Source organism: Felis catus, chromosome C1, assembly GCF_018350175.1.
Source record: "Felis catus isolate Fca126 chromosome C1, F.catus_Fca126_mat1.0, whole genome shotgun sequence".
NCBI classification, from domain to species: domain Eukaryota; kingdom Metazoa; phylum Chordata; class Mammalia; order Carnivora; family Felidae; genus Felis; species Felis catus.
The window spans coordinates 11,752,972-11,808,717 of record NC_058375.1 but is presented as its reverse complement, the minus strand read 5'-3'; the positions used below and the strand labels follow the sequence as shown (position 1 = coordinate 11,808,717).

At 57.3% G+C, this 55,746-nt stretch overlaps 2 protein-coding genes and 2 long non-coding RNA genes across 8 annotated transcripts; 3 read left to right on the top strand and 1 right to left on the bottom strand.

Annotated features, from left to right (window-relative positions):
• Window positions 1-1,970: 1,970 nt before the first annotated feature.
• LOC102899506 lies at window positions 1,971-5,921 on the top strand. 2 transcript variants are annotated; one of them, XR_440859.5, is made up of 4 exons: window positions 1,971-2,339; window positions 2,425-2,681; window positions 3,175-3,314; window positions 5,573-5,921. It is a non-coding gene; the product is annotated as an uncharacterized LOC102899506 (long non-coding RNA). The 2 variants fall into 2 exon arrangements; XR_890603.3 differs by having other exon boundaries at window positions 1,973-2,336.
• A 3,825-nt stretch (window positions 5,922-9,746) lies between these two features.
• On the top strand, window positions 9,747-23,610 carry ARHGEF19 (Rho guanine nucleotide exchange factor 19). Of its 4 annotated transcripts, none has more exons than XM_045035144.1 (16): window positions 9,751-10,047; window positions 13,773-14,216; window positions 14,631-14,912; window positions 15,074-15,182; window positions 15,259-15,335; window positions 15,636-15,898; window positions 16,683-16,843; window positions 16,956-17,108; window positions 17,409-17,538; window positions 17,676-17,750; window positions 17,918-18,007; window positions 18,186-18,346; window positions 20,357-20,515; window positions 20,828-20,907; window positions 22,543-22,647; window positions 23,007-23,610. In XM_045035144.1, the coding sequence occupies exons 2-16, from the start codon at window positions 13,802-13,804 to the stop codon at window positions 23,225-23,227; spliced, it is 2,481 nt and encodes an 826-aa protein (XP_044891079.1). In that variant the 5' UTR covers window positions 9,751-10,047; window positions 13,773-13,801; the 3' UTR covers window positions 23,228-23,610. The 4 variants fall into 4 exon arrangements, with proteins under 4 accessions (XP_023113947.1, XP_044891079.1, XP_023113945.1 ...); XM_023258177.2 differs by having other exon boundaries at window positions 9,756-10,047; window positions 23,070-23,610; XM_045035145.1 differs by lacking the exon at window positions 9,751-10,047 and adding an exon at window positions 11,687-12,711.
• Window positions 23,611-32,914: 9,304 nt separating this feature from the next.
• Window positions 32,915-35,203, top strand: LOC123379429. Its single transcript, XM_045034870.1, has 3 exons — window positions 32,915-32,920; window positions 32,967-33,159; window positions 34,374-35,203. Exons 1-3 carry the CDS (start codon window positions 32,915-32,917, stop codon window positions 34,862-34,864), a joined length of 690 nt encoding a protein of 229 aa, XP_044890805.1. The 3' UTR covers window positions 34,865-35,203.
• A 3,998-nt stretch (window positions 35,204-39,201) lies between these two features.
• LOC109502111 lies at window positions 39,202-46,620 on the bottom strand. Its single transcript, XR_002744995.2, has 4 exons — window positions 46,180-46,620; window positions 40,289-40,427; window positions 39,685-39,909; window positions 39,202-39,592 (listed from the first exon to the last, which is right to left on the bottom strand). It is a non-coding gene; the product is annotated as an uncharacterized LOC109502111 (long non-coding RNA).
• Between the last annotated feature and the right edge of the window lie 9,126 nt (window positions 46,621-55,746).

Here is a 55,746-nt window from a genome sequence, read left to right as displayed (position 1 = left end):
GGCTGCTGGGTGGGCCTCCGGGGCCCTGGCTGAGTCCAGATTCCGGTTGGGGCTTTCTGGTCTTGCCCTGGATCTCCTTACTCCCTAGCCAGCCTGGTGCCAGCTGTGATGCCCCTGTGCCAGGCACAGGCTTGGGGGTGGGGGGGGGGGGAAGTGCCCAGATGGAGGCAGGGGGCTCAGAGGCTAGGACAGGTTGGGGCCAGACCCCCAGAGGGCCAACCAGGAGATGGGAAGTGAAGCTGGGAAGTGGTGAAGGTTCTTCCCTCCCTGTGACCTCAGACCCAGAGGCTGGGGCAGTGGGGATGGAGGAAGCTGGTGTTCAACTCTATTCTAGAAAGTTGGGGTGGATTCTGGGAGCAAAGAGGACTGACTGAGGCTGGGGGTGGAGAGGGGGTCCAGAAGGAAGGTGAGGGAGAATTGGGGCCTTGGGCCATTCACTTCAATTCCCATGCATTCATTTATCTGTAAAATGAAGAGGACAGTAGCACGCATTTCTCTGGATTGTAGCTAAATGTGTGGGAAATGTTTAGTGCTGTGCCAGGCACCAAGTTAAGGGCACAATAAATGGTGGTTGTTCTCTTCGTCGTTGTTCTTATGGTAGTGGTGGCGGTTGGGCTGGAGAGGAGGGAGACCGGTCGACTGCGCCAGGGCGGTTGGATGCACACTGTGCCAGGGGTGGGCGGGCCGAGCGGCAGCCCCGACGGAGAATGGAGAAGCTCCTGGCACCAGTAACCGCTTCCGGTCCTCTCGCCCTCCCTCCCGTCCTGTTGTGCCCAGGACGGTGATGGCACCGTGGACGAGGAGGACCCCAACGACGACCGTCTCTGCGCGTCCTGCGTCAACATTTGTGCCTCCGACTCCGGGGGCAACCTTTCCCGCGGCGGGAAAACCGAAATCGGTGAGACACGTCCCCCGAGGCCCGAGCAGCCAACCCACAATCGCGCTCTTAAACCCCCTCTTCCCTCGGCCGAGCAATCCCGTGGCATCTCTCGTCCATTTCTTGCAATGGGCAGTTCCGCCTTGGAGCTAAACCCAATCCTTCTTGCGGCAGCACAAATTATTTCCTTTAATTCCGGCTTCGCTGGGACTGATAGGCCCAGGAGGCAAGTGAGGCAGACAGTTCCCAACTGCCCTCCCACCCCGCGGGCTGGAGGTCACAGCAGCTGCGATTCCCCAGTGGCCCTGACACTGTAAGTGCTAGCGGAACCTGCGCGCGGCGGGAACGGGCAGCGCGGGCTCTGTCCCCGAGGCTGAGCGCGGGCTCCACTAATACGCTCTTCGACCTGCGTAAGCGACTTCAGCATCTCATCTGTAAAATTGGCTTTACCGTGGTGTCAGCCACCCCCCCCCCCGACCCCCAACCCAGAGGGTCTGTGATGTTGAAGCGGGAGAAGTGTGTCCAGCGCCCAGCCCAGGGCCTGGAGATGCCCAATACACGAGAAACAGCAGCCACGACTCTAGGACGCCGGCCTGCTCAGCGTCATCCACGTTTATACACGGAGGTGCTAGTTCCCTCCTCGTTTGAATTTCAAACGAGAAAACGCGTCCGTCAAGGCGCTTTTGCAGGTCAAGGCGCTTTTGCAGGCCGGAAAGGACCCTGGCACAGAACGGGATCTGCCACCTCCCAGCCAGGGTCGCAAGGGAAGGGGCCCGGGGCTCTGGCCCGCCGTGCACTTCGCCAAGCTGAGCGCGCTCTGGGAGCTGCTCCTGTTCCACGCGGAGGAAATAGAGGAGTGGGGAGGGGTCGGCCGGGTCGCCGGGTTTTGCCAGGCGCGCGTCACCCTGCTCTCCTCCTCCCCCAGGCCCGACACACCCTGGATTCGGACCGCTCTGCGGGGCCGCCGCGGCGCCTGCGCCTGAGCAACTCTCTGCAGCAACACTTGGCCAAGCGGCCGCGGGACTTCTGCAGGAGCCCAGACCGCAGCTCCTCGCAAGCCGGGAGAGGCGGGGCGGGGCGGGGCGGGGCCTTCCGCAGAGGGGCGGGGCGCTTGGCTCCCTGGTTCCGCGCGGAGGCAACTCCTGCCTGACTCGCTTGAGGTCTAAAGACAGTCGGAGTCCTAGCGGCTCCCAGTGCCTGATTCCCACCCGTTCGGTCCCCCTCAGGTGCTCATCTGGCTGGAACACACCAGCCCAGGCTGAGCTTTGTGGGGAGATGGGCTCTCTGGCTTTAGCAACTGGCGCATCTCAACCCTGTGTCCCCAGCCTAGAGACTAGACTCTGCACTCCCATTGTGTTAGGTCTCGCACTGGGCAGAGGGCTTCTGACCCCTGCTCTGCTCACAGATTCCTAGACAGGGATTCCCACGACTCCTACATCTCCAACACAAAGAGGCAGAGGTGGTGAGACAACTGCCTGGGGGTGGGGGGTGGGGATGGGGCAGGGACCTTAAGGGGAGGGAGCTGACGCCAGGATTCTTTCTGGCAGGTGGCAGTCTATGCCAAGTAGAAACGCACAGAGATGGCCATTTCCTGTCTGCTGGCCAGAGGAGTTGACCCTGCAGCCTTCCCACTGCATGAACTGGAGATGACCCAAGCTCAGCTCTCTCCCACTGCCGGGGCATCAGGAGGGAACCCTGCAGCCCTCCCTCCTTTCGTCTGCCTGGGGCCCTTTGACCCGCCCAGGTTGCTGTGCTCCTGCTGGGCTTGCTGGAGATGCTGGCACAAGAGTACTCTGGGGAGAAGGTCATCTACTTTACCTGGCACTGGGGGGGGTGGGGGCTGGGAGCTGGGGTCAAGTACAAAGATGGCGGCTCGCAAACTTTGTCGTCTTGTCAGGCTTCTGCACGGCCTCGCTGCTGCCTGCCTGCTGCCCTTGTGGGCACCACGGTCTTTATTTCTGGCCTTATTGTCATGGGCACCAACACGCCAGCATGAGTGGCTGGAGCTAGGGGCAGGAGGACGGGCTGGGTGGGCCAGATCAGATGGTTGGTTGAGGATAGACTCTCCCAGGATGGGCACTTTTTGCCCATAGGGAACAGATCTGTGCCATGAGCGTACCTTCCTCATGTGCCCACTCTGCCATACCTGTGCCGTATGGAATAATTCCAAGATCTGCCCCATGGCAAGGTGAGACAGGGACAAGAGCAAGGGAATGGGTAGGTGTTTGGGACACCTGGGTCTGGCTGTGGGGAGGCAGTGCTGGCCCTGCAGTATGTCCCCTCGCCCTTTCTTGCAGTTGGGCTACTTCTCTGTCTGGGGACTGTGTTCTTCAGCATCTTTATGTCCTTGTGGGCCACGGCCTTCCTGGAGCACCGGAAGTGCAAGAGCATCACCCTTGTCCACCACTGGGACCGCAGTGACTTCCAGGAAGAGGAGGTGAGGCCCAGCTCAGCCCGCCAGGCCCAGAGCTCCATTTCCCAGAGTTCTCACAAACCACAAGGCATGCTGGGAAGAGACTAGACTTTGGAGTCCAAAATTCCAGGATCCAAATCTGGCTCCTTCCTACACCTCCCAGGTTACTTTTCCACCTGCCCCTGATATCAAGATGATGTAAGGTTTGGTGAGGTTAAAGACTGGGTGCATTTAGGGTCTCAAAGAGAAACTTTGGCACAGGGAAGAAGGGGGGCAGCATTCCACTCACCCAGCCAGCCAGCCACCCACCAGCCCATCCAAACACCTAATCATTGATCCTGTATCTGCTTCTCTCCACCTCCACTGCCACTCCCTCCCCTGCCCCCTGTCCCCAGTCCAAGCCACCATCCACCATTGTTTCACCTGAACCACTGTGGTAGCCCTCCAAAGGTCTCCCTGCTCCTGGACTTGCCCTACTTAATTTCTTTTCAGCTGCCAGGGTGATCTTTTGAAAACACAAATCATGTTGTGCATTGTCCTCCCCAGAGCCTTCCAGTAGGATGCATTCTCATATGGGATGCATTAGGTTAAACAGATGTGGGGGGAGTGAAAAAGCAGGAAAGAAACATTGAGGTAACAAAGTCAGCGTGAATGGTGCCCCCTAGAATAGTGTGGTATACAACTCATGTGACCTAAAGAATGGCCCTGCCTTTGCACACATGGTTCCTCCCTGCCACCACCACCACCACCACCACCACCACCACCACTGTGGGACACTGTCTTTCCACCTTCTTCTTACTTAGCATCATTCCTGCATAGGACTTCTTCGCAATTACGTATTTGTGCTTATTTGTTTGATGTCTGTCTCCCCAACTAGACTGTAAAGTCCATTAGGGCTCGGGCTTTGTCCAGGTTGTTATCACATTGTATCCAGTATCTACTGTAGAATAGTATGCAGTCAGTTATAAGTTACCGAACACACTAATCCATGATCTATTACACATTACATCCAGCATCCATCCCAACCGGCTTTCATCTGCTCACCCACCTAGCCATCCAACCATCTATGCACCCACCTGCCCTTCCACTCACCCACTTGTGCACCCACTTACAGACACGTGCCAATTGTTGGCCTGTCCGGTTTACCCACCCATTTGTCTTCCTACTGCCCACCCATCTGTCAGTCTATCCAGCCCTCTCCCACAAGTACATCCATTTATTGTTTACATTTGTTTTTACCTTCCCATCCATCCATCCATCCATCCATCCATCCATCCATCCATCCATCATCCATCCATCCACAGGCTCTTAGCCAGGCCCTTGAGGGGTGGGGAAGGCCCTGCAGAAACAAAAATAAATGGAACCTCATTCCTGTACTTCCGGAGCTCCCTGCACAGGCGGAAAAAGATGGGGGCTCCCCCCACCCCAGGGTTGTGACACCCAGCCTGTCGGGCTGCAGGAAGCACAGCTATCGCCTCTTTGGACAGGAATGTGTGTGTTTGCTTTGGGCCCAAAGAGTTTGCTTTGGGCCCAGGACCCAGTGATAGGCTAGAAGGAGTCCTTCAAGGACTGCACCCGCCTTCCCCACCTACTCCCCAGCTCTTCAGTCATCCTCGTCATGGTGAGGGAGCTTTGGGCCCTTGCTTTGGAAGGGCCGTACCCCCCAGAGTGGGCTGGGATCCTGGGGGCCTGCCCTCCAATTCTGACAACGCTCCTTGCTGGCGCCCCGCTCTGTGTGGTGATGAGTTTCCTGGTGTCACTCATCATTTTACTGCGCCATCATCAGCAATGGCGGATGCCTTTTCACACAGGCAACCCCATGTCCATGACCCGAGTGTGTGCCCCTTTGGGGTAGCAGAGGGTGGGGGCACTGTTCTAGACTCGGGGCACAATATGGGCGTCTTCAGATTCCTCCTACCCCTACCCACCTGGCTGGGCTTCAGGTGATGGCCATAGGTCCGCCACAATCAGCAGAACTGTGCTCAACCTGGTACTGATCCTCCTCTTGGGTCCGGTCTGTTACTTGCTGGCTGAGCAGCTCACCGGGTGGGGTGAGTGAGGGCAGGGGCTCACAGGGGTGCCCAGGAATCATTTGAGTCCGGGAGCCCTGAGGCAAGGCTCCATACACCTCAAAGCCTTCAGCTCCCATCTTGGTGTCCCCAGCCTACTCAGCCATCCTCAAATGAAGATGGCCAGGGGCGCATGGCTGGCATTAAGTGCAAGTGGGTTGGGGACAGAAGCATATGGACTGACCCTGCTAAGCTGTGCCTTCCTCCTTACAGCCAATAGAACTCTGACCATCTCTACCTTTTGCCCAGAGATGCACAGAACCCAGACCTTCCACGAAGACCTTCACTTTCAGAGTCTTCTTCTTTGAGTTTGTCGATTTTCTACTTTTCCTTCTACATGGCATTCTTCCAAGGCAGGGGAGGACCCCCTACCCGACCCGGGGCTGTTGCCTCCCAACAAAGTGGGCCGACAGAGTGGCATCATCCTTGAACCTCCAGATTTGTTTCTACCAAGGTCTTGCCGTTGACCTTGAAATTGGTCCTCGATTTCCCTGGGCTTCAATTTCCTCAACTGTAATGTGCTAACACATCACTGGGTCAATATGAAACTTCAACACCTGCATTCATCATTCACTCAGCCCTCAAGGTGGCCCAGGTCTGACACCCCACTTCTCAGCGCTGCCGTTTGGGTTCATTGCCATCTGTGTGGCGGGTTTCCTGCTGGCACCCCTCTTTGCTGTGCTCAACAACTGGGTGGAGATCCGACTTGGACACCCGCAAGTTCGCTGTGAGTGTCCACCGCCGGTGGCTAAGCGGGCACAGGACATTGGAATCTGCCTGCTTCCGCTTGAGGCTCCGGCCTACCTTCTGGTCATTATGAATGTGAGAATGGGGCGGAAGAGGGGAATACAGGGGCAGAGGGGGAAATGGAGATTAGAGACTGGGAAAGGTGGCTTAGGAATAGGGAAACGGGTGCTGAATTCCAGGGTCAGAGATAGAGAAATAGAGGCAGGGGGCTAGGATTCTGGGCGCTGGCTCATCTTGCCCACACAAGTGGGTTTGGGCCCAGCTGGAGGTGAGTTTGGAGATTGGGCCCTGGAATCCCTCTGGCCCTGCAGGCTTTCCTCCTCGTCGCCTTCACCTCGGACTTAACGCGTCTCCTGTAGGAGTACGAACACTACAGCCTGCTGCATGTACAGCTTTGTCCACTTCACACCTGCACTCACACCTCCAGCCTACCTTGCCCAGGAGGACCACTGCCCTGGGAGCCTTCAGCCTGGGATCTGGGCCTCTCTGGGAGGGGCGGGGCTCCGGGGCCGGCGGGGCCTGGCTGGGGGGCGGGGTGCTGAATCTGGAGGCGGAGCGGGGAGCCGGTGGGAGGGGTGGAACGGGGCCTAACTGGGAGGACCGGAAGCTGAATCTGCGCGGCGGACTGCCGGGCCGAGCGGAGGGGGTACGGGCTGAGGGGGCGGGGCCAGGCTCCAGGGAGGGTTGGGGCGGGAGAGCCTCGCGGAGCCCCGCGCGCTCCTCAGCTCAGGTACGCGGCCTTTCGCGCGACGCACAGGAAAGCTGCTGGCCGTGCGTCTGGGTTTCACCATCTCCTTCCAGGTATTTGTGTATCGGACAGACCTGGGTTCAGTAAACGGGGCTATGCTATAGAATAGAATCTAGAGGGTCGTAGTGAAGATTCGGTGTCACGCATTTGCACAGCGCCCAGCACATTGCAGCAGTCAATTAGCACGACTACTATTAGGCAACAGAGCTGGACGAAGGCGAGGAGGCCTGACCCCTCCAGCTTTGCTCAGGATCCTTTCTCCAGCCCTGCCTCTCCATCAGGTCCCTAGTGTTATACCTGTGTCTTTGGGCAAATGATAACTGCTTTATGCTTCAGTTTCTTCACCCGTAAAACGGGAACAGTAATTGTACTCCCCTCCTGGTGTTGCTGGGAGGATTGAATGAATTAATACCCGGGAACCCCTCAGAATGGTGCCCTGCACTTATACATTCAGCTAGCTAAGGGACTCATTCTCTCTTTGGCTCCCCCTCCCCCCAGCATGCGGTGTTCTCCGTGCACCTCCTCGCCTGGCTCGTGCCCGACGTGCCAGCCGCCCTGGTTGCCAAGGTAAAGCGCGAAGCGCTATCCGGCCGAGCAGGAGCCTGCGGACGACCGGGAGTCGCTGCTTTCGGTCCGCTCTGCTAACGGATCCTGGCTCCTCCCCCTCTGAGCCTGCCCTCCCCTCGACCCGCCCTCAGACCTTAGCTCCGCCCCCTCTTGCTCCGCCCTCTGGTTTGGCCTCTCCTGGAGAGAGAATTGGCCGGGAGTCCCTAAGGTTTCTGCCTGGCCCCGCCCCTCACCAAACCCCGCCCACGCCACGCCCCTTCTATTACATTCTCCCCACCTGCGTCCCCTCTGCTCTCGAAGGCCCGCCTATTCACCCTGACCAAGCCACCATGCTTTCTGTCCTGTGCAGCAGGGGCTCTGTCCCCAGAGCCCAGGACCAGGGGCGAGTGGGGAGGGGACTTCCAAAAACCTGGATTCCCCAGATGCTTCCTTCCATTTGGGGTCCTCTGCTTCCGGCTGGGGTCTTGGGCAGTACCTTGGCCAGCGGCCCCAAGTTTGGCCTGGGAGAGCTCTAGGGAGACCGTTAGTCCTGCATTGCCTTCCTCTCCCTGTCCCCGTCTCCTGCTCTGTGTGCAATGCGGGCAATAAACCTCTCTCTGCCCCCCAGCGTGCCACCTCCCCATAGACGCCTGGTTCCCGCACACACTGTGTAGTGTGTCTTCACTATGTCGGGATGTTCTGGAGGCCAAGGGAGTGGAGGGACCCTAATCACTCGGTATTGAATGGTCACGAGTTGGTGGGGGAGAGTTCGTTGGGATCTGGGCCCAGGACACCTGCCCATGGTGCTCACGGAGGCCTGCAGTGTATGACTAAGAGTAAAGGGTTTAGTAGGGAGAGCTGAGACACCTCCCCACGGATGTTTGCACACTTTTCGCCAGATCCTCCCCAAAGCCTGGTGATGCACTCCTTTGTTAAGCACTCCTTTGTTAAGGACTCAGGTTGGTGGTTGGGTCAGAGACCTGGGTTTGAATATTAGTTCTGACACCTATTGGCTGCACGACCTTGGGCAAGTTATTCATCCCTTGAACCTCAGTTTCATATCTGTAAAATAGAGACTTCATAGAGCCAACGAGAGATTTAACGCATTTACTGTGATACCTCCCCTGATTTAACCCGTACAAGCCTCCTGTCCTCATGTGATAGTGGGAGCAGTAACAGTATCGACCTCATAGGCTCGTGGCAGAGATTAAACGAAACTTTTCAAAAGTCTGCAGCTCGTGACTTGGCTTTCCCCGCAGATCTGTATTACTACGTGTCTTTGCTAACCGGAAGAAATCCAAAGAACGATTTTGCTTTTACGGAAAAAGGTGAAAAGGGAAAATAGCGTTTGGCACGCAGCGACCCCCTGAGCAGAGGGCCTGGCCCCACCAAGCTTTGCCCTGGTGCGACCCTCAGCATGTCATCATCAAGCCAGCCGAGCTTTGTGCTTTATCTCCATCTATTTTGTGCATCTGTTAGCAAGATAGGTCCTAAAGTATCAGAAAAACCCAAGAGAGGTTATTTTTGGGGGGGTATGGAAGTGCTAAAAACATTGTTCCAAATAAATGAATGACGATTGCTTCTTCGCTGCACGTCGTTTGGCTTAGGAAAGATTTCACAGGAGCGCTCTACTTTTGGATAGGGAGGGAAACCTGTGGATCAGTGTGTGAAGTGCTCGGAACAGTGCCTGGCACATAGTGGACAGTAAGTTATTAGCAACACGAGTATTGGTATTTGTGTGCGTATTCATATTACTACTATGTGCCTGGCAACTACCGAGTGCTTAAATGAACGGCAGAGAGTATTAGGAAGAAAACAGCCTTCCCTTTCCCGGGGTCGGGAAGATTGCTGGCCGTAGAGTAGGCCCTCCTTACTGGAGGCTGGTTCTACTTGGGCTGTTGGTTTATTGAGGGCTCATTTGGTGTGGACCAGAGTCTGGGAAGGCTTCCTGGTGGAGGAGGCCATTGGAAATGGCAAAGGTGGGTCATTCCAGGCAGCCGGGGTGGATGGGTCATTCATGAGAGCAGTGACGCTGGAAGGGCCGGCCAGGATGGTCCTGGATGCATCACGTCGCCAAACTTTCACGATTTCCATCTCCCCGCCCTAGAGATGAGCATTCCCATTTTATAGATGCGGTAGCCAGCTCAGAGAGGGTCGGCAGAGGGGGAAGTGCAGAGTTCTCAGGGTCCCTGAGGAGTCCAAGGCTCGGGAGGTTCTCTGTGAAGCCCCTCCACTCCCAGCGTGTCTCACGTTTGGGAAGCTCCAGAAAAGGGGGTGATATGTTTCCCAGGAGGAAGAGCAGTGCTTCCCCCATCTTTAGGACATCGGTCTGGGGTCCTTCGGAGCCTCTCCGGGGCATAGGACTCCTATTGTTCCAGCCCCCCTCTAGTACCCCAGACTGGCCAAACCGGTTCTGAGGAAGGGGGGCGGGGAGCAGGCACGTTGAGACAGCCGTCTGCCCGCCTGCGAGGTTCCCTCCGCCTTCGCCTCCCCCCTCCCCGCCCCACACAATACCCAGGAGCTTGCACTGCCCGGCTCGGGGGCCATGCCGACATCGCCCCCTGAGGACCCGGCTACAACCCCAGAGCCCCCAGGTGGTCTGGAGCCCTGGACCGTGTCGGAGGCTGGACGGAGCTCCCTGGCTGAGGTAGGGCCCCACCCTGCCGCCTGCAGCCCCACCCCTCCCGTCAGTCGTTCCAGAGTGAGTCCTTTGTGCTGCTTGCCTGGTCTCTGATCCTGGCTCCCACCCACTTATGGCCTCCTGGGGCTCCACAGCCCGTTTGGCCTAGATCCCCTTTCCAGCCACGACCTGCCACTTGGCTTTGTCCCTTGAGGGGTAGAGGGGCTGTGGCAGGGCCCTACTGCTCTGGGCATCGGGACAAGGGGCACCAGAGAGGGAGCAGGGAAAACCCGGGCACAGGAAGCCAGAGGTGCTCTCCCTGGACCATGGTAGTATCCAGAGACCCTCTCTGCCAGCCTTGCCAAGTGGGCCTATTGTCTGTGTGATTAGCAGTGCCCACTGGATGGGACCCTCCCTGGCCCCTGCCCATCCTTCTCCGCCTGCAGAGACACTCATGATGACACGGGTCTCCTAGAGGGGGCAGCCAGGAGGGCCCTTATGTGCTACTTTACAGATGGGGACACTCGAGGCCCAGAAACAGGCTGTGACTTGCCTAAGGCCACACAGCCAGTCGGGGTCAACACTGGGCTTGGACTCTGGCAGGACTTTCCCCTGTGGGTTCCAGAATGACTGTTGGCACTGGAGTATCCTGTGATCGTGTCTGGGGCAGGGAATGTCCCTGCTACTTGGGGCCAGTTCTCTTCCTGTGGCTTTTTCCTCCCCCCCCTTCCCACTCCCCCCCCCCCAGCAGAGATGAGCTACACGTAATATGAACAGAGCTCTACTCCTCCTTGGTCCCCCAGCACTGAGGTTGAGTGGGCCACATCTTTGGAAGGCCACAGCGCTGGTATCTCAGCCTGTGTATCCCCTGGTATCCCAGGGTCATTCCCATTGCCCTTTGGTCTGGACAGAGGTGGAGGCTGACTCACTCCTGACTTCCTCCCCCAGGGACCTACCTCCAGCCTGTCTCTCCAGAAAGCCTTCTACCTCCTTCCCTCAGCGTTCACCCAGCCTTCTCCTCTAAGTCTTTAATACTCGGGTGCTCCTGCCCCAAGGCTTCCATGTTTTTGCCCATTTATCCCTGTAACTCAGAAGGGTATAGTGGATGTGTGCTCCCTGCCTTCCAGGAGCTTCCAAAATCCAAGTGGAGAGGCTCACCCAGGATGCAAGGGAATAGAATACTGTGAGTCCTTACAGAAGCAAGTAGGACTTCTATGTTGAGGACTTCAGATTCCTGGAGAGAAAGAGACCTCTCTGGTGGGCAGTGGTCTCATGTCTCATTCCTCATGCTCCTACAAAGAAGAGTGGGTCTCATCCTCACTGCCTCACTTTCCCCATCTGTGTGATGGGGGCAGTCAAGCCACCTGCCTGACTAGAGAAAGACTAATCACAATACTCAGTAGAATGACTATCAACTACAAAGCTCTCACTATGTGCTAGCCGCATTGTACCTGCTATCACGAATTCTCATATTCGTGTTTTATTATTTTTTTTAACACTTATTCATTTTTGAGAGTGAGAGAGACAGAGCATGAGCAGGGGAGGGGCAGAGAGAGAAGGAGACACAGAATCGGAAGCAGGCTCCAGGCTCTGAGCTGTCAGCACAGAGCCTGACGCGGGGCTCAAACTCACAAACTGCAAGATCACGACCTGAGCTGAAGTCAGACGCTCAACCGACTGAGCCACCCAGGCGCCCCTCACATGCGTGTTTTAAAGGTGGCACCACTAGCCTATCTACCAGATGAGGAAACAGAGATGTGCTCAGATGGACAGAGGTTTAAAGTACAAGCTAAAGCTGTGCCTGTGGGGAGAGCCTGGACGCTTAAGAGTAACTGTCTCTCAGGAGCAGCCCCACCCCGCCCCAGACAGGGACTGAAGAGAGCAGGGGAGCAGTTGGGCGCCTGTGCAGAGTGGTCCCCCACTGGGTCCTCTTCCATCCCTCTCTCCCAAGGTCACTGACACTGTCACTGTTCCTCTCAGATCAAGATTTTCTCCCTCTCTATGTTTACCGGGTCCCTGGGTATTTCCGCTGGAACAGTTTGTCATTACTTCCTCCAGGAAGCCTTCCTGGAATGCTCAGGCCAAGTTGAGCGCCGACGGTTCCTCTGCCTGGGCCCCTGCCAACCCAGATTGTAACTGTTTTCAGTTTTAACTCCCTCACTGGACTGGCAACCCCGCGGGGCACGAAACATTTGTTCATCTGTCTCCCTGGGTTTCTCTGTGCTTCTCATCTGTCTCTGAGTATCTGGTCTGCGAAATTTTCGGTGTCTCTGTCTCTCTGTCTCCATCTCTGGGTCCCTGAATGTCTTGGCGTCTGTGGTTTTCTGGGTTTGAGTCTTTTGGGGTCTCCGTTCCGAGATGCTGCCTAAGGGGTCTCTGTATCTCTGGGTCCCTATCTCTGTCTCTGTCCTCTGGGTCTCCCTGCCCTGCCAGGCTGGGCACTGCTCCTCTGGCCTGAGGGGGCCCCTGGGGGGGGGTCCATGCTGCCCCGCCTGCCCACAGTGAGGCCAGGCTAGGGTAGGCCCCCGCCCAGCCCGCTGCCTGCTCCCTCCCTCCCTACCGCTTGCCTCACCACAGGGTTTGATGAATCAAACTCTTTGTCTGGGTGGGATCTCCCCCAGCCAGCTGGGCAGAGAGAGGGCTTCCCCTGCCAGAGCAGAGCAACATCAGCAGAGGCCCTCGGCTCGAGAGGTGAGGGGGCTGCAGGAGGGCAGCCAGAGGAGGGCCACGGGGGAAGGGCTGTGGGGGCCACGATCCCTCAATCAATAGGCCTGTCCCGAGGCTCCGGCAGACTCCTTGGCATGACTTCCTGCCCAGACAGGACCCGGTCAGCTGGCTTGATCCCGGGGGCTGGGAGCCGGGGCAGGGAAGGACCCCTTCTCTCGCCCCAAGCCGGGGAGCGGGGACATCTCCCTGCCCTTCTCCTGGGAGGGCCTAGCCTGATCTGGGTGGTGGCCCGCCTGCCAGTCCGTGACCCTCCCAGCCAGCTTGGCAGGGTGTGGGCACCACTCAGCGTTGAAGGCTGTAACTCTGGGCACGGGAGAGGAGGTTGGGTAACACCAAGGCAAGGACTTCTGGGCCCGTGTGTTTGTGTCTGGATCCTGGTGTGTGAGTGTGAATGGAACAGGAGTGAGAGCTCGAGTGGATACACAAGTATCTGATGGGTCGGCATGTGTGTCTGTGTGTGTGTATGTGAATGTATGTAGTTGGGTAAAAAGCGTGTGAATGTGAGAGCCTGCGAACGTGAAACGTCTGAGTGTATCTCTGAAAGTGTGTATGTCCGTGCGTGTCCTTGGAAGAAAGCGTGTGTGCAAGTCTATGGAACATACGTGTGTTTGTGTGACAGCGTAGGTACCTGTATGTCTGAGCCTGTGTCAGCGAGAGCTGGAAGTGTGCGAGGTGGTTAAAAGCGCAGCCTCAGAAGCTACGCTGCCTGGCTTTGAATCCTGGCTTCACCACATACCAAAGGACCTCTGTGCCTCGCTCTCCTCACCTATAAAATGGGGATGATAATAGCATCAGCTCAGGGTTGTTGTGCAAATGCAATGATATATCCAAAGCACTTGGCCCGCCATTCGGTAAGTGTCAAATGAGTAGGAGCTTCAGTGGGAGCTATCGCCATGCAGTTGGGCGTGTGAGTGTGCTGGTACGGATGTGGGTACACAAGGGTTTGTCCAGGCCTCCAAGACAAAGGTGGCCTGCTGGCCAGCCCTGCTGTTCCGTGTCCGCCTCTGACACCTTTTCCCCCACAGGTCCAGGTGGGTGGCAGAGCAAAGGAGGAATGGACTGTGGGCCACCTGCCACCCTCCAGTCCCACCTGGCCGGGCCACGTGGCGCTGCCCGCCGCCCAGTAGCTGTGTGCCAGCAGGAGAGTCTGTCCTTTGCAGAGTTGCCCACCCTGCAGCCCCCGAGCCCTGTGTGTCTGGATCTCTTCCCCGTCGGCCCAGAGGAGCTGCAGGCTCCTGGCAGCCGCTGGTCCCTGGGGACCCCTGCTCCTCTCCAAGGGCTGCTATGGCCACCATCCCCAGGAGTCTCAGACAGCGAGATCTCCACCAGTGGGGGAATGCGGCCCAGCAGGGCTGGCAGCTGGCCACACTGTCCCAGTGCCCAGCCCCCAGCTCTGGAGGGACCCTGGAGTCCCCAGCACCCACAGCCACAGCGCCGGGCCAGCCACGGCTCAGAGAAGAAGTCAGCCTGTGAGTCACTCTGGGTGGTGGCCCAGTGGGGCAGATAGGGGAGAGGCTGGGTGGTTCTTTCGGGACTCTTAAGCCCCTGAGTTCTCCAAACAGGCAGGACAAGTGGTAGGTTTTAGTGGTAAGGGAAGGAACTGGAGCTCAGGGAGGACAAGTGACTTGTCGGATGTTGCACAGCAAATGAGCGGCTGCCCTGGGCTCCTTGGCCCCTTGCCCACTGCAGTCAGGCACTGTGCTCTCTCTACCCCTCTTGCTGATCCCATTTTTTGGGGGGGGACCACATCCTGGCAAAAACATTGGCCTTTCCCTGAGGCGTGTCCTTCAGATGCTCAGGGCCACAGGGTAGCAGCAGGCAGGAGTAGAGAGAGCGCCCAGTGGATGGATGCCAGCCTGTGCTCTCACCCCACTTGCCTGCAGGGCGCAAGATGCGGGTGTACCAGCGTGAAGAGCTCCCTGGCAGCCCTGAGGCCCATGCCGTCTTCCTGGAGCCTGGCCAGGCAGCAGAGCAAGCCCTGAGCGCAGAGGAGCCTAGGCCCCTGGAGCTGTCTGGGCCCTCCCGGTTAGGCCTGGAGGGGCCTGAGCGGAGGCGCTTCTCGGCCTCTGAATTGATGACCCGGCTGCACTCTTCCCTGCGCCTGGGGCGGAACTCAGCAGCCAGGGTGCTGACCCCAGGGTCAGGCACTGGAGCAGCTCGGGAAGGTACCAGCTTCTCCCCTGGGCCCTAAGAGCAGGCCATGAGCCAGATGCAGCAGGGGCCCCGGCCCACACCTGAGACTGGGTGCTGGACAGCTGGAGGATGGCACCCCAGGTGCCCAGCGCCATTCTTGGAGCCACCCCCCCTCAGCTCTCGCTCTCTCCAGGGAAGGCGTCCGGAAGGGAGTCGCGCGGTGTAGAGACGAGGGCGGACGGTACGGCGATGCCAGCCCCTGTTGAGCTGAGCGGCGGCCATAGCGGCTGGCCCGAGCCCAGGTATCATCTCCTACTTCGAGCTCGGCCCGAGGAGGGGTGCAGGCGAAGAAGGGCCCTGACACCGTCCCTTTCTTAGGCTGGACGCGCAGGAAGAGCTGGCTCTGGGTTCCAGGAGCGCCAGCGAGCGGCGCCAGTCCCGGTTTCTCCTTAACAGTACGTGGGAGGAAGGGTTGGGGGAGTTGGGAGGTTGGGATCTTGCGAGAGAGGGAGGGAAATGAATGTCAGCAGCAAGCACGCGGCGGCTGGCACGCAGGGGGCGCGCCAGCCGCGTTGACGGAACGGATGAGGGAGGGAGGGAGGGAGGGAGGGAGTGCGTGCGCGGGGCCACCGTGTCCCGCGACCCGAACCTTCCGAAAGGCGCTCTTAGGGAGGCGGGCTCTCGGGGAGCCGGGCAGGAGCCGGGCCGGGCAGGCGGGCGCCCCACGGCCCTCCCCCGCCCCTCTCCCCGCCCAGCGGTCCTCTACCAGGAATACAGCGACGTGGCCAGCGCCCGCGAACTGCGGCGGCAGCAGCGCGAGGAGGAGGGCCCGGGGGACGAGGCGGAGGGCGCGGAGGAGGGGCCCGGGCCGCCGCGCGCCAACCTCTCCCCGAGCAGCTCCTTCCGGGCGCAGCGCTCGGCGCGAGGCTCCACCTTCTCGCTGTGGCAGGACATCCCCGACGTGCGCGGCAGCGGCGTCCTGGCCACGCTGAGCCTGCGCGACTGCAAGCTGCAGGAGGTGGGCGCCGGGGGTCGGCGGGGCGGGGTGGGCGGGGCTGCCCGCCGGGGAGGTGGCGCTGGGGCCCGCGGGGGGCGGGGCCGGGAGGACGAGGTCCCGGGACTCGGCGGGGCCCTGGGGTACCCGGCCAGTGGGACTGCGACCGGCGGGAGGTGGGCAGGGGCCTCAGCGGGGAAGGCGGGGCCACAAGGGGGCGGGGCCGGCGGGACCATCAATGAGAAAGGTGGGTGCCCGGGACCTGACTGGGTGGGCTGGCTGCCGGCGGGCTGGGAGCGGGGCGGGAGGCGAGGGCGGCAGCCGGACGAAGGGGTGGGGTGAGGGGCGGAGTCAGGCCGGGCGGGCTGAGGTGGGATCGAGAAAGCGAGGACAGGGGAGGGGCAGAGCCCTCGGGAGGGAAAACGCGTGGTGCGCGAGCGACTCTGCTGGCCTGGGACCGGGGGCGGGGCTAAACGCAGGGCTCCCCGCGGAGGGGCAGGGCCACTGGAGGACTAGGGCCCGGCCCAGTGGGTGGAGCCAGGGGCTCAGTCACGGTCTTCGGTTGGGTTTGAACAATTGCGCGCGGCTGGAGATGGGTCCCCTGAACCCGCCTGCCCCCAGGTATTCGGAGGTGGGGCTAGAAAAGGGGCGGGGACACGAGGGTGCGGCGTCTAACGCGGTGGTGGCCAGGGCCGGCGCAGCCGGGGGTGGGGGGTGAAGGGGCAAGGAGGGGGAGGAGGGCGGGAGGGAAGTGAGGTCAGGGATGGGCCGTTCCGGCTCTTTCAACCCCGCGTCCACCCACACTCAGGCCAAGTTCGAGCTGATCACGTCCGAGGCCTCATACATCCACAGCCTGTCGGTGGCCGTGGGCCACTTCTTGGGCTCCGCTGAACTGAGCGAATGTCTAGGGGTGCAGGACAAACAGTGGCTCTTCTCCAAACTGCCTGAGGTCAAGAGCACCAGCGAGAGGTGAGGGAGTGGTCCGGTCAGGGGTGTGGCGGGGGCGGGGGAGGGGGGGGCCCAGGTCTGGGCTCTCTCCTTGGCCCTGACCCTGACCCTGACCCCTCGCCGGACCCCTCAGGTTCCTGCAGGACCTGGAGCAGCGGCTAGAGGCCGATGTCCTGCGCTTCAGCGTGTGCGACATCGTGTTGCGCCACTGCCCAGCCTTCCGCCGAGTCTACCTGCCCTACGTCACCAACCAGGCCTACCAGGAGCGCACCTACCAGCGCCTGCTGTAGGGCGGGAGGCTCTGAAGGGCGGGGGAGGAGGCGGGGAGGGGGGGAGGGAGGGTAAGAGGGGGGGGTCTTAGGCAGGAGTGGGTACAGAGGACTGGGTGGGGAAGGGTGACCTGGGAGAAGAGGAGGCCCTGAATAGGCCTCTCTGTCGAGGATGAGGTTAGATCCAGGCGCCAGAGGCAGGAGGGATGTGCTGAGAAGGCACCTGAAAAACCAAGGTGGTGGCTGGGGTCATGGATCCTGGCCGTTCGTGGGACCAAGAACCCATCCGTGACTCCAACCCCCTCCCCATCTTTCAGTCTGGAGAATCCCAAGTTCCCTGGCATACTGGCTCGCCTGGAGGAGTCTCCCGTATGCCAGCGTCTGCCCCTCACCTCCTTCCTCATCCTGCCATTTCAGAGGATCACCCGCCTCAAGATGCTCGTGGAGGTACCTAGAGGGCCACAGCGAGGGCCGCGTGAGGAAAATGGTGCCGTGCCCTCCATAGCCCCTCCGGGTACCCACGGGTGGGCGGGGTTATAGGTGGAGGTCATGGCCTGCCTCACTGCACCGACCCCACCCTCTAGAACATCCTGAAGAGGACAGCACAGGGCTCAGAAGATGAAGATGTGGCCACCAAAGCCTTCAATGCGCTCAAGGAGGTGAGCTCGGCTCCCGAGGGCCTCCCCCAAACACCCGCATATCTCTGAATGAGCCCCCGCCATCAGAGCCTCTGGTCCCCAGGAGGGAGTCTGAGGCTAGGCTCTGGGAGCCGGGGTTGGGTGGGGGGATGGGGGGGCTGCAGGTGACCCACCCACGGCCTCCCCAGCTGGTGCAAGAGTGCAATGCCAGTGTGCAGTCCATGAAGAGGACAGAGGAGCTCATCCACCTGAGCAAGAAGATCCACTTTGAGGGCAAGGTGCGTGTCCGCAGCTGGGGGGATGGGGTCCACAAAGGGGCAACTCTTGTTCCCTTCCCCCCTGGGCACTGGGAGCCAGTTCATCACTGCCCACCCCCTCCCATTCCCTGTTCTGTGCTCTTTGCCCTGCTGTCCTGGGCCTGACCTGCCCTCCCCCTTGCCTCTTCCTTCCTTCCAGATCTTCCCACTGATCTCTCAGGCCCGCTGGCTGGTTCGGCACGGGGAGCTGGTGGAACTGGCACCGCTGCCCGCGGCACCCCCTGCCAAGCTGAAGCTGTCCAGCAAGGCGGTCTACCTGCACCTCTTCAATGACTGCTTGCTGCTCTCCCGGCGGAAGGAGTGAGTCTGGGCAGGGTGGGGGGAAGGAGGCTGGAGCCAGGCTCCCTTCTTGCCCACCATTGGGCTCACAACCACAGCCACCATTGGGCTGAAGAACCACAGGTCAGACTGTGCTGCCCAGGCACCCCGAGCCTTGCAGACTCCCCCAGGAAAGGCAGAGATGTGAGGCAAGTCCATTCCATTTTCCAGACCTAAGAACCAAGGGCTGGACTGTATGTGGAGGACTGGACGCTACTCTGAACCTAAGCCAAGTAGAGCAGAGATTAAGAGCTCGATCCTGGAGCCCCCGCTCCGCCCTGAGTCATGATGGTGATGGCCAACATTTGCTGAGTCTGTGCCAGGCATGCTGTGTGGATTATTCTCTGTACTTCTTTAAACATCTCCCTGGAAAGTAGGCTCCCTTATAATTCTCAAGGTCGTGGAGCTAGTAAAGGCAGGAGCCAGGAGGCCGGGTCCGTCTGATGTCGGATCCCAGGCCCTTAACCGTTGTATTATCCTGTCTTCCGTCTGTAAGATAGAGACTACCAGGTAGGGAGACTCAGTGTCGTAATAATACGTGGAAAGGCCATAGCACAGTACCTGGCACATGGTGGACGCTCAGCATTAGCTGTGAGTGGTAAGTTTGGGATGAGTGAGAAGACTTTCCGAGGGAGGTAAGCCTTAAGGCTGCATGCGATGAAGAATGGACTCCTTGCACTATGGGCAGGGTTCGTTCCTGATTCATTCATTCACTCATTCACTCAAATGTCCCCGAACCCCTATTCTCTCCCGGGCCCTCTTGGGTGCCAGGGACATAAAGCTGAATGAGACTTGTTTTCTGCTTACAGGAGCTCTCAGAACAATTCAAATACATCCTGATAACCACCTGGTTAGGGTTTTGATGGAAAGCATCCCCTGGCATGGGGTGAGAATCAGAAAAGCTTCAAAGAGGAAGGGACACCTGAGCTGGGTTTTGAAGCATAAATAGGACTTGGCCAGGTAGAGGAGGAGTTTGGGAGGATATATAGCAAAGTCACAGTGAGGCGTGACGGCAGATTGTGTTCAGGGGATGATGAAGCCTGCTCTGGCTGGGTTTGTAGAGGGGAAGGGCAGGAGAAGGAAGCTGGGGTGTTGAAAGTCAGAGTACAGAGGTTGGGCGTCCTGAGGGCCATGGGGAGTGTGGAGAGTGAAACAGATGAGCGACGTCTTACTCCCGGCCAATTTGGGGGATGGACTGGAAGGGGAGAGACCAGAAGCTGTGGCAGTTGTCCCCAAGTGACAATAGATGCTTCAGAACTGGGAGGGGGGGGGGCTTGTGGTAAGTGGATTCCAGGAACAATAGGGAGTTAGGATGGAGCTGCTGGCTGGGTGTGCAGGGAGAGGGAGGGAAGAGGCAGGGAGAGGGAGGCAAGGGGCGCGAATGACGGTTGAGTTTCCCCCTGGGCACCCTGATGGAGTATTTCCCCGGAATGGGGAACAGTGAAACGATCCGGTTTGGAGCGAGGCATACTGACTTCGGTTTAGATGGGTTGAGAAGAAGGAATCCGTGGGACATCCTTGACCCACCCACCTGCCCCTTCTTCCCACAAGTGTTTGTTGAACCCACACTGTGGGCCAGGCAGGGCGAAGCACTGGGCTAGAGTGGGGCAAACAAGAGACAAAGTTCAGGTTCTACACCAGTTAGAGAGGCAGACCCTAAACGGGGCAGGGTCTCCTCCGAGTGGCTGTCCGTGGGCTCTTTAGAACAGGGACCCCCGGGAGAGGTGCAGAGAGAACTTGGAAGCTCGCCTGGGGCAGCGACCGGCTTTTGTCACCTCCACTTCCGTCAGGGAGCTGGCAGGAACGGGGTCCCCGGGGTCCCCGTTCCTGGTGGGGACGGTGCTGGCTGTTAGGGAGGTGATGTCTTGCACAGCCAAATTTCCTTGGGGAGGGAGCCGGAGTTCTCCTTCGGATCAGAACTCACCTGTCCTGAGGGTGGGGCTGGGAGCCTGGGGATGAGCCAGGCTGACCTCACCTCCCCGGGCCCCGCAGGCTAGGGAAATTCGCCGTGTTCGTCCATGCCAAGATGGCCGAGCTCCAGGTGAAGGATCTGAGCCTCAAGCTCCAGGGCATCCCCGGCCACGTGTTCCTCCTGCAGCTCCTCCACGGGCAACACGCGAAGCACCAGTTCCTGCTGAGGGCCCGGACGGAGTGAGTGGGCCTGGGTGTGGGGAGAGAGGACCCCTAGGAGGGCACGAGGCCTTTGACCTCTGGCTGCAGGACGGTGGCCCGAGGCAGGACACGGGCGGAGCTGGCGTGGGGGGTGGGGGGGGTTCTGGGCCCGCTCTGTCCTTAGGCTCAGAGCTGGGTGGGGCACAGGCTTGGGGACAGGGCTGTGGGGTGGGCCCTGGGGTGGGTCCTGAGTCTGGACATCATACCCGATTCTCCCAGCCCTGTTTCACCACTCTGGCCCTGGGAGATTGCACTTTGCGCCTTGTGACAGCTCAGCCTCCCCCTCCCTAGAAGTGAGAAGCAGCGGTGGATCTCGGCCATGTGCCCCTCCAGCTCCCAGGAGGACAAGGAGGTCTTCAGCGAAGGCCAAGGTAGCAGCCTGCTGCACCCCCCGCCCCCCGCCATCACCCACTTCTAGGCCCACATCCCCTGGGGCTGGGTCCTTCCCTTTCCTCCAGCCCTGGTGCCATGTTGCCCGCAGGCCCAGCAGGGAGAGAGATCAGCTGACCCCGGGGCAGTCGGGGCGGCTGTGCAGAACCTTGAAGGAGGGGCGGGTTTTACCCACGACAGGCCGACCCCCCCCCCCCCACCATGTACACAGGCAGCACCCTGGAGATGACAAAGCCTTTTATATCCTCCCATCTCGTCCCTACAGAAACCCACTTTACAAACTAGAAAACAGGTTCAGAGGGGTAGAGTGACCTGTCCAAGTAGGTGGCGGAGCTGAGACTGGAACCCGGGTCTGTCTCCGTCTCTGCCCTAGTTGTAAAGAGGACAGGAACCGGCATGGCCAGGGGGTGGGGGGTGACGTAGAGGCTTCTCTCTGGGGTGTGAATGAGGCTGGTCAGCCAGAGTGCTGCCCAATCACAGAGGACCTTGAGGGAGCAGATACCAGGCAGCTATTGAAGGCTTTTGAGCAGGGGAGTTAGGGCTGAGCTAACGAAGGGGGTGGAAGGGAACTCATTTCTACCCATCCCTGCCATGTGTCAGGCCTGGTATTAGGGGCTTTTATATGCGTTTACTTTACTTAATCCTCATGACAAGCCTGTTAAGTAGACTCTTCCCCCCCCCCCCACCCCCTCCCATATCTGAGAAAACAGGCTCAGAAATGTTAAGTAACTTGCCCAAGGTCAAGTAGCCCATGGGTAGCGGAGCTGGGATTCAAGTCAGGTCTGGCCCCAAAGTCTGTGGTTTTCCCAATACTGCCAGCCTGCCTGCTGTGGTAGAAGGAGTCTAGGGCCTAGACTGAAGCCGGTTCCCTGGCTTGGGCTAGGAGTCCTGTTTGGGCTGTGGGGTGAGCTTCCCACGGCTTCCAGACAGTTGGTCAGGGAAAGCCCCTGAAGGATGAAGAGGGGCGGCCATGACAAGATCTGGGGAAAAGCACTCCTGGGAGGAGAAGCAGCCAGTGCAAAGGCCCTGAGGCAGAAGGGAGTTCAGAATATTTGGGCAACAGCGGGGCAGCCAGTGTCGCTGAGCTTCGTGAGCAAGGGGGAGAGGGGAGGAGGAGAGGAGGGGAGGCTAGCAAGAAGGCAATGCCATCCCACACACGGCTTTGGAGGCTTGGGGAGGACTCTGGATTTTATTTTATTCGAAGAGGACTGGGAAGCCCTGGAGGGTTGTAACTGGTGGAGTGATGTGACTTGAAACCCAGTTGAGAAGGATGGATTAGAGAGAGCCCCGGAGAAGTAACAGGGGCCTATGAAGGGGCCATTACCGTTTTGTGGGGGGGGGGGGTATCTGGGGGCAGTTGGACATCGGCCTGGAGGTCAGCATCAAGGTGTCAGATTGAGCTGGGGAGGCCAGAGCCCGGGGCACAGAAGCAATAATCGAAGCCGGGAGGGCTTGTGTTTCGGGTAAGAGGAGAGTGGCCAGGGCGGGCAGAGGGAGGTGCAGAGGAAGTGAAGCCGCAGTGGCCACCCTCCTACCCCTTTACTTCCTCCTCCTACCCCTCCCTGCCCCCTCTTACATTCCCCTGGGGACTCCCTCACTCTCCCCTGGGCTGTCAGACCGCCCCCAGGTTCAGTGTGTCAGGACATACAAAGCACTGCAGCCCGATGAGCTGACCCTGGAAAAGACTGACATCCTGGCAGTGAGGACCCAAACCAGCGACGGTGAGAAGGGCCTCCTGGGAAGGCCTCCCTGATGGGGCTCGGGTGGGTAGGAGGTAGCTAGATGGCTAAGATCTCACAGGAGAAGCTTGTGCAAGGGTTGATCAACCACAGCGTGCAGGAATCAAGTTAGACAAGAGGAGGGACTTCCTGCTCATAAAGGTGTAGGATTTGGAATGACTGATGGGGGGAGAGTGGGAAATACCCTTCGTGGAGGGTGTCGGGAAAAACAGGTCGGAAGTTCATCTGCAAGGCTGCCAGAGGCAGGGTCCTTCCTGGAGCTGGGAGATGCTGGGATGATGTCACCTCGGCCCCGGGGGTGCAGACAAGGCTTGCATCAGGGCCTAGGCGTTCCCTTGCAGACCTGGCCCTGGTGTCCCTTCGATGCCACTCACGGATGCTGCTCCTGGCCTGTGTGCCTGTAGGCTGGCTGGAGGGGGTCCGCCTGGCAGATGGTGAGAAGGGGTGGGTGCCCCAGGCCTACGTGGAAGAGATCAGCAGCCTCAGTGCCCGCCTTCGAAACCTCCGGGAGAGTGAGCGGATCACAAGCGCCACCAGCAAAGTGGGGGGGCCCCCCGTGTGATGGGACATCGTGCCCGGCTCCTGGACAGGGCTGGAGGGACCTGTTGTGTCCCACGCCCCAGGCCATCGCGGCTGCGCCTTGGCCTGGCATCGAGAGCATAGCCTGTCTTCACGTTCCTTAAAGTCCACGCTTTGGGGCCAATGCCGGTTTCTTCCTCTGGCATAGGGACTGCACAGGTGACATATGGCAAGGACTTGGGGCCCCCTCCCTTCACCCTGCCAGACTCTTAGTCCCTCTGGCAGGGGCCTGGCTCCGGTGCTGTTGGGTGCTGGGACTTGTATGTATATATGTATATATTATCTGGGATCTCTGGCCACAGCCTGCGTGGGCCCTGGTTGCTGTGGCTTTTCTGTAAATAAATGCCCATGATGCCTTTGCTTGGAGTCTGTGAGCTGTCTGATGCTGCCCCCCACCCCCACCCCTTGCCCCACTCCCCCAACTAAAGGCCAAGGGGGGGGGGTCTCTGGCTGCCTCTCAGTGGGGATTTGTCTTTCCATAGAGTTCACATCTTTTTAAAAAAATTTTTTTAACATTTATTCATTTTTGAGAGACAGAGAGAAACAGAGCACGAATGGGGGAGAGGCAGAGAGAGAGGGGGACACAGAGTCCGAAGCAGGCTGCAGGCTCCGAGCTGTCAGCACAGAGCCCGACATGGGGCTCGAACCCACGGACTGTGAGATCATGACCTGAGCCAAAGTCAGGTGCTTAACCAACTGAGCCACCCAGGAGCCCCCATAGAGTTCACCTCTTAACCAGAGGAGGGTGACAGCAGGTCTGTGGTGAATTAGACTACTTTTGACTGCAATTGACAAAATTTCAGATTCAAATAGGCTTAGAGATTAAAGAGAATTTTTTAGTTCTTGTGTTTGTTTCTTATAGCTTTCTGTAACAAATGATCACAAGTTAGGAGACTTAAAACAACAGAAATTTATGCTCTGACTGTTCTGGAGGCTAGAGATCTGAAGTTGGTGTCATTGGGCCAAAATCCAGGTGTTGGCAGGGCTGTCCCCTGTCCTGCAGTGGGTGTGTGCTCCAGGGGAGAATTGTCCCTTGTCTGTTCCAGTTCTGGTGGGTACCAGCTTTCCTTGGCTTGTGGCCACATCGCTCCAGTCTCTGCCTCTGTGGTCACATTGCCTTCTCCTCTGTGTGTTTCTGTCAAATCTCCCTCTGCCTCCCAAGTATAAGGATACATGTGATTGTGTTGGGGTCCGCCCAGATAATCTATCTCATAATCCTTAACTCAAATCCCACCTGAAAAATCTATCCCCCACCTTGGTGACTCGGTTGATTAAGCATCTGACTTGAGCTCAGGTCATGATCTCACGGTTCCTGAGTTTGAGCCTGCATTGGGCTCTCTGCAGTAAGCACAGAGCCCACTTTGGATCCTCTCTCTCTGCCTCTCCCCTGCTCTCTCTCTCTCTCTCTCAGAAATAAATAAACATTAAAAAAAATCTATTCCACCCCCCTTGTTTATCATATAAGATAACATTCATAAGATCCAGGGATTAGGATGTAGATAATCTCTTAGGGGACCATTTCTCAGCCTACCACAGTTCTCATAACTAAGAAGTCTATAGGCAGGTTGGGCTTCAGGCAAGGTTTGATGTCACTGAGGACCCATCTCTTTCCATTTTTCTACTCTGCGGTCCTTGGTATTGTCTTCATCCTAAGGCTTCCAGGAGCTTCTTCATTCACATCCAACGCGGGAGGAGGAAATTGTCTTTGTCCCAGCGTTCCAAGTCAAAGTGCTGGGATGCTTTTTGATGAGACCAGCTTGGATCATGTGGCTGCCTCTAGGCTGATCACAGTGGCCAGGGGGGTGGTGTGTGTTGACAGACCTAGCTTAGGTCATGTGTTTTGTCCCTGGAGCCAGGTTGGGGAGTTATCTTTCCTGGAACCCCATGGATTCCCAAGTGGAGTTTGATGCCTCCTGCACAGGAGTGGTAGCTGCTGGGGAGGCCAATGTTCATGGAAACCCAAATCACCCGAGAGAGTAGAAGCACCTGGGAATGAGCTTGGAGATGTGAGCACACGTGGGGGGACCAGAGCCTCCTCATCCCTCAAAAGGAGGCCGTGGGGCAAAGAAACTATGAGCCAGGGTGGTCCTAGAAGGCAAATGTGGGCAGATGGGGAGAAGCTCAGACCCATGAAGAAGCTTTTGGGGATGACTTTCTAACATGAGGTGGTGTAGGGGCGCCTGGGTGTGGCTCAGTCGGTTAAGCGTCCGACTTCGGCTCAGGTCATGATCTCACAGTTCGTGGGCTCGAGCCCTGCATCGGGCTCTATGCTGACAGCTCAGAGCCTGGAGCCTGCTTCGATTCTGTGTCTCCCTCTCTCTCTGTCCCTCACCTGCTCACACTCTGTCTCTCTGTCTCTCTCTCAAAAATGAATGAACATTAAAAAAAAAAGTTAACATGAGGTGGTGTGGAGAGGGTGGAGTGTATGGGCTAAGGAGGCAAACACATTTGCATTTGAATCCTGGTTCAGACATTTATACCCACGCGATTATTTTTATTTTATTTTATTTTATTTTATTTTATTTTATTTTATTTTATTTTATATTTTATATTATTTTATTTTATATTTTATATTTTATTTTATATTTTATATATTATATTATATTATTTTATATTTTATATTATTTTATTCTATTTTATCTTATATTTTATATTATATTATATTATATTATTTTATATTTTATATTATTTTATTTTATTATTTTATATATTTTATTTTATATTTTATATTTTATTTTATTTTATATTTTATTTTATTTTATATTTTATTTTATTTTATATTTTATGTTATTTTATTTTATATTTTATATTATATTATTTTATTTTATTTTATATTTTATTTTATTTTATATTTTATATTTTATATTTTATATTTTATATTTTATATTTTATTTTATATTTTATTTTATTTTATTTTATTTTATTTTAGAGAAAGCGTGTGTGAGTGGGGGAGAGGAGCAAAGGGAGAGAGAGAGAGACAATCTTAAGGAGGCTCCACACTCAGCACAGAGTCCCATGTGGGGCTTAATCTCATGACCTTGGGATCATGGCCCGAGCCGAAATCAAGAGTCAGATGCTCAACCGACAGAGCCACCCAGGTGCCCCAATCCGTATGATTTTTTTTTTTTTAATAAAATAAAGCCTTTACTTTGGAATAATTGTAGATTCCCAGAAAAGTTTCAGAGATGGTCCAGAGAGTTCCATGTGCCCCTCTCCCCGTTTCCTCTGCTGTTAACATCTGACATTACCATGGTAGAGTTGTCAAAACTAAGAAACCAACTTCGGTACATGACTATTAACTGAACTCCAGATTTTATTCGGATTTCACCAGCTTTCCCACTAATGTCCTTCTTCTGGTCCAGGATCCAGTCCAGGATCTCACGTGGCACGTTGTCCTCACGTCTCCTTGGTGTCGGCTGGTCTACCCCACTTTCTCCATCTTTCCATGGTTTCCATGACCTTAACAATTTTAAGGAGTCCTGGTCAGAATTTTGTTAAACTGTCCCTCTATTTGGGTTTATCTGATGTTTTTCTTATGACTGGGCAGAAGTTATGGGTTTGAGGGAAGAATACCTCAGAGGCAGAGTGCCCTTCTCGTCACATGATCTCAGGAGGCACATCATGTCCACGTGACTTAGTCCTGGTGATTTAACTTTGACTATATGGTTAAGCTGGTGCCTGCTAGGCTTTCCCATCGTGAAGTTACTATTTTCCCCCTTTCCTTTTTTTGTGTGTGTTTTTTTTAAAGATTTTTAAAATTTAAATTAAAAAATTTTAAGTTTATTTATTTATTTAGAGAGAGAGTATACAAGCAGGGGGAAGGGGCAGAGGGAGAGAGAGAGAGAGAGAGAGAGAGAGAGAGAGAATCTCAAGCAGGCTTCACACTGTCGGCGCAGAGCCCAACGCAGGGCTCGAACTCCCGAACCGTGAGATCGTGACCTGAGCCCAAATCAAGAGTCAGACGCTTAACTGACTGAGTCACCCAGGCGCCCTGATTTTTATTTTATCTATTTTAATGTTTATTTATTTATTTTGAGAGAGAGAGTGTGAAAGGGGCAAGGGCAGAGAGAGAGGGAGACAGAGGATCAGAAGCAGGCTCCGTGCTGATAGCAGAGAGCCTGATGTGGGGCCCGAACCCACAAACCGTGAGATCGTGACCTGAGCCTGAAGTTAAATGCTTAACCAACTGAGCCACCCAGGTGCCCTGATTTTATTTTTTTCAGTAATCTCTATACCCGACATGGGGCTGGAACCCCAACCCCGAAATTAAGAGCCACACACTCTACGGACTAAGCCAGGCAGGCACCCCTGTTTTCCCTTTCCATACTCTGTTCTTTGGAAGCAAGTGGAACCCACACTCAAGGCATGCTCCCGATTCCTGGTGGATATATCTACATGTATTATTTGGGGTTCTTCTGTAAGGAAGATTTGTTCCTTTTGCCTACTTATGTAATCAGTCATTTGTTATAAAGGCATGTACCTATGCTTTTATTCATCTTTCCTTTGAGTTATAATTAAATACTAAGCTATGTATTTTATTGTTCAAATTGTTCCAACTTTGGCCATTGGGAGCTTTTTGGGCTAGGCTCCTGTGTCTGTTTGACACCCCCTTTTCCTTGTTTCTCAAGCACTGCCTTACTTCCTGGCACTATGAGATGCTCCGGGATCACCTTGTATTTACCTGCCTGAGTGCTAGAATCAGCCATTTCCCTAAGGAGTATAGTGTCTTCTATTGGAGAGTGGTATTTAGAAACCAAGATCTGGGCACTGCGTGTGCTCATTGCTATTGAGGTGTCACTGCTTCTAGGCCCTCCCATTGGACAGAGGTAGGAAATCTACTTATCTATCATCTATCTATCATCTATCATCTCTCTCTCTCTCTCTCTCTCTCTCTCTCTCTATCATCTATCTATATCATGTGATTTTAAGTAAGACGCTTAATAACTCTAAGGCTCTGTTACCACATCTTCAAAATGGGGGTGGTGATAGTAATGCCTACTTCATGGAGTCTCTGTGACTCGACACGGTGCCTGGTCCACAAGAAGTTGCCAAAAATGATGGCTTCTATTGGGTCAGAGCTACATAACCAGAGCGTGGGGGCCTTTGTGAGACGATCAGGCCTCCGTCCTTAAAGACTTAAGGAACTCCAGGAATGGGATTCCTGCATTGAGTAAGGACCAAAGGGCCTCTCTGCTTCTTCCAGTGCTGAATCTGCACTGGGAGAGCCAAGTTGGCACCAGACTGGCAAAGCGGAGGAAACAAGTTCTCCTCATTCAACCTGCCCTGGCATATCTGGATTCTGGCTGACACCCAAGTCTGTGCTAGGCTGCTGGGGGCTGGGGTTGGGGGGTGGCGGCTGGCTTTGGGGCCATTCTGCGAGGGAGGCGAGGGCTGCACAAGACCCCACCAGGCCCACTTCTCTCGTTTGCCACCTACCCAGGAGGTAGATCCAGGCGAGGCATCTTGACGTAGCCCCTCTCTCCGCGGTATGTGCCTCTGCCTGGTAGGCCTGGCCTCCGTATCTGGCCTTGGCCAAAGACCTCGGGCCCTGCCCCTGCTTGCCGTGGGAGAGGGAGGAAGTTGGGATGGGTCTGGCAGGACAGATGGGGGCGGGCATGTCTGGGGTAGGGGTTTTGGCCCCTGAGGCTGTCTGCTCGGCCAATGTCCAAGCCGCGTACCTTTGGGAGCCAATCTCAAGGCTTCCCGGAACCCCCTTCCCACCCAGGGGTCCATAAGAAGCCACCCAGGGCTGACCCCTTCTCTACAGTGACCGAGGGGATCCTGCTTTCCTCCCGATAGATCCCAGGCTCCAAACTACTGTTTCAAAGATTTTATCCTCAAAGGAAACTGTTGAGAATAGAATTTATTCAATTGCTCATTTACAGGGCACGCTGAGGTTTCAGGGTTAACCAGGAGCCGAAGCTTCAGTCCCACCAGGCACTAACCTTTGGGGCAGCAGCATGAAGCCCCACATCATGGAGATGGCCTCTTGTGTCTTTGTTGATTCTCTTCCCCCTTCTCTCCCTTCCTTCCTTTCCTTTCCTTCCTTCCCTTTCCTTTTCCTCCCTTCCTTCCTTCCTTCCTTCCTCTCTGTCTGTCTCTCTCCTTTCCAGTCCCCTTCACTCTCCTCTCTCATCTGTGTCTTCCATGGACGGGGGACAGGGGGCACAGAGGCATCCAATCTCTGTAAGAGATGAGACAGACAAGAGACTGGACACAATGCAGGGGGAGGCTTCCAGACAGACTCAAGAATTGGTAAAAGTGGGGGCAGCAGGACCTCCCCTAAACTGTTGGCAGGGTACGAACTGACAGGATACTTTGGGCAGTAGTTTGGCTGCGTCTGCGAAGGCTGACTACATGCCTACCCAGTGACCCAGCAAACCCACTCCTTTCTTTGGGTATGTACCCAACAGGAACGTGTAGAAAGACACGAGCTAGAATGTTCATAGCAGTCCTGTTCATTAATGACCAAAATGTTAGAAATGACCCAAAGGCTCACCAGTGGCAAAAGGGATAACGTGTGGCCTATTCCCAAGGGAAACCCTGCAGAGTAATGGGAAGAAACCATCTGCAAGTCTGTGTAAGGACATAATCTGGACACAACGCGACAAAAGCCGGACGCAAAGAGGACTCCTCAGATGGTTGTATTCGCGTAAAGTGCAAAAGAAGCCGGAACTCACTGCGGGTGTAGAGGTCAGGGCGGGGCTGTCCCCCTGGTGGGGGAGGAGTCTGAGGATGCCCCTTACACAGGCTGCTCGTCTGGGGGACAGTTTGTTGAGCTGCGCACGTAAGATCTGTGTCCCTGATGCCTCGGGGTGAAACTTCAACAGAAGCTTTACCCTGGTAGAGAAACCCTGGGGCCCTGGGTGGGCGAAAACAGCAACAGGCAGCTCTCACAGGAGATCGGGATGGGCTTCCTGGAGGCAGGGCCCTCCAAGCTACATCCTGAGGGCTGACATGCAGATGGTCGGAACAGGATATGGCAGAGCAGAGACCCAGGATTTGCCCTCCTCTGGGAACTAGCAGTTTACAAAAGGTCTTTTCCAGTCAGGAAGAAAGAAGGAGTCTGTGGCTCAAGTCCTGGATCTGACCTTGGTCTTGGCCTCCTCCTGCTCTGCTTCCAGCTGGGAGGGTCCAAGGACCCTCGCTCCAATATTTGATCTGGGTTTTGATGGAGAGTTGCCTTCCGATTCCAACAGTTTAGCTGTGAGCCAGAACCATCTGGGGGGGTGGGGGCGGGAAAATGACCCTTTTTGCCGATGAAGGAAGTTTGGTAAGAAAAGGCTGTGGAACGTGAAAGCTCGTCATGGGGACAGCAGCAGTGACAGGGCCTGTACCTGACACTTTCTGAGCACCGGCTGTGAGCCTGGGACCAGACTCTTTGCTATCAATGACTCCAAGGATTTCCTCAACCACCTGTTCTGCAGGGCAGTGGGAGGGCGGGAGGAGGTGCTCTATAAGCTGTGAAATGCAGTGCCCTTGGACAAGGCCTAGAACCCTTCCATAACCAATTAGCGGGTCGGGCAGCCCCGTGTGCACGGTGGGGGGAGTTTGGGCCTGGGGGATGGTGTTGAAACTGAACCCTGAATGATGCCACCGATGGGCCTGTTATTAGAGCAATGAGAGAGGGCCACTTAGGCCCTGATATAAGGACTGTATGCCCATCTCCATATTCAGCGGGTATTGTTGAACCCATTTTACAGATTAGAACAGGGACATTCAGAGAGAAAGGCAGTGTGTGCGTCTACACACTGGAGCCCCGCACAGGCTTGGTGCCCTGGCCATTTTCCAAGCTTGTTCCAACCTCAGGGCTTTTGCCCAGACCGTTCCTTCTTCCTGGGCGTTCTCAGTCCCTTCCTCGGGTCTGGCTCCTTCTTGTTGTTCCGGCCGTGACCCAAACGCTACCTCCTCTGGAGAACCTCCCTGATCACTCTCAAATATGTGGCCTCCCCACCTTCCCTCCTGCCACTCTGGGATTTCTCGTTTATTCACTTATTGACTTGCTCATTGTCACCTCCCTGTTGGACCGTGGGGCAGGGACCTTGGCTTTGGCCTCAGTGTGGAACGCAGTGCCTGGCTCAGAGGGGAGGCTCAGCAAATGTCTCTAGAGGGGTCTGAGGGGATTTGAACCCAGCCCCACACGACTCCTGAGTTTGAGCCTTCACGCTCTGCTTCTCGGGTCCCATGCCAGGCCGATGAGCCACACGATGCCAGCGGGGCAGGGGGTGGGCCTGGGCGGCCTCAGGCTGTGGGTGAGGCTGCCCCACCTGGGCTGAGGCTGTCCTGGGCACCAGGAGACCAGCTTGGCCACTCTTGCCGCCCTGACCTGGGGTTGAACCTGGGCTCAGCTCTCACTTCCTGTCCTCGAGGGACCCTTCCCCATTCCAGGGTTCCTCTCTCCAGGTCTCAAGTGTCCTCCCCAAACTGTGTATCCGACACTCCTGGGGGGGAAGAGCAGAAGGAAAGGGGCTGAGCCACCAGCAGGAGGGACTCTCTGAGAAGGTAGAGAACTTCTCGAGTGTGGGAACTGCAACAACTGGGCGGGTAGAGGAGGCGGAGTTATGGAATCTCCTGAGCAGCATGGAGAACAGGATGAACAGTCATCTGCTTGGGCGGGGTGCAGGGGGGTGGACGGGGTGACCTTTGGAAGCCACTCTCAAGCCCCCGGCTCATGAGCTGTCCTGAGGGCTGGGGGCCTGGTTGGGAAGGAGGGGCGGGGGCCGCTGCTGGGCCTTGTGGGAGAAGGTGGAGAAAGAGGCTGACGGGGGGCAGAGGCTGGGCCGGCTTATTCACATGAAGCCATGAGGATACGGGGGATGCTGAGGTGCTTTCTGGTTTCCAAAGAAGGGTGTGGGGCGCCAGTGCTGGGACTGGAGTCCGGCCAACCTGGCCCTGAGTCCTGCTTTACCACTTACAAGCCACGAGGCTCTAGGCAAGTGACTTCCTTCCCCTTTCTGAGAGCCTCAATCCCCTCATCTGCGAAACGGGAATAATAGTGCAGAGCAAAGGAGGGGACGCTTCAAAAAAGGACTTTGCCAAAAAAACATTATTCAAAAGGGAGGCGATGTTCGGCCGACTGGGCCAGTGTCATGATCACAATGGCGCTATTATCGTTCTCGGGGCAACCTGTGCACCTGGCGTTGGGTCACCGAATCCTTATACAACAGCCCCATGTTGCCACCCATTCTATAGAGGAGAGCTCTGAGGCTCAGGGAGGTGACCGGACTTGTCCAAGGTCACATAGCCAGTTGGAACCTGACTCAGGACTGAAATCCCCATCCGATTTCGGTCCAGTATCCTGCAGCCTGTGATTGATGGAGAAGGCACTTTACAAACTGTAACGCGGTGAATATCCTCATCACCGTTTTCTTTTTTATGGTAATTGCTGTTTGTTGCCTGGTTTCCCCTAGTGGGCGCGGCGTCCTCCTCAGTCCTGCCACCGGGGGGCAGCAGAGCCCCGGGCTGGGACGCGGGGGTCCCGAGGGCGGTGCCCTGCCTACTCCTCCCGGCAGTTAGGGATGGGCCCACCTGAGGCTCCGCTGTGCGGGGTGGGAGGGGAGGTTAGGGACGCGGGGCGGGCAGGGGTCAAGAGTGGGCACAGTCTCCGGAAAGTAGGAGCACGTGCCCAGCCCCGGTCTCAACTCTGAGAGGAAGAGGTCTGACGCGTAAGATGGCGGTTGGTTGTGCCTCCCCCTCCAAGAAGCCCCCAGTGCTGACTCCAGGGCTGGGTCCGGGCCGCCTCCTTCCCTGACAGCGACGCCTCCCGGGCATCAGCTGATCGCAGGGCCCGTCGCGGGCTCCCTGCTCCCGCTGGACAGTCGGCACCTCGAGAGCAGGGCTCTGATGCCTTCAGGGATCCCGGCACAGACGGGGTCACTCTGGGCTGCTTCAGGTTTATTGACGACACGCGTGGAGGTGTGTCCGCGCTGGGTCCGGAGTCCCTTCCCTCTGAGACCGCCCGGAAGGCACTGGAGGGCAGGGGAGGATTCCTCAGACTGAAAGATGCTTGCTTATCCCCAAAGGCTCTGGAGACTACCCCCACGGGCCTGTGATGGTCCCAGGCTTTATGCCGAGTTCTTGGCTACATAATGGGACAATAAAAATCCCTACCACCGAGTAGTAAATGTTGTTTGCCACTTCGTCAGCGTCAATTTCCTCCTTTAACCCCTGTAACAGCCCTCTGAGCGGGTTCTGTCTGTAGCATCCAGACTTTACAAAGGAGGAAAGGAAGGCTCAGAGAGGGGAAGTGCCTTGCCTGAGGTCACACAGCAAATGAGAGGCAGAGCTTCTTTGAGCCCGGGCCCACGGGAAGCAGAGCCTACTCCCTGAAGCCCTTTCCTATAACCACCGCCTCCTTCCCAGCTCTGCAGCAATTCCTGGCTCGCGAAGCCTGTGCCTGTCCACCAGCCGCAGGTCTCGCGGCATCTCTGGGGGAGCGAGGATGTTGAGATGCCCACAGCCTCTCTCTGCTCCGGGCCGGGCTTCAAGCCCCTCTGCCTGGCCCCCGTGATGCCTCTGCCCTCCCTCTGTTTGCTCGTGCCCTGCTTGGGTGTGGGGATAATGCAGTTTGCAGTGGCCCGTCCCCTGATCCTGTTATCCCCTATAAGGGGTGACAAATGCTTGCGATTGGCCCTGCCCGCCCCTGCCCCAGTCCCTCGTCTAGACTCCAGGTGATGCTCGGCGGTGGGATGCCTCGGACCTCATCCCACGGAGGCCTTTGTTTGGTGCCCCTTAAGCTGTGCCCCGTGGCAGAATGGCCCTGACATTCTCCAAAGAAAGAGGACACCAAATGATGTGACATCAACCTTGCTTTAACACCCGTCTACGCCTGCCCCTTTCAGGGTGGGGCGAAACAAGGCGCCGTAGAGGGCAGGTGTGGACGTGCCCTGGGACGCTGTACTGCTTGGCTGAGGTAGCGGCCAGCAGCACTGGTCACTCAAGGCCCTGGAGCACCCTGGACTCGGCCCCCACCACAGCCAGCTCTGACGGCTGGATCCAGTGGCTTTGCGGGCCCGAGGAGGCCGGCCAGAGCACCTGGGGGTGGGGGTGGGGGGCGGCAAATACACGCTGCATGCTGGTGAGGGAGCTGCAGCAGGACAGGGTGCCCACACCCCCTCTTTCCCAAACAGGTGCCTCCCTTCTGCGCTCCCCCACTGCGTCTGCAGTCTTCCAGGAAGAGGCCGATATAATCGCTGAGTTGGCTCATCGAGGCTGGTATCACCCTGGCGGTTCTACAGGACGAGCCTGCTGCTTCCAGGGCCCAGAAGGGCCTGCCCCAGAGCCCGGACCTGGCCGGGCTCCTGTTACCCGCCCTGTACTATTGTTCCTGCCGGGCACCAGGCCCTGCCCCTCGCACTCTCCTCCTCTCCCGCCCCACCCTCTGGCCCAAACATCACCTCACGCCCAGACCCAGCCCCTCTCCAGTTCCCCAGACGCCAGCCTTGCTCATCCCTGGGGCAGGATGGGGTGCCAGGACCCCCGGCAGTTGCCCACTCCCCACCCTCCACACACACACCTCAAGCTTCATCAATGCCAGGTGCCCCGGACTTGGTACAGGTTTGATTTCCAAAACCACGTGTCTTGGCTGTGTGGCCTCGGGCAAGTCCCTTTACGTCTCTGAGCCTCGATTCCCATGCAAGGTGTCGTGGCCCCCGTGCCGTGCTGTTAAACCATAGAAAGTGCCGGGCGGGGTACCCGGCACGCTGGAGGTGTTCAGGAAATGGGTTTCCGACTCTTCCCCAGCATGATCTGTTCTCCCGGGGCCTGTGGGAAAGAAAGAAGCTGTGGAATCTTCAGCTCGCCCATCTAACAGTAATCAGCGTGCAATCATCATGCTCAACATGCAGCCCGAATTGTTCACTTGTGAAATGGGTTCCAGCCTCGAAGCTCTCCCGTCAGCCGGCTCTGGGCTCCTGGCTCAGGGGGGCGGCTGGCTCGAGTACCGGGGTCCGGGGCTCTGGGCGGGAACGGGGTCTGAGATGCAGGAGGGGAGTAGGCAACGCCTGGGGGTGGGGGGGGGCACGGGCTGGGGGGGGGGTTGGGATTTGGAAGAATCCGGCCTGCCAAAGGGGGGAGTGGACCAGGCTGCCCTGTGGAGGCCCGGGAAGCCTGGCCCCCCTCTGGGGCAGCTCCAGGGGCGAGCCCCTGGCCCAGAAGCCCGTGCTGGAGGCTTTAGCGCCCACATCCTGGTTCTGGTGGTGGCAGCACATCACCCCTGCTCCAGACAGGGGTCTGTTTTTCTTCTTGCTTGTTTTGGGTTGGGGGCGGGGGGAACGCAGGCAAGCGGTGCGGCAGATACCCTCCAGGACTGGCAAAAGGGGCGCTGGGAAGGCAGAGAGGAGAGGGCCTGGGCTTGGGGAGGGCTCGGGGAATGACCGGTAAAGAGGGAGGGGCGTGTGAGTGCGGGGTGGATCCACGAGGGAGTGAATCGGTGAGTGTGTAAGCGAGTGAATGAGCGAGTGAGTAAGCTAGGGCCCCAGTCGTATTAGCAAACACTTATGCAGCACTCGCTGCCTGCCTGACGTTGTACAAAGCGCTTTACTTGTCTGAACTCAGTCTTCACCGGAACTTTATGATGCAGACAGTATTATTACTTCCGTTTCGTGGAGCAGGGACCCCCACCCCCACCCCAGGCACCCCAGGAGAAGTTAAGTCAATCGCTCAAAGTCACACAGCTGGTATGTGACTGGGTCGGGACTTGAACCCACGCAGGCTGGCTCGAGTCTCTGGGTACTAAGTGGGCGCCTAGCCCCAGGGCTATAGAGGAAGTTGGTAGCCGAGGGGTGGAAAGACGGATTTTGCGTCTGGACCTTGAGGCGTCAGGCTTCACGGCATTCATTCATTCATTCATTCATTCATTCCAGGTGTCTGCTCACTCATCCACTCCTGAATGCTGGCCTTGGGAGAAGGAGGGGTGAGATTAGTAAGATTCTGTTCTGCCCTGGCGGAATTTGTCCGTCAGGGCTTGGCTTCAGTGCCACCGCTTCCAGGAAGCCTTCTCTGACTTCCTCTGCGGAGGGCTCGCAGGCTCCTGGGCTTCCCTCAGTACCATCTTCCCCTGATGTCTGCTTCCTTCCCTAGCTGGGCGGTGCTTTTGTCTCTGAATTCTTGGCATGCCCCGGGTGCTCAATAAAGGCTCCATGAGCAAAATGTCGCCACTGAGCCTCCTCCTGGGGACTCCCTGCTCTCTGCCGCCTCCTCTCGGCACTCCAGCCAGGAGGCTCCGGTGTCTGGGTAGAGCCCATGGGGTCCCTGTAACTCCCCAAGCCCTCCCCATCCTGCCGGAGTGGAAACTCTCCGGGCACTGGTTTCAACTGGCCGCCACTGTCAGCAGGGCTGGAACTCGCCTCTGCCCTGGGAGGGAGGGAACTGGGCCCGCCCTGGCTCAGCGACCCACAGCAGCCTCTTCCTCCGTTGGCTAAATGTTTGTTTTCAAATTCCTGAGGCCTGCGTCACCCCCACCCCTGTCCCTACCGGTCCCTGGCCGGCTGGGCTGCCGTTGCTTCCTTCCTTGCTTGACCAGGGTGGGGTGCTAGGCCAAGTCTCTCCTGCTGCCCACCAGCTAGGGCCAGAGCCCTGAGGGGGCTGACATCGGTGAGATGAGAGATAGCGCCCTCCCCAACCTCCCCCCCCCCCACCCCGTGTAGACTCTTTTCTCTGCAGGGAACAGTGGTAAGGGATCTCAGCCATAGCCAGGACTGGTTATCTTCTGGGCGGGGTTGGCTGGGTTGGGGAAGCCCTGAGCTGGGCACTGCCCCCTCCCCCGCCCCCAGCAGGCCTGGTCCCGGCCCAGAAGCCCAGCAGAGGGCAGACCTAAGTCCAACTCACCCCAGGGGGACGAGTGGGTCTCAAACTGGAACTATTACCCATGGGAATCACCCGGGACACTGGCAAACACGCAGCCTCCTGGGCCCCATCCTCTGAGCCTCCCCGGTGAGTCTGGTGCAGGAGGCCCACACGGCTGGATTTCAGCTGGCTTAGGCAAGCAAACTTGGCCTCTTCCGGCAGCTCTAGCACTGGGTGGGTCAGCTGCCCTGCAACTGGCCTCCTAGAGCTCCACTGTCCAGTTGCGGAGGCACCGGCCACAGGTGCCTATTTAAATTTAAATTAATCGAAATGAATTGAAAGCCGGTTCCTCAGGGGCATTAGCCGCACTTCAGGTGCCCAGCGGCCACTTGTGGCCGGTGGCCACCACGCGGCCCAGAGCAGATGCGGAACGTTGCCATCCAGCCATCGGTCCGTCCGCAGAACGTTCCCTTGGACAGCACCGTTCTAGAACGTCAGCTCCGTGAAGGCAGAGATAACCGCTTTATTCACCTCTGTCCGCAGGCTCCAGTTCGGTGCCTAGGACGTAGCTGGGGATCGATAGATACTTTTTCAATTAATTTTCAAGCCCCGCATCTGGCTCTCTGTTATCAGCACAGAGCCCACTTTGGATCCTCTGTCTGTCTGTCTGTCTGTCTCTCTCTCTCCCCCTCCTATGCTGTCTCTTTCAAAAATACATAAACACTGGGGCGCCTGGGTGGGTAAGCAGCCAGCTTCAGCTCAGGTCATGATCTCACAGCTCATGAGTTTGAACCCCGCATCGGGCTCTGTGCTGACAGCTCGGAGCCTGGGGCCTGCTCTGTGTCTCCCTCTGTCGCTGCCCCTCCCCGCCTCACATTCTGTCTCTCTCTTCTTCGAAAATAAATAAACATTAAAATTTTTTTTAAATAAATAAACCATGGGGCGCCTGGGTGGCGCAGTCGGTTAAGCGTCCGACTTCAGCCAGGTCACGATCTCGCGGTCCGTGAGTTCGAGCCCCGCGTCGGGCTCTGGGCTGATGGCTCAGAGCCTGGAGCCTGTTTCCGATTCTGTGTCTCCCTCTCTCTCTGCCCCTCCCCCGTTCATGCTCTGTCTCTCTATGTCCCAAAAATAAATAAATGTTGAAAAAAAAATTTTTTTAATAAATAAACCTTAAAAATATATATATTTAAAAAGAAAAAGAGCTTTCTCAACCTCCCAAACTCAGACTCTGGCCCCATGAAACCGTAACTCCTCATCAACAAACAGTTTTGAACAAATGAGCGGCCTTGGCCAAGTCACTTCCCCTGCTCTGGGCTTCAGCTGTGTCATCTACAAAATGGGTATCATACCAGTTTGTCAAAAGGATCAAACGAGATAAAGTGTGTGCTTAGCACCGGCCCTGGCACACAGTAAGTGCTCATCAAATATTAGCTGTTACTGTGTTATTACCCCATCGGGAAGGGGAAGTCGAGCGTCCCACACCTCCCTGCTTTCTGAACTCTGCATTCAAGTAAACAGAAACGGGGACCACTGTGGGTGTGAATCACATGGGTGTGTTTTGTCTCCAGGGTGTGAGCCACCATTGATCCTTTGTGTCCCCAGCCAGGCTAGTTACCCTGATGACCACGTTTGCCTTTCCCAGAGTTCTTTCACCAAAGGCCTCCCTTGGGATCCTGCAACAGCCCCGAGGTGGGGAGAGGTTAGAAGGGAACCTTATAGACGATGTCAGTGTGCAGATGGGAAGGCTGAGGCCCAAGGTTAACACCAGAAGCCGGTGGCAGAGTCAGGATTCCGAGCAGAAATCTTTCCAAACTACCCCCTGACTGGCACACCGGAGTCATTGGCTGAGTGGATGGATGGATGCGGTTAGGCTGATGAACCTTTCTTTTTAAAATTTTTTGTTAATGTTTACCGATTTTTGAGAGAGAGAGAGAGAGAGAACGCACGAGCAGGGGAGGGGCAGAGAGAGAGGGAGACACAGAATCAGAAGCGGGAGCCAGGCTCTGAGCTGTCAGCACAGAGCCTGTTGCGGGGCTTGAACTCACGGACCATAAGATCATGACCTAAGCAGAAGTCGGCTGCTCAACCGACTGAGCCACCAAGCACCCCACAGGCTGATGAGTTTTTCTTGGTTTTTTTTTTTTTTTTTTTTTTTTTACAGCTGAAGGGACAGTCTCAGGGAGGTTAAGTGAGGAGCTTGGTAAATATTTATGGAATTGATCACACGGTATCAGAGGTTAGGGCGAGCTGGCCAGGCGCTCTGAACCCTGTAGTACCTTTAATCCCTGCCCCAAGGGACAGCCGGGACAGTCTTCTTGCACAGGATGGGATGTTATTATGGTGGAGTAGAGAGAGAAGCTAGCTGTTGGCATCACGAGAGAAGGAAGAAATTTCTTTGTCTTTGGCGTCAGCCTCAGATCCGTGACAGATCTGGAGACGAGGGTGCGGTCTTGCAAATCTCTGCAACTTTCTAAGCTAGGGACCCTTCTAGAGACACTGTCTCTAAAAGCTGTGGCTGGCCTCCAGTCAGTGGTGAGCTGGTAAATGTTTCACCACCGGCTGCCTGAAAGGAAGAAACAAAGCAAACCAGTAAACAAAAAAACCACAAAATCTTGGTTTGCGTCAGTTGCCAATTGCCGTGGTGTAAATACTTACACTTGCAGCTGAGTTCAAAGCGCCAGTGAAATCGGGCTTGCAAAATCCATGAGCCTTTAACAGCCCCCTCTCTCTGAGCCAGTAGGAGCCAGGTCTGCGTAACTCAGGCAAGACTCTTCCCCACTCTGTGCCTCAGTTCCCTCATCTGTAAAGTGAGTCATTTCCATGTTCCAGCCCAGAAGTGAGGAGATCAGCAAGGCAAAGGGCACACCTTTGAGTCCCTGGCTGGCGCATGTTGGCGGGGACCCGGAGGGGAGAAAGGAGCATCAGCTGGGGGGACCGGCACCGCACCCCCTTCCCACCCGGGGCTCCTGGGCAGCCCGATCTTCCTCCCTGGCCCCAGGCCCAAGGATTCCAGAGTGGCCCAGTGGAGGTGACCATGTAGCCCCCCCTGTCCCGCCCGGCCCCGCGGGCCACTTTCAGAAGTGGGCAGAGGGAGGGCAGAGCAGCCCAGTGGTGATGACAGAGTTTGCTCAAATCTGGAAAGACAGGCTTACCCGCCCCTGTCTGGCTGATCCCCCTCATGTACCCTGGCTTACCTCCTGGCACCATGGAGAGGGGAGAAATTCCCCTCTGCCACCCAGGCAGCTCCTCCTGTTCCTACCTGAGCTCTGGCAGGACCCTGGGCACTCAAAGGGGCACAGCTTTGACGAGGGGGTGCCAGGTCACGGGGACGGTCCCCACTCCGCATCTCTCCTCTTGCTTGTGGCATCGAAGGCATTTGCAGCCAGGGACTAGTGAGCCTGGAAGTTAAGGGGAGGTGGTCATGTTGAGAAGGGTCTGTTGAGAGGGAAGACTGCATTGCTGAACAGGTGTTCCAGAACTTTCTTTCCATGGAAAGAGACGAGAACACAATAAAATATTAGGGCAAGACGATGCCTAGTGAAAACGAGCCTTCTGCCACAAAGACGGGGAAACTGAGGCCAGTGAGGGAAAAGGTCATGTCCACAGTCACACAAGGACTGAGAGGCTGAGCTGGAGCCCAGACCCGGTCCCTGGATGTTCAGTCTCTCTTCTTTGCTACCTGGTGAGTGGCAGAGGGGCCAGAAGGTGGGGACCCAGTCACAGGCTGTCCTGGAGCGAAGGGGCGACCAGCCAAGGCCTGCCGTTTCCCAGGGGGTGCTGGTGACCGCTCCGGGGAGATCTGTCACCCCCTAGGAAGCAGAACCCCCCTTCTGGAACACCTGGGGCCTGAGAAGTGCGGTGACTGTGAGTCCGGGGTGGGCCGCTCCCCTTCCCGACTTGGGGGCGATGCTGCCCGCGAGCGGGGAGCTAGGCCTGCCCGGCTCTGCTCCCATTTTCTCCCTGATGCCTTGGGCCAGTCACAGTCCCTCAAGGCACCAGCCTCTCTGGCTGCAAAATGGGATGTTTGGACCAGATCACCGGTTGACAACTCAGCTGCAGAATGATTTTTAAATGCCTTGTACAGAAAATGGACACATGAAGGGGCAGGTCTGGGAGAAGCTGGCGCTTAGGAAGGAAAACAGGAGGGCCGAGGATTTGGACTCCCTGGAAGGGACCCTCGGCCCTCCCGGGGCAGAATTCCTGCATGGGACCACAGAACCCACGGGGGGCTTCATCCACAGGGTGGGGTGGGATCCCAGGAGCCTGGGTCATACCCTGAGGGAGGAAGTCAGGTGCTAGTCCAGTCTCCCGGAAAGCTGGAGAGATAGAGATAGAGAGAGATAGAGACGTCAGAGATAGAAAGACAAAGACAGAGAGATAGAGACAGAGACAGAGAGAGACAGAGAAGTCAAGAGATAGAAAGACAAAGGGGGAGACAGGGCAAACCCCCAAAAAAAAACAAAACAGAAAAGGAGGCACACAAAAAAACAGAAATATTTGAGAATGAAATGGAGGGAGAAGGAGAGGGAGAGAGGGAGAGGGGGAGAAGGAGAGACACATGTTTCCACTCAAAGTTCTTGTTTAAAATAAAACCGAACCAACAATCTCGGCGGCTGACGGTTGGCCGGAGCCCAGGCCCCAGGCAGAGTGTGACCACGGGCCTCCTGGCCCCCTGCCTGGAACTCAAATAATGACTGCCTGGGGCCTGATCTCAGCCACCTCCGACAGAGCCTTGTCCCCAGACAGTGGTTCAGGCCTGAGGGTCCCAGGAGAGGCCCCAGAGCCAGAAGAGCCCCCAAGGCCTCTCTCAGATACCACCGAGGGGGATGCCTCTGCCAGAGCGTTTTGGCCATTCCAGGCGGGGAGCAACCAGCCACCAGGAGGCCTGGGGCTGAGGGCCAGAGGGAAGCCGGAGAGGGAACAAGCTCAGACTTTAACCTGGGGCCCAGTCAGCAGGGGTCCAGCACCACCCAGATGCTCAGGGTCTCTCCACCCCTCCTCTCAGTGCCTGTGGCCCCAGGCCCAGGGCACTAGGCTGGGAGTGAGCCATGCGCCATGGGCATTCTGGAGGGCCTTCTGGAAGGAAGAGTAGGCAGGTTGGTGAGTCTAGGGCCTTGTCTCCCAGTACACCTGGCCAGGCTTGCCCAGAGCCCCCTGTCTCTCTCTCGCTCTCACTTTCTCTCTCCTGCGCTCGCTCTCTCTCTCTCTCTCTCTCTCTCTCTCTCACACACACACACACACACACACACACACACACACGTATTATGCACTGAGAGACAAGACTTGATCTGGCCTAAACCCCATGTACCTGGGCAAGAATAAAAGTACTTTAATAGCAGCTTGTATTTGTAGAGCACCTGCTGGGCCCTGGGCCCTTCCAAGCCCTGAATGCATCGTCTTAGTGAATCCTCAGGCCCCACAAGGCCTGGAGCCATTATAATGCTCTCTTTACAGATCGTGAAACTCAGGCTCAGGGGAGTTAATACACTTACCCAAGCGTCACCAGTAAGACGCTGGATTTGAACCAAGGTTTGCTCACCTATGCAGTCCCATGCCCCGAGGTAGGAGGAACTTCTGGGGTGTGGGGCCAATCCCCCCGCATCCCAGTGCCCGCGGAGGGGGCACAGTCCACACCCTCAGGCCCAGACTCCTGTCCCTTCCGGAGCTGAGAGAGGCAGGTCTGAGAACAGCTGATCCCCTGGGTTTTGTTCTTGGCACAAAGGAGTCCGGATCCAGGCTTAGTGGTGAATGGCGAGGGGCCCGAGGGGCCCGCAGCCCCCTCCCGCGGGCCGGCCTGGCAGGCTCTGCGCCTGCCGCTTCCCCAGAGCCCCTGAGCCCTCAGCTTCCTATTCAGAACCCCGGCTCAGCCCCGACAGGAGTATCAAAGGCCGGCAGATCTAGGGGGATTACAGGAGGCAGTGGGAGGCTGGGGGAGCTGGGCTGGAGGCAGCCCCACGGGGCTCCCTACTATGTGTTGGGCACTTCCTGGTCTTGGGTACTCCTCACGGCCACGGGCAACGTGGGTGACGACGGGAAAAGGAAGGCTAGAGAAGGGAAGGGACTGGTCCAAGGTCATGCAGCAAGGCCGAGGCAGAACCAGGGTGTGAATCCAGGTAACCTGGCTCCCAGTCAGGGCTTTCTTCATGAAACAAGGCTCCTCTGTGCCCAAGACACCCCTGTCCCCTGGCCTCTTCCAAAGACAGAGAAAGGGACAATGGCAGACAGAGAGGACAACGAGACCCTAGCTGGCAGGGGCAGACACAGGAGAGAGTGGGTGTCCTGTGGGAAGCCCCTTCCCCTGACCACCCGAGGGGGGCACTGGGGGCCCTGGGCCAGTGAGAGCAGTGGGGTCTGGGGACTCAGACTTGCCCAGGAGAGAAGGGAATGGGGGTCTCGCTAGTGAGGGCTCTGGGTGGGAGTAGAGGGTTAGGGGGAGCAGTACACTGGGCCGTTGGTCCCCGGAGTGTGGCCCTACTGTGTGGCCTCAGGGAGGAACACATCCCTTTCTGGGCCTCAATCTCTCTCTAGGCCCCCAGGCTCAGAAGACCTCCCTCGTTCTGTCATGGGGACGCAGGCTTGGTAACTGAGGGTCCCTTCCCTGAATCCTTGCAGTGGGGCTGGCTGGTGCTAAGCTCTGGACCGGCATTCCTTCCACCAGTCCCCCTGGCAATGCCATCAGGAGGCTGCCGCTATGTCTCCCCCACCTGACAGACGAGGAAACTGAGGCTCAGAGAGGCCTCGTCCAAGGTCATCCGGCTTGTAAAGATTTCAGAGCCTCCCGACCTTACTCCCACCCTCTCTCCTCAGGATGCCGGGCCCTGGCTGTGGGCTGGGCCCCCAGCGTGCGGTCCCCTCCCTCCTGGTGCCAAGGTGGCAGGGGAAGGTGCCCACCTGCCTCCCCACCCCAGCTGCAGGCGTGGAGCCACGGCACCCCCGGGGAATGCCGCTGCATTCCTGTGGTGGGGGTGTGGCCGCCCCGGGCGCTGTTTGCCCCGGGCTGGTGCCCGTTGCTAAGCAAGCCCCAGCTCCAGGCGCTGAGTCAGCAGGCCGGGCAGCCCTGTCCCTCCCAGCGAATCACCAGCACGGTGGTGGCTGGAGGAGAGGAGGAAGTTCTACTTCCCTTTGGAGGAGGAGGGGCGGCCTTAGGGTTCACATCTGGGGACACCGGCTAGACATAGTGGGGGGAGTCGGGGTGGAGGTCTGAGATGTGCCTGGGGGAGGTAAGACACGCCCTTCGAGAAAGTTGGGGAAGTGGGGCTCCGGGCCCCAGTGGGGGTGGGGGGAACTTTAGACTAGAAGGGAGGCAGCGGTGCCGGCCGGCTGTTTCATCCAGGTCCTTATCTCGTATAATAAAAGTGATTCACTACTGATATCCTCCACTGTTCAGATGGGGAAACTGAGGTGCGGCCAGGTCTTTAGTGAATAAAGGCCTCCGACAGGCCTGTGAACCAGACCTGTGCTCAGCACGCCAGGGGCGGGGAGAGACCCTCCAGGCCTGGCTGTATGAGCCTGGGCTAGGCTTTGCCCCCGGGCCTCAGTTTCCCTTCTCTGCTGGCATCAGCCCAGGGTCTCTCCGAGCCCTGAGAAGGAAGAGAAAGTGGAAGGTCCTACAACCTCCTCCTAGATTAGGGATAAGCCACTTCCCCTAGCGGGTCTCACCCTCCGGGCCAGACTTTGATCTGGCGCCTGCCTTCAGATTTCTTTATCTTTACGAGCAGTGCCCCTGGGCACCACCCCACTCGGTCATCTGGTGCAGAAAGGGACAGGTGGAGGGACCGGCCCCAGGAGGGGCCGAGGACTCAGAGGGGTCCGGATGCTAACCTCTGCTCCCCTGGGACTTCCTGGTGGGTGGTGGGCACTGGGTGCCAGAAAGCTGGGAGTTTCAATGTCTGGTTTTGGTGGTTTTTGATAAGAGAAGGACTGGGAGGTGACAGGGCTGGGGAAAAATGTCCCACCCCCAGCCTGCCTGGCAGCTTTGTCCCACTGTCCTGGAGCCTCTCTCAGTCTTGGGGGGAGGCGACTGGAACAGAAGACCATGGTTTTGGGGGGTTAGGGCTGAAAGGGGCAGTGTCTGTGATACTTCCTTGGAGAGGAGCACCCCCCATCCAGGCCGATGGGGGAAGGCTCTGCCTCTGTCCTGGGACTCTCTCTACTCGGACCAGAGGCATCCACTCTATACCTAGAAAAGCCCCCCAGTCTGCTGGAGGAGTTCCTGCCCTTTCCCCTGGGGGGTTCACAGTCTGAGGACAGAGGCAGGCAGGACTGCTAACTTGCAGGACTGTTGACAGTCCAGCTCTGTACCTGCTGGGCCTCATCAGGCCAATTTGAAGGTGAGGAAGGCAAGGCAGGGCCCAGAGACACGTACCTTCACCCCCACAGGGATCAGCCTAGGGTCAGGGCCTGGCTGGGGAGGGGGGGGGGTCTCTGTCAGACTGGCCCCAAGGCACATTTTCAGGCTGTGACATGAGGTGAATCCCGTACACAAAACAATTATTACTGCTTGCTCCTCTGGGCCCGGCGAGACAGGGAGGCTCTATTACAGGGTTGGAACAGCAGGCAGCCCTCCCACCCCACCCCACCCTGCCTGCCCCCCACATACGCCCAGGCACAGACACACACACCTGCACACACATGCAGACACACACTTTAGTTGTAGGAGCAAGTCCCCCTCCCCCTCCCCAAGCCTTGGTTTCCAGGGCTGTTCTGGGGATCCTAATAGCGAGCATTCCTGGATATGCAGTATGTGCAGAGGCCAGCACCTCCCTCCCCCACCCCATGCCCTTGCACTGGGACAGGATAGACAGACACGGGCACGCACGCATTCCTACACACTCACCTGGGCGCTTACCTACGCCCATGCAGCCCTGCTCAGAACCCCCACTCCCTCTCATGCAGTGTGCCCACACATCCCAGCTGGAAGATCACACCGCGGCTGGTACACGCGGATATGAACTTGGGGGCCACGGCAGGGTTCCCAGGACCCCAGACAGAGCTCTCACTATCCACCATCAACAGCATTCCGTTTCTAGGGCGGACCCCAAGTCAGCCCAGCCCCAGGCGAGGTCCGCAGGCTCTTTCCCCAATTTGGCAGCGGGGACCTAAGTGCCCGAGACATCCCCTGGGACAAACTGCGCATGTCCGTCTACAGACCTTCAAAGCCGCGGTGTTACGCTCAGCCCAACCCCAGGCAAGTCTGTGGTCTCCCTCCTGCCCTTGTCAGTTGGCAAGTCCCAGGTGCAACCTTCCCCTTCCACAGACGGGGAAACTGAGACCAGAAGGAGGATGGAGTTTTCTAGTTGTGAGACCTTAGGCAGACGTCTGCCAGCCTCAGTTTTCTCGTCTGCCTCCCCTCCAGGGTCGGTGTGAGGACAAACGATGAGGAACGAGAAGCGGTAGCCCGGTGCCTGGCACCGAGATAAAGCTCGCTAACGCCCACTGTGATTATTGTTAATTATTACTGTTATGAGGCCGCCAGGTCAGGTGTAGTGGCTGAAGGCTTTCTGGAGGAGGCGACTTTTAAGGGCGGGGGGAGGGGGAGGAGGGGCGGCTCGCCCTCCAGGCGAAGAACCAGCAAACTGTCGGCAAGACGCGCACGGGAGCGCCGGTCGCCCACCGCGCGCCCCCAGAAGCCCCGGTCCCCCGCCGCCGTCCCCGGGGCCGCCTCTGTCTCCATGGCGACGGGGGCTGCCCCTCCCCGGGTTCGACCCCGTTTAGGAGGCGCAGGGGCGGTTTCTCGCAGCGGGGAAGGGGCTGGGCCCCCCGGCCGTAAAGTGCTCGCGGCGACCCTCCAAGGAGGACACCTGCGGGGCGGAAGCGGGGGCGGGAGGGGCGCGAGACGGCGCGGGGTGGCGGCGGCCGCCCCCTTCCCCCCACCCCCAGGCGCCCCCCGCCGCGGGCCTGCGGGTCGGCGGGCCCTTTCCGGGCAGGTGGGAAGCCCGCGCGGCAGAGACCCGAGCCCCCGCCCCCTCCCGCCCGCCTGTCCCGTGCGCGGGCGCCTCTGCCCGCCCCCCCATTCCCCACCCTCCACCCCTGCACCCCCCCACCCCCCCACCCCCCCACCCCCCCACCCCTCCACCCCCGCACCCCCCCACCCCTCCACCCCCCCACCCCTCCACCCCTCCACCCCTCCACCCCGCGCCTCTCCCTGGCCACGTGGCCAGCTCCCGCGGGCCTTCTCCGCGCTCTGCCGCCGGCTGGGCCCCGCTCTGCGCGTCTCCGAGTTCGTCCCTCAGTAGCGGCGACAGCGGTGGGGGGCGGGGGGGGGGATGTAGGGCGGTGAACGGCCCAGGACTTGCCGGGCGCGGGGGTGGGGGTGGGGGGCTGGGCCCTGGGGCCCAGGTCAGGCCCCTGCTCAGCGATCGGGAGGAGGATAGAGGCCGGGCACTTCTTTCAAATTAGGTACTTATTTCTGAATAGCTCACTGATGCCTAAGGGGCCGACTTCACACAATACACAGGAAGGACCCACAGTCACACAGCCGCCCCTTCGCGCCCCCGGCCCCCAGCAAGGTTCCTAGTTTCTCTGCTCACTCTCTCACGAGCGCAGGCTCCTCAAGGCAGGGCTGTGTCCAGGTCTCTGGGCCCCTCAGCATTCAGCACAACAAATGCGTGTCCCAGGTCACGGAGGTGGCGACACAAGTGAGCGCGTGTGTCCAGATGCACGCACACCCCCTTCGCAGGGCTGGCTGAGGGGCACCTCAGCGGCCCCAGCCAGGGAATATGTGACCGGTGGCAAGCGTGGACAAGTGGCTGTGGCGTGATGGATAGGATGGCAGACAGATGGATGGATGGGCTGATGGGCAGACGGACAGACAGGCAGCAGCTGCCAAGAGGTGACTACCTGGCTGGACAAGACTGTCCGGGAAGTGATGGATGGGGCCGGGCCCATGGGGAAAGGAAGGATGGATAGATGGACAGACTGACAGATGAGGGAGACAGATGAGGGGGTGGAGGAAGGCTGGGTGAGGCAGGGGGTGAGTGATGAGAGACCCTGCTGAGAGAGGGGACAGGGTCTTGCTGGGGAGGTTGTGGCAGAGATGAGGCATAGGACGGGGTTACTGCCGGGCTGGCTACAGACGGCAGGACAGACAGATGGACTCGTGGATGGGTGGGTGGGTAGATGGGGAGGGGAGTCAGGAAGGAGTGACCAGGGCCTCCCTGGGACTGGTTGATGGAAATGGATAGACAGAGGGAGGGAGACAGGGTAGGGAGGAGGGGCAGGGGTGCCGTAGGATAGGAGCCTCTGTCTGTCCTGCAGTGATCCCTACAGAGACCTGTGTGCCTGGACAGGCGTGTGCGTGCGTGCGTGCGTGTGTTTGCACACATAGACACGCAAATGAGTCTGGTGCTGAGGCTGTGGTTGTGTTCACAGCACTTCCTAGTGTGTGTGTAGACTGTGAGGGCTCAGACCTGATGCTGGGCGTGGGAATAAGGGCCTGGAGTGTGGGGTTCCTCCCTTCCCTTTGGGGCTGGATGGGATCCTGGGGGGGCGGGGGTTATCCCCCGGGAGCATGGCCAGAAGGGGACCAGAGGCAGGGTTCTCAGTGAATTGGGCCTTGTGCTCTCATCCGTGCCTTCAGGAGGGGGAAGGGGCTGGGGTCAGACTTGGAGGTTCTCAGAAAACAACAGAGAACAGCTCCCCTGCCCTCCCTCCCTTCCTCCTCAGAGCCTACACCAGGCCAGCTGCCAAACTGTCAGGATGCGGGAAGGGGGGGTGGCGGCACCTGGCAGGTACTGTGCCAGCCCCGGCCCCCAAATATGGTGTCAGTGATAAAAATAATCACAGCTGACATTTACGGAGGACTTGCCATATGCCAGGCACCGTGCCAAGAGTTTTTCACACTTTCATGGCTCCCCCGACAAGGTGGGTATTACAATATTTTTATCCCCACTTGACCAAGGAGAAAACAGAAGCTCCGAGAGGTGAGGCTTCTCATCCAGGGCTCACGATAAGCGTGGCCGTGGGAAGCCAGACGTGTGCCCTCAGCTCCTCACCACCCACGGCACAGAGGACCCCGGTTGTCAGGCTGGATCATCACAGCTCACACCAGGGAGGAGACCAGGGTGGAGAAAAGACCAGAGTGATCTCCAAAGGCCATGCTCAGCTGAGTAGCGCTGGGGCCATGGGGCATGTGGGAATCTGGGGGGGAATCCGGGACTCAGAGAAGGCCCCCACCTGCTGCAGCGGTGGGAATCCGCCCCCCTCCCACTAGTCCTGTTGGCCCCTTGACTCCCGGATTCATCCTGGGGCTCTGGCTGTGGCTGAGCCCTGTGGCGTGTGGTAGCTTGTGCCCCCCTCGACACACCTCTGAGAGGAGGGGCCACTGCTCTCCCCATGGTGCACCTGTACCAGTGAGGAATGGTCAGGGAAAGAGAGAAGTAAATGGCCCAGATCACACTGAGGGAGTTCTCTTACCACTGTGGTAGGAAGTATAAATATTAATAAAGGGGGGGCCTCATGTAAAATGGAGTTGGCAGGGTGCCTGGGTGACTCGGGCGTCTGACTCTTGATTTCGGCTCAGGTCATGATCTCAGGGTCGCAAGATCAAGCCCCGCGTCAGGCTCTGCCCTGAGCATGCAGCCTGCTTGAGGTTCTCTCTCCCTCTGCCCCTCCCCTGCTCACACACACACTGTCTCTCCTTCTCTCTCTCTCTCTCTCTCTCTCTTTCTAATTATTAAAAATAAAATAAAATAAATTAAAAAAAAAATAAAATGGAGCCGGGAAGCCCAAAGGGGGAGCCTTCGTGCACTATGACTCTACCTCCCCGTGGCAGCCACAGACCCGGACAGGAAGAGCTACGCCTTGCAAATGGATACCACTTTCCGCTCCAGCAAGAGGGAAGATTTCCTTTCCTGCTCAGCAACTCAGCCAATGAGAAGCCGTCACCACCCTGAACCCTTGATTTCCTGCAGTGGATTTTGTTCAGGACAACCCCTCCCCACTTCCTCCTTTTTCTCGACAAAGTAACATTCCTCTCCTTTGCTTGTTAAGCTTGCCTCTGGCTTGCTTTTCCTGAATCGCGATTCTTTACTATTCCTGAATAAACCCATTTTGCTGGTGAGATAACTGGCTGTTTTATTTTTAAGATTGACGGAAGCCACCACGTGTTTTGCCCATTTGCTCAACAAAGTTCAAAGTTGGGGAGTGGTGAGCCATGAACAAAACAGGCCGCAACCTGGGGGTCCTTACACGGATCTTGCATGCTAATGGGGCAGACGACAGACAATATGTAGAGTGTGGGGCGGGAGAGTGTCATAGAGAAAAATGCAGCAAAGAAAGGAGATAGGGAGTCTAGGTATGGCTTAGGGTGTTGCCATTTTACTAGAATGGTCAGGCAATTGACCACAATGAGCTGAACTTCAAGCAGCCCCCAAGGAGGTGAGGGAGGGTGGGTGGGAGGGAGGGTGCCAGGCAGAGGGAAGGTAAGTGCAAAGGCCCTGAGGCAGGCCTGCCATTCTCCATCTTTCAAATTCTCTTGTTGCAAGGGTTGATGAGGCACCTTCCACCCCATCTGACAGCCTTTGGAGGCAGAAGGCCTGGGTTCTAGTCTTCATGCTGTCTCTGGGACCTCCAGCAAGATCCTTCCCCTATGTGGGCCTCAATTTTGTAAAATACAGAGGCTGGACTTTATCTGCCAAGATTCCCTTTCATAGGACATGCTGTGACTAGTTATGCATGGTCCAGGGCTTCTGTGTGTGTGTGTGCGTGTGCGTGTGCGTGTGTGTGTGTGTGTGTGTGTGTGTGTGTGTTGGGGTGGGGGGACAGCAAAGCAAGGGCTTTGGAAGATACTTCTGCCCCTTTAGGCTCCTGACCCTGAGCAAGTGACTCAGACTTTTCTGAACCCAAAGTTCTCATCTGTAAAATGGGAGTAGCATCCCTGCTTCTCTCGGGAGTGTTTGTGTGCATGAGGTGAGGCTGTGCTGCAAAGCTTTAAGCCAGACCCTGGCTCATCACTGGGACTCCACAAGTGAGCCCTGCTTTTACTTTGATGTTTAAGACACCTGGTTAAAAACTGGCACTCAGAGAAGGGAGAAATACCAGTGGTCGGGGGTGGTCAGGGAAGGCCTCCTCGAGTGGAGCATCTAAGCTGAGTTTGTTTGGAAGGGGAGAAGGAGGATGTGGCCACAGAGGGAAGGGAAAGGCAAGAAAATGAAGGGTGACAACCGGAAGCCAGAGTCGGGAGGAAGGGGCTCTGAATCCAGGCAGGAGGTGGCCCCAAGACACACGGGAGCCCCCTGCCCTCCCGCTGCTGGCCGCCTCCAGGCTGAGGCCCCGCCCCACCCCGAAGCTCCGCCCCGTATCCAGGCCCTGGGGAGGATTTGCCAGGAACCCACTTCAAAGGGTCCCAGGAAGCTGGAGCAAGCCCCAAAGGAAGCGGCACAGCCTCTAACCCAGCTCTGGGAGTGGGGGAAGCCCCGCAATTATGTGGAGGGTGGGGGGGGGAGCTTCCTCCCACGCTGTCGGCCTCCCCTCCAAATTTAAGTACCCCTCTCCCAACCTCAACCCGCCTCATCGGGGCAGGGGAGCTCAGCACAACTTCTGCTCAGGCAAGTTCACCCCAAAAACCTCACCTGAAAAGCTGAACGTGGAGTCCACCTGTGGCTGCAATCGGGGAGTGTGTGATTTCGGGGGTGGGGGGGTGGGCGATGTGTGTGCAACCCACAAGCATTTACTGACCGCCTACTGCCTCCCGGGCTCCACTGGGCACGACAAGGTGGAATAAACCGGCCTCTGTCCCTCAAGGAGCTCCCTGCCTGAAGGGGAGGGCAGGTGAGGAAGTAATTATAACAGTGTGAGCGCTGAGGTTTGTTCCAGGGTGAAACAATTTGGCCTGGGGGAGCCCAGCGGCTTTTCAGAAGTAACTTTTGATTGGGAAGGTAACAGCTAAGATTCGGTGCATGCCCACTGTGTGCCAGATAGTGTGCTAAGAGCTTTACAGATGTATTCTCAACTAATCCCGCAACAGCACCAGAGGGAGGAAGCCATTATTAGTGTGCCCATTTTACAGATAAGGCAGCTGAGGGTATGAGGCTTGGCCAAGGCCAGGCGGTCGGTTAAGCGGCAGAATCCAGGTCTGCTGGACCCTCCAGCCATTCGGTTATTTGCCCAAATTTGTCTCAGTGCCTGTAGACCAGGCACTCCCCTACACTTGGGGCTCCAGTGTTCCTTCTCCTGAGTTGCTCCAAAGTAAGTCTTAAAGAAGGAGTAGGGATCCTGGAGGTAGAAAGAGCACCAGGAACACAGCGGGTGGGGTGGGGGTAGGGGTACAGCTTGGACAAAGGCACGAAGGCTTGAAAACACACGGTGTATTCAGGAAAGAGCAGGGAGACCGGGCTCTGCGGTGAGATGGACACATTTAATTTTTTCGTTCTACCTCTGCCGTGTCCTAGCTGTGTCACTTTAGACAAGTCAGTTCTCGCTGAGCCTCAGTCTTCACCGGCAAAACTGGCCACGATATTACCTTTTCCTTCCAGGGCTGCTGGGAGGATTAATGAGTTCTCCTACGTGCAGGTGGCTTGGCACATAGTAGGCCCTCAAGAAATATGAATCAAAACAAATGGAGGGAACTGATTTAGAATGTCACCATCGGGGCACCCGGCTGGCTCAGTCGGTGGAGCATGCGACTCTTGATCTCAGGGTTGTGAGTTCAAGCCCCACCTTGGGTGTAGAGATCAGTTAAAAATAAGATATTAAAAAAAAAAAAAAAAGTGAATGTCATCATCACATGTGAGCATCTATTGAGTGATTCCTGGTGCAGAGCACTGTTCTAGCTGGTTCCAGGAGGGCAAAGGGCAGCAGGCTCCTTCCTTGCCTTGGAGAGCTTACAGTCTGGTTGGGGAGATGCTTACAGTCTGGTTGGGGAGATGGTTCTGAGTCTGAGAAAGACAACAGAGGGTTCAACTGGCTGAGGCCAGGGTCCGGGGCGGGGGTGGGGGGTGACTGGGTATGGGGGCGCCAGGGGCTGAAGGGAAGGCCGTCAGTCATCAGACGGGCCTTGGAGACGCCTGCAGCAGAGAGCAGGTACATCACCCCAGGCCAGGGAACAGCTCTGGGGGTTCTGTGGAGTTTAGTGCTTCCAGAAGCAGGGGCTGAGGGAGGTACCTGTGAGGGTGTGTGGATCCAGACTGCCTGGGCTAGAATGCCAGCTCCAACTTTTAAAGTTTGTTCCTCTGCAAAATGGGGACAGTAACAGTGCCTACCTTGTGGGGCTATAACGAAAACTAAGGGGGTCAGTGTAGGTCAAGTACCTAGAACTGGGCCTGGCACTTAAGCATTTTATTCAAAAAAATTTTAGGGGCGCCTGGGTGGCGCAGTCGGTTAAGCGTCCGACTTCAGCCAGGTCACGATCTCGCGGTCCGGGAGTTCGAGCCCCGCGTCGGGCTCTGGGCTGATGGCTCAGAGCCTGGAGCCTGTTTCCGATTCTGTGTCTCCCTCTCTCTCTGCCCCTCCCCCGTTCATGCTCTGTCTCTCTCTGTCCCAAAAATAAATAAACGTTGAAAAAAAAATTAAAAAAAAAATTTTTTTTAAATATTTTTTATGTTTTAAAAATGTTTACTTTTGAGAGACAGAGAGAGAGAGAGAGAGAGAGAGAGAGAGAGAGCATGCACACGCAAGCAGGAGAGAGGGGCAGAAGGAGAGAGAGAGAGAATCCCAAGCAGCCTCTGTGCTGTCAGTGGAGAGACCGATGCAGGACTCGATCCCATGACCCTGGGATCATGATCTGAGTTGAGACCAAGAGTCAGGAGCTCAAGCCACACAGGAGTCCCTAAGCACTTGAGAAGAAGCGTGGGCTACAATGGTTTTTTTCAACTGCTGCTCTCAGGCACAGATCAAAGGTGGGGTGGGTGAAGCTATTGTCTCGTGTTTCTTTCTCGTCAGCTTGTCCCCAGCCTACAGCCAAGTCCTAGCAAAGGTGGACCCCTGAGCAGGCTGCTGGGCTTGAGGTGGGGATGGCAGGTGAGGCCCGCGCAGCCACCCACAGACACACTCAGGCTCAACCTGCCTGTACCCGAAGCCTTGCCTGCTGCAGTGGCACTCAGGCCCCGCGGGCTTTTTGGGGCCTTTATGGGGTAATTCTATCTCCATTAGGGCTTATTATGTCACAATAAATACCACTTTTCAGCGCAGCTTTGTAAGACCTTTGTAAGACTCACCGAAGGACTTTTCCTTCTCAGCATCCAGTCACGCTGAGCGGGAAGGACTCCGGGAAGGGCGTGTCGCCAGGTGAGTGACTAAAAACCAAGAAGCTTCTCCCACCCCCACCCTCCTGCCAGCGCCCTCACCACCGCTTCCCACAGGCCTCTGTGGGAGCGACACCTGTCCCTGCACTCTCAGTCACCAGCTGGGCCCATACCTCCAGGCACGCAGCCCACAGCCAGCAGGGGCTGCCCTCACCCCTGACACGTGGGGCCACCCTCGTGGGGCCACGCGGGGAAACCTACACATGCCACATAAAGGACCCGCCAACACGACGTAAAGAGACTTCCAGGCACCACACAACCTACCAATGCCTTCGTTCGCTCATCAGTCCATTCACGGGCAGAGGTTTGCTGAACCCCCGCTATGGGTCAGGTATAAAAAAGACAAATGTCCCCGCACTCTCGGAGCGTACCTTCTAGTGTCGCATCCAACATACGGAGCCTGCACGGCATGTGACATACTGTACAGGGAGGGTCTTACATTCACCACAGCCCAGAGCTGCCAACGCAACACGCGAAAGGCTTCTCCCTATGTTTACTGCACACACACGCGCACACACACACACTTTCTCTCCATGTGCCATGGAGGCCCCACAGGCCCCGCCCAGCACACACACTGCTTCCTCTGGCCGCACTGCATAGACCCGTAGCAACAGCTGGGATTTCACAAGCGTGTTCTGTACCCACGATCTATGTGGTTCACACCCACGTCCTTACTCGATCTCAATAACCCTCTGAAGGAGGTTCGTACATCTTCCTGAGGAGCAGACTGAGGCTCGGAGAAAGGAAATCTCCAGAAACCCCTGGGCTGACTCCACGGCCGGTGTTCTCAACCCTTGCCAAGGACAGCACACTCACACTCACACACTCGCACGCCTCCTCTTACATCCGCCCGTGCTTGCTCACACCCATGCTCACACCCCCCCCCAGCACGTCCACACGCACTCGTGCACACCCTGACACAGCCACGTGCACGCACTCATGCACATCCACACATCCGCACGCACGCACATACTCTCATGCACGCTTGCACGCTCACAGACTCTCAGAACGCCAAGACTCTCCTCCTATCATCTTGGTCAAAGGCTTTAATTACGCTACTCCAACACCTGTAATTAACCCTCCTCCTTCTCCAGAGGAGGTGTCTGGACCCGCTTCCCAAGGGCAGGCACCAAGGCCGAGAGGCCAAGATGTCCACATCTGGCAGGGAGGACCCGGGTACCTGAGTAGCCCAGCATGGCCTTTGGGCAGACAGGTCCAGGGGAGTCAAAGAGAGTCTAGAGTGGGGTCAAAGAGAAGGAGGTGGGCAGAGGGGTCTGGAGCCCCTCAGGGAATCATGCCCGCTACCGGTGCTCCTCCCCAACTGGCCAAATGGCGATTGGGCAAGAGGCAGCCGTGGGTGGCCCGGCAGGCGGGTCAGAGGACATTTCCCGTTTGTTTCACTAAGGCCAGCCGCTTTAGTCAGAAGCGGAGATGAGCTCACATCTGAGGAGCCTCTGGGTTCCCTGAAGGGGCAGGT

Bases quoted from the DNA above. Each gene is read 5' to 3' on its own strand.
- ARHGEF19 (XM_045035144.1), top strand. From the start codon at position 13,802: ATGGACTGTGGGCCACCTGCCACCCTCCAGTCCCACCTGGCCGGGCCA. The intron at 14,217-14,630 runs GTGAGTCACTCT...ACTTGCCTGCAG, and splicing joins CTCAGAGAAGAAGTCAGCCT to GGCGCAAGATGCGGGTGTAC. The intron at 15,899-16,682 runs GTGGGCGCCGGG...ACCCACACTCAG, and splicing joins GCGACTGCAAGCTGCAGGAG to GCCAAGTTCGAGCTGATCAC.
- LOC123379429 (XM_045034870.1), top strand. The intron at 33,160-34,373 runs GTGTGTCCGCGC...TTTCCCAAACAG, and splicing joins TATTGACGACACGCGTGGAG to GTGCCTCCCTTCTGCGCTCC.